This window comes from Mirounga leonina, unplaced genomic scaffold (assembly GCF_011800145.1).
Source record: "Mirounga leonina isolate KUSES-001 unplaced genomic scaffold, KU_Mleo_1.0 Mir_91, whole genome shotgun sequence".
In the NCBI taxonomy this organism is placed as follows: Eukaryota; Metazoa; Chordata; class Mammalia; order Carnivora; family Phocidae; genus Mirounga; species Mirounga leonina.
The window spans coordinates 7,471,838-7,528,805 of record NW_023270839.1 but is presented as its reverse complement, the minus strand read 5'-3'; the positions used below and the strand labels follow the sequence as shown (position 1 = coordinate 7,528,805).

Sequence of the window (56,968 nt, the reverse complement as noted above, 5' to 3'; positions counted from 1 at the left end):
TGTCACTTATGGGAGGAGGGGGACTGCTGGTGACGGATGGGAATGAGTGTCTCCGTAGAGTGAGAGGGGTTTTGGGAGGGCTGGACTTGCTGGAATGGGGCAACATGGAGAATATGCTGGCAGCCCATGGAAAGGAAAAGTGTGTATGTTGGGGAAGAAGGGGTGCAAAAGGGTGGATTTGAGACCTGGAGAACAGCCTCTTTTTTTTTTTTTAAGATTTTATTTATTTATTTGTCAGAGAGAGAGACAGAACACAAGCAGGGGGAGAGGCAGGCAGAGGGAGAAGCTCCCCGCTGAGCAAGGAGCCCGACGTGGGACTCAATCCCAGGACCCTGGGATCATGACCTGAGCCGAAGGCAGCCGCTTAACCAACTGAGCCACCCAGGCGTCCCGGAGAACAGCCTCTTGCATAAGACTGGCCTCTGCCCAGTTTTGCCTTCACTCTCTGGGGACAATCTTGGGCTGAGAGATTGAGGAACCCTTTGAGATTAGGTTCAACCCTCTTTTTTTTTTTCTTTTCTCAAAAAGTGCTAAATAGGTTAAGTGACTTGCCCAAGGACACACAGCTCTTTAGTGGCTGCCGACCTAGAACTTAGAGCCAAGTATCTGTGCCCCCATGACTGGTGCGCCTCCAGCCTCAGTCTAGAAAAATGCCAGCCACAGATGAGGAGAGTTGGGGCCAGGCCGGGACTGGGAGTGGAGGCATCTTGCCCGCCTGTGTCCTCACGTGTCCCAGATGGTGGAGGATGATGTCTCAACGCCCCCACCCTGGCCGCTCCCCGCCCATGTCTGTCAGAAGTGCTGGCTCTGGAGTAATGCCGCCCCAGGACAGGCAGCTGGGAGGGCTGCCCACAGAGGAGGCACTCCAAGCAAGGACTGGGTCTAATCCCATCAACTTCCTCCCGCAATTAACCCAAATCACCAGCGGACGTGTCCCTACCGTACCTGCTTCCTCCTTTGTCCTCACTCAACAGCCTTCCTAGTCCTCCGACTAGACAAGGTCCTCTCATTCAGCTCCGTGCAGCTGAGGGGACCCTGCCTCATGTCCTAGTCCCTCCTGTCAAACCCCTTGGATCTGGCTGGCTGCTTTCCTAAGTCCCCCTGGCATCTCTCCACAGGCTCAGCCAATCGCTTCCTTTCCCATTTGGTACCAGCTGTCCCAGTGCCAGAAGCCTTGGCTGACCAGACCTTGGAGAACCACTCTGCCTTTGCCTCCCTCCTCTCAGCTAAGCCCTGTCTGTCATCTGCCTTCCCACCTGGCAGTGATGAGGTTCTTCCTAGCTAGTCTGCAGGCTCTCGGTGCAGGGCACAGAGCAGGAACTCAATGAACACTTGGCGACTTCACTGAAGAAATGAGAAAGTTTTTGGTTCAAAATGAGAGGTAGTTAAAAACCAGCCCTCCCCCTCCCCCACCCACCCACAACTCGAGAGAGTTGTTTGAGTGTGCTGGCACTGGGTCCCTGGGACAGAGCAAGGGCCTTTGGGAATGCCATCCTGGAAGGAACCTGGCAACCGAAGACCTCCTGACGAAGACAGGAAATGCCTGGGGACTCTGTCTCAGAAGATCATTGAATTATTACCACCACCAACTTCATTTCCATTTAAAATTTTATTACATCAAAAGAAAAAAAAAAAAACCCTCCACAAAATAAACTCTAACCCTAAACCAACTCAAAGACAGAAGATTATCATCCAGGTATAACTAATGCCCTCCCCACCCCAAACAACCTTACATTAAAAAATCCAAAAGAAATAGAAACGCCAGCTTCAAAAATATTTATCCAAAAAGTAAGGCATTCACTTTACGAAACAAATGAACAAACAAATAAACCCCAACAACTGAAGGAGGGATGGAGGTTGGAGGAATGAGAAGAGGGAAGAGGAGGATGGTCCCCTGACCCTCCAGGGGCCAGCCCCAGCCCACCCGGGGTCTACTCTGAAGGGACTGGAACTCAAACCAAACCTGGCATCTCACCAATGGGGGTGGGGGGTGGGGGGTGGGGTTGGGGTCAGGCAGGCCAGCCGGGAAGCTGGGAGAGCCAAGCAAGCCAGGAGGACTCCCCACAGATTCTAGTCTAAACAGCCTGTAGGGGGAGGTAGGAACGGGGGCACTCCTGCTTTGGGATGAAAGGATCCTAGTCTTTAGCACAGCAAGTGTGGCAGGGAGGCTGCAAGGCCCAGGGTAAACACGGTGGCCTTCCCTTGGAGCGAAGGGAAAGGAAGCCTCTCCCACAGGATGGCCAGAAGTCCACATGCCACGGAGAATGGCTCCCCAAAATGGGTACCTTCTGCCACTGCTTTTTCATCCTGTCCCAGAGGCTGTCCAAAGACAGGGCGGTGGTGGGACCAGAAAGGGGGGTGTCTGAGTTGGGGGAGGAGGAAGGAAATGGCCTTCAGAAGACACTCCCGCCCCAGTCTCCAAGGTTACGCGATGGACACTTCTGGGGGGTGGGTGGGAAAACACCCTCCATTCCAGGAAGGCTTTTCATACCAGGTCTGTCCTGAGGGTTGGAAATCAGGGAGTATTTTTAGGTCCAGTTCTTGGATGGGAGGTGACTTAAGGCTGATTTGGCTTGGGTTTCAGGCCTGAAGGGCTTGGGGAGCCTTCATACCGGTTGGTCCCGGAGCCAAGCCAGAGAAGAGGAAAAGGGCATGATGGGGGCGCCAGCAGTGCTGGCTCCATGGGGGTATGTTGGGGGCATAGCTGCAGGGACCATGGAGTGACTGCTCCTTCCAGTTGGAGTGGGGAAGGAGGAGGAGCTAAGCAGCTTTGCCCGAGGGGAGAAGTGTCCACTACATCGAAAATAAGAAGACTTTCTGGCTTCAGGAAGCTTTGGCACTGAGTGGGGGTCAGGATGCAGGAGACCAGGGCAGGGCTGGGCTTCTGCAATTTGAGCCTTTCCCAATCTGTTCCACAGGCCTGGCTTGGGTTAGGGGGAGGGGGCAGTTCTCCTGCTCATTGGTCCTTAGCTCAGTAGGGAGGTGGTGTCCTGCCAGGAACCTTGCTCTGGACAGGGAGCCCAAGCTGAGGTGGGGGGAGGTGCCATGGGGAGGGGGGAGGAGAGGGCAGAGGGAAGCATCTCTCTGGTTTCTTGGGTCCCTAGTGAACGGAGAGTGATGCGGGTCTCTCCAGCTGACTTTAAAGATGACAGATTTGCTTGAGTCTGTCCCTCCCCAACTGACTCACTGTTGCTTCCGCTTCTCTGAGCAGAGGCCTCCCTTGGGCTCAGGAATGGGGAGGGAAGGCAGTACTGAACTGGGCTCCTGAGGAGGGAAGGGGGGGGGAGGGCCCTGTAGAGTACCCCCAGCAGCTCCACTCTCCTCCCACTGCTTGGAGCAGCCCCGGTGAGGACACCGGCCCTAGTGGTGAGAGGCTGGTTCTTTGGGTACAAATGTCAGTGTCTTTGTTTATAGTTTCTTACCACCCATACCCAGGTCCTGTCCCTGCTTGACCGAAGCAGAGGGGTGTGTGTGTGTGTGTGTGTGTGTGTGTGTGTGTGTGTGTTGGGGAGACCCAGGCAGGGAAAGAGGGCAAAAAGAGGGTATAGGAGGAAGGAGCCAGCTGAGAGGGGATGGTGGTCCTCAGGGCTGGGGCTGCTCCGAGTCCTTGTCCTTGGAGGCAGTGGGTTGGTAGATGGGCTGCCGCTGCTCCTCTGTGTCCCCATTTATCTCCTCTTTCCCCAAGCCTGCTTCCATCTCGGGGTACACAACCACACACATCTTCTGGCTCACCAAGGTTAGTGACTCTATGGGAGGTCACACAGAACAGGTCAGTGATGAGCATCCCACCCATCGGGCCAAGCCACCCGTGACCCTGCTCCGCTCCCCTGCCCCACGTGTTACCTCAGCAGAGCCCCAGTGCCTTCAGGAGACTCCTGTTCCAGGAGACAGTCATCTTGCCTCTTCCTGGGGCTCTGGGGAGCCTATCTGTTGGCTGCCCATTCCCATCAAAGCCCTAGTCCCCCACCTTCTGGTGACCTAAGCCTGGTGACCACCAGTTCCAGGCTCTCCCTTGGCCTCTACCCAAGGCAGCTCCTGCAGAATGGCTGTCAGGTTGCCTCTTTTTCCAGGTCTAGGGCCTGTGTGCAAACCTCAGCTGTTCTCCTCTCCTCAGAGGTCTCTGGGAAGGCACCCACCCTTTCTTGCCCCGTCTTCTTCTCCAGAGCTCTGTGGACCAGCCTAGGCCTCCTGACCCGGAGACTACCTAACCCAGATGAGTAGATCCTCTAGCCATCCAGCATTTTTAACAACTCACCAATGAAGTTATTGAAACACTTGGGCTTGTGTTGCCAGTAAACACCCAGGAAATAGACGGGCACTCCTGTCAGCATGATGGCCAGGCCAATGCCACACACCACGGGCTCTGACCACAGGCTAAAGATCAGCAGGAAGGCCCAGAACAGCAAGTAGATGATGGGGAACAGCAGGTTGATCTGTGGAGCAGAGGTGCTGTTAGCTGTGTGGCCCCCGTGGCCCCCAGATCAGGGCATCCTCCCTATTCTCAACCCACAGAGAGGCACCTTCGAGGGCAAAGGCTAGGCTTCACTCGGCTCTGTGGCTCCCACACCCCAAGCCCTCATAGATCAAGTGCTATGTCAACAAACGTTGGTGAACTTGGGTAGTGGGATGGGAAGAGGAGGGGCGAACTCTGAGTTCTGAGGAATGATCCTCATTGCCCATCTCTTTTCTCCTGGGCAGAGGCAAACAAGGCCTTGTCATCCATGCCTCAGCCAGGGAAGCCCGTGGGACTGATAAGCTTGCTGGTATATTGGTATATATTTGCTGAGGTCCTAGAGTGGAAGAGAGGTGGAGAAATGAATGAGGGGCAAGAAGGAAATGGAAGGGGTCTGTCAGACTCTTTGACTCTTTCCTGGTTCTAGGTAGGGCCCTCATCTGGGCACCATGTTGCAAATGTCCATCCTTCTTGCCAGGATCACTCCCAATGTGTTTTTCTCAAGCAATATGAGAAGATAAGTCTGCCAAGATCCGAGAAGTCAGGAAACCTACTATACTATAAGGCAGTCTGGGACGTTGATTTTATTCAGAAAGAAACATCAGCTCTATGGGCTTGTTGGCGATCTTATTGGCCACAGGTGGGAGTTCCCAGACTCAGCTGCCTTTCTCTTCCTTGTCATCTCTTCTCAGAGGGTATGCAAGGGTTGGGGGAGGAATGGGTTATTCTACCTTGTCATCCCTCTAGCAAGCTTTCTAAGAGTGGTAGGAAAGTGGTGGTGGAAAACAGATTTGGAGAGCTGAAATTCCTCAGCTGGAAGAATCTTCTGGAAGGATCTAGTCTCCTCTGTTTCCAGAATAGGACTGTTCATATAGCTCAGGGCTATACTCTATTCTAATTTGCAGGAGAACCCATAGCTCTCTTGCATACTTTGTTCTGAGCAATCCCTTTCATTCCCACCACACAGTTATCTCTTGCAGCAATCAGTAGGTTCACTAGGCACCCTACTACATATAGGGCTCTAGTAGTTTAAAAAGGGAGGCTCATGGAGGATTGTAGTAGACTGGGAAGCTTCAAGGAAGAGGAGGAACTTGAGGCCTATGTGGGGAATGGTTATAATTTGGATAGGCAGATGGGAGAAGGAAACTCATTTTGGGATGGAGACATAGCTCAAGTGAACTCAGCTACCTGGAGGGATGAGAAGGAGACTGGCCATACCAGTGGGTTCAGGGAAATGTTGGAGAGGTAAGGGAGCCTTGAAAAATCAACCAGAGTTCATAAGAGTTGTAGGAAACAAAGGAATGATCTGATGAAAGTATCACTTAATATAACTTACTCTTACAGCTGCCATTTGTTCTGGTCCTGTCTCCAGTGGAAAATGGAAATAGCTGCCCCATTCATACATGGCCCTTGCTTTCCAAAGGGTCTGCTACCATCACAGAGATGGTAGATCATGTATGTGGTCAGCAGCTGAGAACAAGGTGATTTAAAAACCCGAGCTGCTGCTAGATTAGAAGAGGAGGGGGAAGGGATCTCAAGGGGAGGTTCTCGCACCTTGATAGGGCGGGGGATATCAGGCTTCTTCCAGCGAAGAACTATCTGTCCAGCAATTGTGACTCCATAGAAGAGGTAGTTGATGAAGCCCACGTAGTTGATGAGTGTGTACATGTCGCTGGTGACCAGCATCAGCAGGGTTGAGATGCACTGTGGGAAATGGGAGAAGCTCATCAGTGATCAGTAAGGTATTTGGACACCAGAGGAGCTGTTTACAGGTCAGGGCACTCTTCCCCTGCCTCTAGGCGGATGGCGCCATTTTACGATGAATGTCTTAAAATGGAGACTTTACAGCCTCCCCTAGTCACCCTGGCCATTGCTAACAGCTTCATTGCCAGGAAGTTCTTTCTTATTGCAGGAGTGATCATCAAAATATTTAACCACTGCTAGGGCATGGGCACTAACCAATCAGAACAGATACTGGCTGTAAACAACTGGATTGGCCACACCGGCAGCGCCAGCTCTACACCTGCCCTGGTCCCATTTATATTTCTTCCCTGGTTGTAGCTCAAGCTAATTTAGGTTTTTCCTTTTTATTTTTTTAATCCCTTAGGGAAGATTGTTAACTGCAGATTAAAGCTTTATTCTTGCCCTCATCCTCTTCTCCTGGCTGAGTCATCTAATTTATTTTTCTTCTTCCCCCACCTCCCCCTTTTTTTAATATCATAAACAGTTACAAAGTATTTACTAGGTGGAAAGTCCTGTTCTTAGTGTTCTACAAATATTAACTCATTTAACCCTCATAACATCCCCATGAGGTTTTCTTGACAGAATCCACTTTACGACTTCAAAATCAGCTCAGTGGCTCTCCCGGAACCATGTTCTGCCCCTCTGCTAATTTGTTAAGGCCAACAGAAGGTTCAGTTCTTAGAACGCCTGGGTGGCTCAGTTGGTTGAGCATCTGCCTTCGGCTTGGGTCCTGATCCCAGGGTCCTGGGATCAAGTCCCACATCGGGCTCCACATCAGGCTCTCTGCACAGCAGGGAGGCTACTTCTCCCTCTCCCCCTGCTACTCCCCCTGCTTACGCTCCCCCTCTGTCAAATAAATAAATAAAATCTTAAATAAAAAAAAAGAAGGGCGCCTGGGTGGCTCAGTTGGTTAAGCGACTGCCTTCGGCTCAGGTCATGATCCTGGAGTCCCGGGATCGAGTCCCACATTGGGCTCCCTGCTCGGCGGGGAGTCTGCTTCTCCCCCTGACCTTTCCCCCCTCATGCTCTCTCTCTCTTTCTAATAAATAAATAAATAAATCTTAAAAAAAAAAAAAAAAGAAGAAGGTTCAGTTCTCATGTAAGATCTGACAGTGAAAATAATATAGAAGATTTTAATGGATGAAAAAGCCAGATTCTGACCGTACTTGTCTGGCAGTCACAGTACTGCACCAATGGCTCAAACCGGAAATAAGTCTGTCTCACTGGGAGTATTAGGTGGTCTCCAGGCACCTTTCACAGCTAACCAATCATGATGGGCTTCATCCTATATCTGAACATTCTGAAACTCCCCCTCATATTGTACAGTGAAGGCACTTGACTCCTGAGAGCTCTATTATCCTGATCTAACTGCTTCTCTGACGGACCAAAGTCATTTTCAATATGTTATTCAGGATCCAGAAAGAAAAAAAAAATAACTCAAAAGACTCAGTGGGGACAAGTCTTTGCTCTTTCTTTTTACCCCTCTAAATGATTCTACTCTGGGCCATTCTACCCTCAGTTCTTCCCTATCCCAATTTTCCTTTTCTCCATTTTCAGTTGCCAGTCTTCCTTTCTTTATGGTTTGTCTTATTTGGTGTACCTGTAACACTGAATTTGTTTCAGTGGTATTTCCTGAGACACAGGCAGAGTCTCCTGGGGCAAGAAGATTGATGGAGAGTGCTGAGGGTGTGTGAGATTGGCCAGGAGTGGGGGCCCAAAGCCGCAACCCTTAGGGCAACAGGTGCAGGGGAGAGCCAAGAAAGGAGGTTTCTTTCCGTATGAGACTGTAGAGTCATGAGAAAGTCACTTCAATCTGACCCAAAAGTATGGGAGAATAGAAATGAGGCAGGGTGAGAGCCTGAAAGTGTTTCAGGACTCAGGGTCTTTCCTTGTTATTTCTCTTGATATTTACAAAGCCCATATATACCATTTGCCAGATTATCTAAGATCCAGTGAAACCTAGGAGCAGACCAGGAGGGTGACAGGGGTGTGTGTGGGAAGTGCGAACTCCCAGCTCAGAGCAATTGCAAAGAGGGAGGGTGTGTGTAGGGCTGGCAGAAGGAGGGGCCCTTACTGTGAAGAGCAAGGCTGGGATTGGGGTGCAGCGCTTCACGTGGATCATGGCCAACACGCTGGGAAGGTGGCCTTCCCTGGCTCCAGCAAAGAACAGCCTGGTAGAGAGAAAAGCAGGTAAGCCTGGGATGGCCCACAGACCACCCAAGGAAGTTCCCTCCCAGCCCAGTCTTCCTCATCCATGCCCACCTTCTGCTCACACCGGAGTATCCCCCCAACCCAACCAGGTACCCACCTTCCCATGCACACTCCAGCCCACTTGTCACAGGACCCACGTTCAAGTGCAGGTGCAGGCAGACCAGAGGCAGCTAGTGGATAATGGATAGATTCTGGGTGCATAGAGACCCTAAGTATGGTCTGGGTAGCTTGGGGTTACTGATGATTGTGCCTTAACTTTGTGGGTCTCACAAAGCCTTAATCCCTTTAAAAATGGGCCTCTCCCTTCCTCAAGGGATACAGGTTCTCTGATACATGAGGACTGAACTGTCTGTCCATGGAAAGCCTTAAAAACATTGATATCCGGGGCGCCTGGCTCAGACGGTTAAGCGTCTGCCTTCAGCTCGGGTCATGATCCCGGGGTCCTGGGTTGGAGCCCCACGTCTGGCTCCTGGCTCAGCGGGGAGCCTGCTTCTCCCTCTGCCTCTCCCCCTGCTCATGCTCTCTCTCTCTCTGTATCTCTGTGTCTCGAATGAATAAATAAAATCTTAAAAAAAATAAAAAATAAAAAACAAAAACATTGATATCCTAGTCAGGAGGTAGTTGCCACTGTGAGGATGGAGAATAAGTGGTGGACCAGAAAGGGACACGGGATAAATTGGGGGATATGTGGGAATGTTCTATATCTTGTTTTGGGTGGTGCTTCCATCGCTGTCTACAACTCTCAAAACTCATTAATCTGAACAATCTGTGTATTTTATTGTATTGTATGCATTATATTGTATCATACCTAAAACTTTATATCCTTAAGCTACTTTTTCTATTCCCAAAGAAGCCATCCTAAGGAAATGAATACTGAGTTAGTGAAAGGTATATATAAAAGATATTCTGATGATAAAAAAGATTGGAAATATCCTAAATGCCCAAAAGTTAAGAGATTGATAACATAAATTATAGTGTATCTATAAGATGGATATTTTAGGGGCGCCTGGGTGGCTCAGTCGGTTAAGCGACTGCCTTCGGCTCAGGTCATGATCCTGGAGTCCCGGGATCGAGTCCCGCATCGGGCTCCCTGCTCAGTGGGGAGTCTGCTTCTTCCTCTGATGCTGCCCCCTCTTGTACACTCTCTCTCTCTCTCTCTCAAATAAATAAAATCTTAAAAAAAAAAAAAGATGGGTATTTTACAGTCCTAATGTTTTGAAAAAAATTTGTTACATGAGAACATGCTCACAATACAATGTCAAATGGTAAGAGCAAGACAGAAAACTGTGATTCCATACAGTATGATTCTAATTAATTTAGAAATTATGGTCATGTAAAAACATACCAACTGATTATCTCTGGGTGATGGGATTATGAGTAATTTTAATTTTCTTCCTTAGACTTCATTAAAAAATTTAATTTCTAAAATAGATGAGAAATTTTTAATTGGAATAAAAATTATTATTTTTTTTACCCTTTTTAAAAAGTAAACCTTTTCTTGGAGATAATTGTAGACTCACATGCAGCTGGAAGAAATAATACAGAGAGATCCTAGGTATCCACTCTATTTCTACTGGTAACATACTGCCGAACTATAATAATATCATGACCAGGATTTTGATGTTTAAAAGTTATTTTTAAAAAGAGAAATTTTAATATAAAAGGGACTCCTTCTTCCCCTTCTCTTTTCCCAGAGAAAAGAATATTATAAGCCATTGGAAGTCATTTACATATTAGTATGAATTAGACAGCTTTTTCTTTTTGGGATTTTATAAGGAGAAAGAAGCACCTAAGGGGTAGGAGGAAGGGGGTGGTGTAATGAGGACAGGAAGGCACAGAATCAGCACACTGGGTGTTCTGAAAAAAAAAAAAACCTTCACTTACTTTGTAATTTGTGTGTGAGGGAGAGTGGAACTAATAGCAGCAGTTTGGCAGAAGTGTGGGAGTCCATTATGGCCCCAAGTACCCATGTGCATCACCATCACTTGCCATCATCAACTACCTAGGCCACTGTCACTAGTTTCATGCACCCACACAGCATGGCCCCTCTACGGTGCAGCCTCATGCACCCAACTGAGCCCTGCGTGCTCTGCGGGCCTCCTCATGCACATAGCCAGGGCTCCGCATTCACGTCCCTCCTCCACATGCAGCCAGGACCAAGTGTAACTGTCCAGGTCCAACAGCATTTGCAAGTGTCAAGTTCACAAGAAACAATCCTTGCCCGGCTAGCTGACAACGGAGGAGACAATGACATTAAGCATGACACACGCCCACACACACTCCTATTTCTCAGGAAGGGTCAACCTCTCCATACACCAAACACAAAAGAGTGAGAGAGAGAGGGCGAGAAGGAGGGAAGGAGGAGGAAGGAACGAAGGAACTGGGAGGATGAGCAGAGGAGACCTGGTGGGTGAGCTGAGCCTCGGGATCAGAGGCCTCGCCCGCCAGGGCTGCCGTGGCCTGCATGCACACACAGCTATACCACATGCATGCAGACCGCTGCTGGGCCTGCCCGAGGGACAAACCCCACTCTAAAGCGACTGTAGCCAGTCACTCTGTTCCAATAGATCCCAGAGAGCCTCATGGGTCACTGCTCTTCCACTGCTCGCCCTCGGCTGGGGACTCCAGGTGGTCACTGCTCCTGTGTAACACGCACACGAGGTTGCTGTGGGTAAGTCTCAGTCTCATAGGGTCCTGGGGCACAGAGGACAGCCACACTCCCTCTTTCCTGCCCTGGGTCCTGAAAACATGGCACTCCCCTGACATCTCATGAGAACTCCTCCCTGATGTGATGGGTGGCTTTGGAAGCAGCTAAACTCAGGGACTCCCTGCTTTTGCTGTATCTTTCAAGTAGGGCTATGCCCTGGGGGCAGGGGAACCATCTAAGAAATATGGGAAGACCCCTTGACAAACACTGATGGCAATAGTCCAGTGTCTGCTGGCCTCAACAGCCTATTCTGGAGAGAGCGAGAAGAGACCCTGAGGAGGGGCCAGATTCCTGGGGGTGTAGAGGCAAGAGCTAGGGATTCCTGGACCCACTTGAGCTTCTGGCTTCTCTGAGAGTTTGGAAGTTGGGGGCCTGGATTTGGACAAATGCTTTCCTTCAGTTCTTCCCCACTTCTCTCACTTCACACCCTCAGCCCGAGTCTCCTGAGTGGCCGTGAAAGCGCCTCCCACAGCCACCTGTCTGTTGAGCAGGGAGAAGGATCCATCCCACCTGCAGGCTGGTCCCAGAACTTCCATGAGAGGCCAGCCCAGAGGCCCCAGGCCTGTGTCCCTCCTGGTCCCTTGTAGAGTGGGGTTCCTTTCAAGCCAGCATAGCCTGTTTCCAGGCAAGTAGCAAAGGAGCTCTGGGGCTGCCGATGAGACACTCTCCTGCTGCCGATCACGGTGCCCAGACCTAGGACTGTGTCAGGCAGCCTGGGACCTCCTCAGCCCTCTGCTCCTACTGAAATGAGGTGGGACAGGGCTTCTCTCGCTACTACATGTGAAGCCGCACACATCGCAGGTAACCACGTGAGCAGCATACACCCCTCTGCACCCAAGCTGACACACAAACGCCTTTCATGAGCAATCACCCCCTACGAGGTCACCACCCAGGTGCCCACACAGACCTCTGCTGACGGAGACAAGCCCCCCATATATACACAGAGCAATATGCGCAGCAGAATGGCCCCTGGCCCAGGAAGGACTGGGACGACACTCACCGGGAAGAGGTGAAGAGAGACCCATTAACTCCTCCAAATGTGGACAGGGCAACGGAAATGGGCATGATCCAGGCCATGACCCCTAGGAGCTTCTCTCCGAATGTCTGGGAGAGAAAACAAGGGGATGAGCAGAAGAGGCAAGGTTACAACCCTCCACTTGTACATCACTGCTGAGAATGCTCCCTCCCATCTCTACCCTTGCTGAGTCTCTCTTATTAGGGTCCTCGAGGGTAGGGTTGCGTTCCCCAGGCCCTCCTGCACCGCACCGCCACTTCCCTTCCCACCACACAGTGGGGATTTAGTAAATGTTTTGGGCTATTAACTGAAGGAGACAGTGCATGGTGGTAATAATAATAAGAAGAACAACAACAACAATGACGATGATGTGCTAACATTTGTTCTCCTGTTTTATGGATGAGGAAACTAAGGCACAAAGCAATTAGGTAGCTTGCCTAAGATCACAAACCCAGAAAGTGGAGGGCCAGGACCAGAAGCCAGCTGAGGGAGTCCAGGCTTCACTTTACATTATACACTAATGAGTCAGGCAGGTTGGGGTTCAAATCTAAGCCCAACAGTTTGGACCTGTGAGACCTTGAGCAAGGTCCTTAATTTTTGAGCCTCAGTTTTCCTATCTGTAAAATAGAAATGGTTCCTAATTCATAGGGTGGAATTTCTAAATTCATAGAAATAGTATAAGAAGGGAAAAATGATAAGAACAAGGCACTATGTAGGCTGAGAAAAAAAAGGTGGTGAAGCTATAGACTAGTCTTCCTATACTGAAGGAATGTAGAATGTCAAGGGACTAGCCTTTTCTATATTCTCTGAGCCAAGTACACACTCGATTTCTAGCACATTATCGGGGAGGGGTCGTTTAGAATGGATGTCCTGCTGGGTTAGGTCAGTGGTCATGGAAAAAGGCTGCCCTGGGACACTGGAGGGCCTCTTTCTTTACAGTCTTCTGACAGGAGACATGTGATGACAGTTTGGCAGGGTGGCGTCAGGGCCCAGGTGAAGCCAGGTAAGGGGGCTGCATGGCTCCCAGGGCTTTCCTGGGTATCAAAGACCCCAGTGCCTTGGATCTGCATCTCTTTCCCCAAAGAGCACAGACCATTCCTACTCCTGTTTACTGGCACACACTTTTCCCTGATGAGGGAAGGAGTCAGGCTGCATGATTTCCAGAGGAAGAAACGAAGGCAGAGAGGAATGGCGTTGTCTCGTGCAAGATTTTATCTTTCTGAGGAGGAGCCTGCCTCCTTTATACGATCATCACATTTAGAGTTTAAAGTGCCCCAGATCAGGAGCTGGCAAAACTTTTTCTGTAAAGGGTCATACAGTAAGTAATGTAGCTTTGTGGGCAACACGTTGGTTCTGCCGTTGTCACCGTTCTAGGTACAACATGGCCGTCAGTTTGCTCCTGGGCACTTGGAGATACGGTTTCTGCCCTGAGAACTTGGGATGACTTCTAATTCCACAAATTCATGGATCAGGGAAAAGTGAGTGGGGCCAATCTGGCAAGTCTATGTCAACATTCCTGGTTTGAGGGGCTGTGAGTTTGATTTCTTACCACAGCGACTGCGTTTGAAGCCAGCAGCTCCTGGGGGGACATTGCAGTGACATAAGCGACATTGGCAAAGACATACACAAATGTGACCAGTGGGATGGAGATGAAGATGGCTCTGGGAAGGTTCCTGTAGAAGGAGAGGAGGTCAGAGAGGAAAGGCCTGGCACCTGCCTCATCACGGGGTTTGGGAAGTGCCTTGTTTTTCTGCTCCAAACTGACCTGGCAGCCTTTTGTGACACTCCCTCTCCCTGGGGGGTGGATTCTGTCTCAAAATGGGCAGGGCAATTTAAAGGAAATGAAACAGGGTAGGCTGGGAATATGCTCCATACCTGCTGACCTCTTCCTGACTGGACTCTCCATGATGCACCGCTCTCCCCTGCTTCAAGACACAAAGACCCTCCTGTCCTAAGACAGGTAAGTCAGATGCCTAGAGGCCTGTCGGTACATTTCATCCTCTAAGGCAGTGTGCTATCTCAGCAGTTTCAGCTTTTAATCTGCTCTGGGACAGTCACGGGATTTTTCTCCTCCTGGCAGGGTAGATGGCAAATGGTTTAAGTTCCTGAGAAATAACTGTTTCTTCAGGATAGACCAGGTCATGGTCAGAACAGGGGCTGGAGATGGAGAAGTGCCCAGTGGACACCTGGCTCTCTCTTCTTAGTAGCAGGTGCCATGGCCTTTCAAGGGATTTGGGAAGAGCTGGGTCATTTCAACTCACTTGTAGGGATCAACAAGTTCCTCAGTCACGTAATTAAGAAAGTTCCAGCCTCCGTAGGCAAAGGAGCCCTGAAGGAAAGCCAGTGCGATAAGGCCGATGTCAGGTTCTTGGAAATTCTCAAATGCGTTCTTTGGTTCCAGCCAGAAATACTCTCCTGTGGACGCAAGGGGCAGGAGGCTGCTCAGAGAAAGAAGCCAGAGGCCTGGCGGCCTCTAGCCTGCCTAGTCCTGTCTCAGCTCCTCCTGCAGTGATGATCCAGCTCTTGTCTTGTTTCCAGTGAACCCCACACATTGGAGAAGTGGGACCAAAAGGAGCAGGAAATAGAGATTAGGACTTCCCCAGAACCTAGGAACCAGGAGTCCAAATGCAGGCTCAGGTTCAAAGCACAGCTCTCAATCTTCTTTTAAAGGCAAATTTACTTGGAAGGAAAGACCAGGGGAGGCCACTGGTCAGGGCAGGGTACAGTAAATCAGGGGTGTGTGGGGGGGTGGGGGGTGGGGGGTGGGGGGAGCTGGGATTTGGAGATGCAGGATTAGAGCCATTGGCAGTCTCTTGACCACCTTCCTGTATATCTAAGTTTATATATTTTCACAAAGAAAGCATGAACAACAACAAACACTCAAACATAAGCTCCTATGATGCCATAGTAGTTCATGCTTACTCTGCTTTCTTTGTCAATAACCTCCTCTCTCTTTCTAACGTATCTGGGCTCTTCATGCTATAGATTCCCTGAGGACAGGGTCCTTCAGCAAAGAACTTTTCCACTGCCTCCCCAACCTTTAGCACAGTGTCCTGCACACAAGTGGGCCCTCAAGAAAGGTTGCTGATGACGTTGTAATGAAACACAGAGTAACTGCCCATATTTTACTTAGTCATCTGTGATCCAGCATTTGGACAGGAAATAAGTAGATTAGAGTGATCAGGAGAAAGCATTAGGGCCAGAATAGTAGGGACTTATTATCTCTGAAAAGATAGCACAGTGGTTTCTTTCTTTCCTTTTTTTAGGGGAAAGCATGAACACAGTCCCCACTACCACAAATTATATAGTCCCATTTCTCACATTTGGGGAAATTGCAGGGGTCAACACATCCATAGTGCAATGGATAAGCCTCATCCTTGGAAAACCACTTTCATGATCATGGTATCTCCCCTACCAGGTAGGTATACACAGTGATTTCTTTAAGTCTACACAATATTACCTGCTAAAGAACTTAACACAACTGGTTAAAATTAACAGCAGAACCTTAATTATGTTTCCTGGAGTAAATATCCAGGCACCCCACATGGCCTTCAGGGCTTCTAGGCAGGTAGGAGGTCTCTCTGTTTGTCATCTGACTTTCTCCAGGAGGCAGTGACACTGGGCAGAGCCTAGTGGTGCCATGGTTCCCATGGAAACCAAATACAGACTCAGACTTGGAAGGGACCAAATCCAGTGAGGAATGTTGGCAGGGGCCCCAGGAATGTCGAGCTCTCTCGTAGAGATTATGAGTAATTTTGAAATGCGTAAAAATCTCCTCTGTTCCCCATTTTAAGATATGAACAACATACAATATAAGATGCAGGGAGCTTCCCTGGGGATGGGGTAAGAGGGCAACAGGAGTCCAGAGATCTGGGGGCTTCACCTAGCTGTGCCAGAGCCAGGAGGTCAGCATGGGAGACCTGAACTCTGCAAACCAGGTGGGGCATGCTCAACTTCCAACCATCCCAGGAAAATGGTTTCTCTTCCCCTTTGTCAAGCAAGTGAAGAAGAAAAGTCATTCAAGGTCAGAATTGGGAAATCTCAGGGTGCACATGTCCAAAGACAGTGTGAGGGGGTGTGTACACGAAAGAGGCAGAAAGTTGGGTGAAGCCCTGTTGTTTGGGTGATACTCACCTTTGCAGATCTGGACAACTCCCATGATGATGATCAGGGCCAGGGCCAGGAGCTTCCCAGCTGTGAAAATGTCTTGAACCCGGGTGGCCCACCGCACACTGGCACAGTTGACCCATGTGAGGAGCACTGAAATGACAGAGCCCCAAACATATCCTCAGGGCTATAATGAGGCTGTAGGAGGCCCTCTGAACAGAAGCAGAAATGCTTCTTGCTCCTGACAATGGGACTGTAACAGGCGAGCCAAATTTCCCTCAAGCCCAGCCCAAGTTTCCAGAAACTTTAGCTAGATTAATGGGTTACAAATGGGGATTACCTGCCACAAATTAGAGCTTGGTCAGAGCATGCCCTGCCCAGGGCTGGAAGCCAGAAGTAGGCATGGAAGTGAAGGCACTGGCTTTGAGGAAAATCAGCATATTACCAGGGTGCAAGTATGGGCTTTGTTTCCAGGCCATTGTATGTTCAGGGGGAGCCCTGAGCAGCTGGTGGATCCTGAATGTCATCTTCCTCAGCCTGATTTTGGGGCAACAGAGGGTTAGGGGGAATCTTTTTTTTTCCCCTGTGGTATAATTTACATAGAGTAAAATTCATTTTTCTAAGTGTACAGTTTGATGAGATCTGACAAACATATTCAGTTAATCACTTCCACAGTCTTTATATGGAACATTTCCAACACTCCCAAAAGTTCTCTTTCTTGCACTTTGATCTCCTTTGAAGTCAGTCCCTCTCCCCTACCTCTGGCAACCACTAATTTGGTTTCTGTCCCTATATTTTGCCTTTTCCAAAATGTCACATGAACAGAATCATACAGTATGTAGCCTTTTGTGTCTGGTTTCTTTCACTTTACATGAAGCTTTGGAGATCCATTCATGTTGCTGTGTATATCAAGTCTGGTCCTTTTATTGTCACGTAGTACTCCATTTTATGTATTGGTTTTCTACTCACTGGCTGATGGACATCTGGGTTGCTCCCATTTTGGGGCTATTATGAATAAAGCTGCTATAAACACTTGCATAGAACTCTTTAAGTGGATTGTAGATGTCTTTGAGAAGGATTTTCCTTTCTCTTGAGTAAATACCCAGGAGTGAGATTCTGAGTCATAAGGTAAATTATAACTTTATTATTTTTTAAGATTTTGTTATTTTTAAAAGTAATCTCTAGGGACGCCTGGGTGGCTTAGTTAGTTAAGTGTCTGTGTTCAGCTCAGGTCATGACCCCAGGGTCCTGGGATCAAGTCCCACATTGGGCTCCCTGCTCAGTGGGGAGCCTGCTTCTCCCTCTCCCCCTCCCCCCAGCTCTCTCACTCTCTCTCTCAAATAAATAAATAAATAATCTTAAAAATAACAACAACAAAAAACCCCCACAAAGTGGCTATATCGTTAGCATTTCCACCAGCAATGTAGGTGAGTTCTGTTGCTATGAATCCTTTCAGCATTTGGTATTGTCAGCTCCAAAAGCTTGTCTATTCTAATAGCTGTGTAGTGTATCTCATCGTGGTTTCAATTTGCATTTCCCTCGTGACTGATGATGTTGAGCAGGTTTTCATGTGCTTATTGGCCACTATCCCTCTGTCTTCTTTGGTGGCACAGGGGCTCCCACAGAGATCCCAACAACATGGAACCTCCAAGGACTGGGGAGAGCTCAAAGGCTGAATCCTAGGAGGGAGGGACTCCGTTTTACAGCCACACTCCCCAAGCAACCCAGGGAGCCTGTCCTGCAGGAATGGGACTCTCACCTTCCTGGTGCTTAGGAAGTCCTTGAGAACAAAGGGAAGAAGTTAAAATCCTCTTGTTTCTCCTTCCTCTGAAACAGTGACCAGGACGGCCCCCCCGGTCCTCCAAAGGTACAAGTCACACATGTAGAAGCACCAGACTTTCTTCTCAAGCTCTGGCCAGGCCTCTGACTTGAACAGTTGATCAAATTATATCAATACCTGATCTTTAAACTGTGTTTTTACTTTTCAAGTATTTTCTGACCTTACTTGATTCTGAGACCATTTCTTTCTTTCTTTTTTTTTTTTTTAAAGATTTTTATTTATTTATTTGAGAGAGAATGAGAGAAAGCACATGAGAGGGGGGAGGGTCAGAGGGAGAAGCAGACTCCCTGCTGAGCAGGGAGCCCGATGCGGGACTTGATCCCGGGACTCCAGGATCATGACCTGAGCCGAAGGCAGTTGCTTAACCAACTGAGCCACCCAGGCGCCCTCTGAGACCATTTCAACAGGGTAAAGACCTGATCCTATTATCTATCTGTAACCTTTCTCCTCACACCATCTCTACTTGGCAAACTCCTTCTCATCTTTCGAGATCCAGCTCAAATGTCACCTGTTCTGTGAGTCTTTATTATTTTATTATTTTACTTATTCCTGACAATGTGGCTGCAAGGTAAGATACACCAGCCGCACTTTATAGACAAGGAACAAAGTCTGTCCCTTCTCTTTTCTCAGACCGCTTTGTTTATATTTAATTTGGGGCATTTACTTCTTTGTATTATAATGATTTGTTTCTTTTTCTCTGTCTCCATGTAGACTAGGAGGGCAGGGACTATGACTTTTCATGCTTTTAATCCCAGGGCGTCATTAATGCCTACAAATAGTAGGTACTCAACAAATATTTAATACTTGGATACAGAAAATGCCCAATTCATTAGCCCTGCAATCTCATCTCAGTCTACACATTCTACAATGCACACAATCTCCCCTGCTCCCCAGGAATCTCATCAAAAGGAGACACAATCCCCAGTTGGTTGCACAGAGCCAAAAGAGCGACAGGAAACTTGACTTCAAACTCTTGACTCCTCATGGAGAAGCTGTTATCCAAGATGGTGTCATATAAGGAGAACCAAAACATGTTGTCAGAGGAAGGATTTTAAGTGCCTGAACAGGGAGAACATCTTGTAAATACTCGAATGTTCCAGATGGACTGAGACATTCTGATAAACACACATTTGGTTTATCTTACTCAATTCAAAAAGGATTTCAGGATCACATGCCTGGTGACAATCCAACCCAAATCACTCTAAGCAACAGGGCCTGTGATCTGTTTCTCCTCAGGGCCCTGAGGATTGCTAGGTACAAGGGTGGGCCCTCAGGTCCCAGGAGTTCAGGCAGACACAAGCAATGACTTAAGGATAAAGGAGATTGATTTATGAAAAGAAGATTAGGACACAAAACCCATGAGGCTCAGGGATAGGTAAGGATTACTGAACAAGGAACCAGATTGTGATCCCAGAGAAGAAAATTATCCTCTATCAAGGGGAGGAGAGGGCACGGTGGGGAGGTGACAGGAAAGTACTTGGAGGGAAATAAGGGATGAGCAGGACAACTCACAGACATTCTTCCCCAGCAGGTGGGGGGAATGTGGCCACCTCCTGGTGGGCTGGAATAGAAAACACAAAATCATCTATCTGCTTAGGAGAGGGACCTTGTCAAGGCAGTCAGATTCCTTCAGTCAGCTCCAGAATATTCCTGGGGGATGGGAGATATTTGAAGGAAGGGATAATTTGTCAAATAAACTTGCTGTGGGTGTCTTCTGTCCCACCTGACCTTATCTTCACAATTTCACAGGAACCCAGACCTTGACTAATATTTAACCTTTTACCTTTATAGAGCTCTTTCAGAAATAAAAAGAGAAATCCCGAGAATGGGGTGGGGAGACATTTTGCCTGTGACACTAATCTCCTTAAAACAATGGCTGCAGGCCCTCACATCTGACCCTTATCCCTGCTGTTGGGTGATCACAGCATGTGACCGAGGGGAAAGAGGGCATTTTCAGTCTCCTGCTACCACAGGACAGCTTCCCTCACAGCAGGCTGAAACCTGAGCCTCCAAACAGAGAGGAAAGGTCAGTGAGTGAAGGCAACACTGTCAGGTGCTTGGCAAGCCCCTGCCCTGTTCAGGCATCCTGTCTCTGCCAGTCTGCTACCCAGAGCCCCTTTCTGTTGTTAATGGCTATGGCCCCTCTCTCTTCTCAGCCAGACCCTGCATTCTGCATGCTTGAGAAACAATGACCTCAGGGAAGCCACATGAAGATGGGGACCAGTGGCCACTGCAGCTTGAAATGTGAGGGTTTTCGTTCATCCATCCATTCATCTGTCCATCTGTCCAACCATCATCTACAAAGGGCCTACTGTGCTAGGCACTCTGGTAGGTGGGGGAGTTACAAGACACAAGTCCCTGTCCTCAGGAAGTTGAGAGCACAAGGTAAGGGAGATGGGTGAGAGCATAAGGTAAGGGAGATGGGTGAGCTAAAAAAAAGATGATCATGCAACAAGTGGTGACAGCAGAGCTCTTCACGGAAGCCAATGGGTATCCATGAGGAGCCCCGAACTTAGCCCAGGGGATTCAGAGGTGTGTCCTATAGGAGGGGGAGACCCTAACCAAAAGGAGAATTTTATAATTTTGGCCCAGCTGGATAAAAGAAATAAGAAGGAAAAAGACTCTGGTTCTTGTCCACTGTAATCTGGCTGTGGAGTGGTTGCTGCTTCTCTAGAGGCCCCCATGGAATCTCGGGCTTATCTGTATTTCTTGGGCATTTTCTCCTCTTTCTCTTTTGTATCCTTTCTGTTTGCTGGGTTTAAAAAAAAAAAAGGTGAAAAGACTATCAAGACGATACTTCAAAAAGATGCTGAAGTCAGGGGTTGGTTACTTAATCTGCCAAGTTGGAAAAGGTGACAAGGTGACACCTTAATGTCAAGGTGACAGGAGGGATACAAAAAACAGGCAGGCAGGAGTAGGGGACTCAGAAGCCAGCAATCTTGTGACCTGCTCAGAGCCCAGGGCCCAGGGCCTCTCAGCTGCTGAATAGGAGAGGTGGGCTCAGTGCTCCCTGCCTGTGGGAAAGCTGAAAGACTGGCAGAGAGGTGCAGAGTCCTCAGATCGACGACAGTGCAGATCCTGTCACTGACCTGGACAGAGGGTCAGAGTTAGAAAAAGAGACATGATGTCGGAAACAAAGGTCAGAGAGGGAGAAAGAAAAATTTGAAGAAGCCACGCTGTGGGCTTTGAAGATGGAAGAAGGGCCCATGAGCCAAAGAATGTAGGGGGGCTCTAGAAGCTGGAAAAGGCAAGGAAATAACTGTCCCCAGAACCTCCAGAAAGAACACAGCTTTGCTGTCACCTTGAATTTAGGACTTCTGACCTCCAGAACTATAAGACACTAAATCTATGGTAATTTGTTATAGTAGCAATAGGGAATTAATACAGGGCCAGGCACCATACAGAAAGACCAGAAAGCAGGTGGCACACGCTGAAATAGCAAAATTTTTAAAGAGCAACCAGGCGGCACACCCCAGGACCCCAAAGGAGTGCCTGTCCACAGGCCTTGCAGGACACCAGTGGAGGGAAGTGGTGGGGCTCTCTAGAAGTAGGCAGTGAAAGTGAGGTCACCCATGTGCTCTAGTTGGCAAATTTCTACACCATATGACAGCATCCCAACTCGAGGATCCTATAGCTAAAGTGTTACTGCCTCCTGTTTCTTCCCTTCCTAATTCTATACAGTAGTAAACAGGCTCATCCTCCAATAACTCCAGCTGTGCCTTTCCTTCCAAAAAAATTTGGGGGCAAAAGACACTCCCAATATTCCTCCTTCATCTAATGCCAGGCTCTTTTCCGTCTCCTCCATATTCCATTCAACTTCAGGCCCAGACATGCAACCCAGATGCACATACAAATGGAGACCCAAGTTCCAAACTTCTCACAAGGCGAGTCTAGTGCTGGGAGGCTCAGATGTGATTCTTTTCTTCTCTGCCGCCATGGTTTTGTTGGTCTCCTAATTTTACTGACCAGAGGCTATAATCACAGGCCATAAAAGAAGTCAAGATGGAAAGTCAAGAGATGAACTCAAAAGTCCTGAGACTGAGTTCCTTCCTCAAGTCAAAGGGTAGAGTGGCCACACTGTGTGCTATCTTGCAGTGGACAACACCAAAAGCACCCTGAAAGAGTTCGCTCTGGGACTTTCCCAGGTGGAGTCAACCCAACCCAACCCCCCAGGAGGTAAGGTGAGGTTAAAGGTCTATAGATTTTAGAAGGGAAGAACAGGAACATGTTTTGGGAACCTTTACTTTAGATGAATACCTTATAGACTATAGGTAAAAGAAACAATTTAATCTCTCTAGTCCATTTTTAAACAGAACATCAGTGACTCGCTAGCATAAAATAAGTCTTCATTTAGAAAATTTTAAGCATGGATTAGAGGGAATTGTGGGACTGGTTTTAAGTGTCCACAATCAGCACAGGCCAGGGCTGTGTCTTCAGGTGCTCCCTTGCTTCTAGGAACAGGACTCTGGCCTCTTGCTGAGCTGGGCTGGCAAAGGGTCATCCTGTGCCTTCATCAGAGGGCCAATGAGCACGTTCCCACATGGATCCCTAAACTAATCTCATTCATTTTGCCAAGCCAGCTTCTGCTTCATGGACCACACCATTCTGGTGTGATGGGGTGAAAGACAGGATGGGGCCATTTAGATAGGAGGCTGGACTGATTGTTGTAAGAACAGTGCTCAGAAGAACGAACCAGTTGGGGCTCTCCTTGTAGACAGCTCTCGGCACTGGAGGGAGATGTTTGAGGCCAGTGCCCTACTACCCGGGAGCACATTTCCAGCCTCATGAGCAATCAGAGCCAGGAATGACCTGAGAGACTCAGAACCTCATTTTGTATGTGAATGGAGTAAGACCCCAGCTAATGTACTCCTACCCCCCAGTTGCTTATTCTGCCACTATGTCAGCCTTTCTTTTATCATATACACATTATCCCACTTTCCCTCTGTCCATTCCCACATTCTCTCTCACCCTGCTCCTGTCAATGGTACTCAAGGTCATTGCTCAAGGGCCACCCTGAGTCAGTCACCTGAAGATATTAGCCAGTTTGCTTTCAGGACAGCAGGAAGTAAGATGCCAATGTGGCGAAAAGGGGAAGACTAGGATGGCTACCCCCGAGAGACCAAGAGAGTCATGTCCATTCCTCTCAGAGCTTTAGAAAATTATTTCCCACTGGCAGACTCGACTCTCTGCCTTGTATTCCCTTCTCTGGCCCCTTGTCGATGTCACCATCACACGTTCTCTTGAACTCTGGGAACTTCTTTAGGATTTTTCAGTCTTACTGGCTTGTATCTTTCTCAGGAGTGGGCTGGAGGCAGCTTGGAAAGGTTTGTTTTCCTTTAGCATTTCCAGAACTAGGCCTCTCTGTCCTTTCAGATAAGAGAAAACAGGCAGTAGAAAGGGGGAAAAAAATGCCCAGACTTACCAAAATCCATAAAGACAGGTAGTGAAGAAGGGAGGGAAAGAGTGAGCCTGAGAAACGACAGTGGGAAGGAAGGAAGAGGAGGAATAATACACATCCTTACGAGTGAGGGGAAAGACCTCAAGAGAAGCAGCACAGAGAGAGAAGGCCAGGACAGAAAAAAGAAAGATGTAATGCGCTAAAAAGACATACTACTGAAAAGGGAAGCTGTGACGCCACTTTGTAGAAATCAGAACACCCTGTTCCTCTCCAGAACTTCAAAATAAGCACCTTTCTGGGATGGAGCTCCCAGCCCTCTGAAACAGCCGTAAATTTTACCTGGGTTAGGGCTTGCCTGCCAGAAGCATTAATATCTTAGTCTCACCTTTTGCTGGGGCACGCACTTCTCCTCCTTCCACCTTCCGCCATGCTCTGCCAGCTCCCCCTGACTCCCTCCCTCCAGACCTGGAACAAAAGGGGCAAAGTGATGCCCCTCAGACCAGCCCTCTGGTGTCCATGGTGCCCATGCTGGAGCGCCCAGTGAGCACCCAGCCTGAAGGAGGGGGTGTGGCGACACTGGGCTCCGTGATAGGCTGGCTGGGGCTCCTTGGCCGCCTCTCCCCCTCCTGCTTGTGGAAGGATCAGGGCACGTGTCTCTAATTGTGGAAAGACTGCTTCGGCTTGGCCTGCCTAACCTCAGCTGTTTCCAGATCTAGGAGGTTACCAGTGCTGGCTGCCAAAAGGCACTGATAGGCAAAGAAAACACAGAACCCTGTTTAAGTTCTAACGCACACAACCCAAGGCTTTGATACGGTTCCAGGTTTGCCCACGTGGGCCAGCCTGAGCTATCTTTCCTTCTGAGTCCTCAGAGAGACCTGGAGGGAAACTGGGGTATGAGTGTGGAGACACAGCCAGCGTCCTAGAATCTTTCACTGTGCCCAGGGCGAGACATTTTTCACGTGGATTGAAGAGCTGCATTATAAAGTCTCAAGTTATTGACTACCTAAAACAAAGGTTGTATTATGATACATGTAAATAACTTGACTGATAAAAGACAAAGACATCAAAACAAAGCAAGAGCAATAACACCAGAATAAATCAAATGAGCCCTTCCCTATAAACTAAGCTTTGATCCCAGCTTCTGTAAGGCCACACAATCTGTGAAACAGATCTTGCTACCATGCTACAGTAACGTTTTGTCCTCCAGCCCCTTTCATCTGGAAGCATTCTTCCAGCTAAGCTCCCACCCACACTGCCCCACCCCCTTCCTGGCTCTCTCTTCCCCTTCCTTCTTCCCCTGACCCCTCCGTGCCAGTTGCTAGACCTGGAGTTTCTGCTGAATCACCATCTGGTACTTAGTTTAGCCAAGAAAACCCAAACTCCCAGCTCAGCATTTTCCGAGAGCTGAGTAGTTCTCTCTTCAGCATAAGCTAAACATGGCCTCTGAGCTGGGGGTGGTGGGGGGAATGGAAGGCAGCTGGAAAACAGGGGAGACAGACCTAGTGCACCATGCCACCTTGAGGAGCCCCCTTTTAATCCTACTCATTACTGTTCCAGCCCCAGACTGAAAAATTCCTGTTATCTCACACCCCAATTCTCAAGGTGGATGCCTCTCAGACACATAGCAAGGGGAATGGGGTGGATTCTGCAGGGTCTGCACAGAGCTCAGGAGGGCTAGCCTGACTTTCCATCATCCTCAGCCTTGGAGGAGAGGGTGTGGGTCCTGGGAGGTCTGGTTGGTTCTTGGACTGGAAGACCTGTGGGCTCTGTTAGTGTCACTTAAGCTTATAAACATGGACGCAGGCTGCAAAATTCCCAAGACTGGTTCAGTTATAACCCTACTCCAATGGCAGGTAGTGCCCAAACTCGCTAAACTCTCAAAACAAATCTTCCCTCTCATCTTTCCCCCAAAGTTCCCTGTAACACTAGACCCCACTCCCATCAGTCTTGACTTTTATGTTCTTGGGTATGTGATATAAATTTGGAGAGCCACATTAACCCTTCCAAGTTCACCAGGCACAATTAATGGCTGAACTTCATAAACCGCAGGCTCTAGCTTCTCTGGGAAAAACAAAGTGATCCTTGACAGTCAACAACAAAAGGCCAGAGAATTTAATCTTCTACTGGTTCAAGAAAGTTAACAAGTTGTTTCCATCCTGAACTACTGGAAAATTCTGTTTCAGGAAGCCTCAATCCCATTCATTATTCTCCCAAGTAGGGCTGGACACATTCCCAGGAACAAGCTCCTCATTCTCCAATTTCCAGGACTTGGGCTATGTGCACCCTTTTGAACAGCAAACTCCAATCTGAGAGTAAAAGTTGGAGACCAGAAGAGACAGTATGGAAAGCCAGGAAAGAGGAGGTGATCTGGACCAGCAATTGAAGCATACTGGAACTAAAAAGAAGACCCTGACTTCTCAGGTAGCTGGTGGGGACAAAGAGCCTGGTCTGATAACAGAACTCGATTTTGACCAATTGACAGAGGTCTACATCATCAATGGATCTCTAGGGAAGAAGACCTCCACAAAACTCTAGAATTCACTGTGATATTTATAATTGCTTATTATGATATATAAACTATAAAGCACTTACCAATAGTTTGTTCTTCTTAGAGCTCAAGACTGGGCTGCTCTTATGGAAATGTAAGATGAAGATAACAAAGATACCTTCACTCCCAGGGCTATGGACATGAGGAATACTCCAGAGGCCATATAGGGCAGGGAGGAGGTGAAATGGCACTGAAGAGCCGGTGTCCACTCTGCCATTATGGGCATAGAAGCCAAAAACACATTGACTGCCTTCCTCAAGTCCCAGCATCAGCATTTGAGTACTGAAGAGTGAATGGGAAGGGTTGCGAAGGCAGGGGGCCAACTCAACTGAGTAAGAACCACACCAATGACAAGGCATTAAAATATGATCCAGTGTTGTCCTCGATTTATTTCACCTGAATTCCAATAAGAATGTGCCATCCTTGACCTCCTAATAGCCCTAATCACAAGGTCTTGCCATTTCTGCCTTGCAAATGCCAAATACATCTATTTCTGTATATTCCCACAGCTTCATCCCCGATTCACGTTACAGAAATTCTGGATTTCTGTAATCACATTGTACCTGGTCTCCTTGCCTCTGATCTTATTCCCCTCTCCAATTCATCCTTTACACTTGCAGGCATGAGTCTTCTAAAATGTAAATATGATCGGGTGCCTGGGTGGCTCAGTTGGTTAAGCGACTGCCTTCGGCTCAGGTTATGATCCTGGAGTCCTGGGATCGAGTCCTGCATCAGGCTCCCTGCTCGGCAGGGAGTCTGCTTCTCCCTCTGACCCTCCCCCCTCTCATGCTCGCTCTATCTCATTCTCTCTCTCAAATAAATAAATAAAATCTTTTAAAAAATAAAATAAAATAAAATGTAAATATGATCATGTCAATCCTCTGTTTGAAACCCTTTAATGCCTTCCCATTGCCCTTAGGGTAAAGTCCAATCTCCCCAGGATTGCCCATAAAGCCCTTTCATGGATGGATCTTCACTTCTATCTATATCGCCTACCTCTTAAGTCTATGCTGTGGCTATACTGAACTACCTGGAATTCCCCCAGGGAGCCATGTTCTTTCTTGTCCTCAGACCTTGGCACATGTTAATCCTTCCAGCTATAGCATTCTCCCTGCCCCATCCCATTCCACTTCCTCTCCATGCTGGATACTGCCTGGCTATCTCCAACTGATCTTTCCTCAACTTATGTGTAATTTTCTCCAAGATTTTCCTTAACCACAGTCCCTACCCCCATTTCTGTTATATCTAGCTCTGCCTGGATGTTGTCCTCTTAGGGAATTTACCACTTAGAACTGAAATTCCCTGTGTACTTGTCAGAATCATCCAGTGGATGGTGGGTTCCTTAGTACAGGAACTAAGTATTCTCATGGCTAACACAGTTTCTGGAGCAGACACTCAGATATTTGATAGTGATTGAATGGTTCTGCATCCTGTGTGACACATAGAAGACACACAAGTAGACTCAGTAAATGCAGATTAAGGCTTAACTTCCTGCTGCTGCTGCGAATGAGAATGCGGGTTTTTTGGTTCATTGGTGCCCAAAACAGTATCTAGCACATCACAGGCACTTAATAAATGTTTGCTGGATGAACAGTGTTGAGATTCTCGTTTATATAATGCTTCCCAAGAGTCTCAACCCCTTTCTGAGTTGTATTACTCTAGAGCAGGCTTTGGGGCAGTAACCTGAGGTGGCCACCCTGAGGAAGACTTCCAACCAAAGACTTGTTGAGGGCTCCCCAGGGCTTTGCGGGGGCAGTGGAAGGCAGAAATGCAGAACACATTGTGACTGCTCGTCGTAAATGCTAGACAGCTGAGATATTTCATTTTGATTTGTACTAGATAAACTAGGTTGCTCTCTCTTAGTAGTCAATCACCATGTCCAGCTGATTCTACTCTGAAATCTTCCTTGTTTTTGTCACCTTGTAACTTCATTTTTATTTCAGGCCAGGACTTCTCCGGCCCGCACAAATGCTTAGCCTGCTAACTCATCTCACTGCTTCAAGTGTCACAGTCTTTTTTTCACTCAAATGTGAACCTATTCATGTTACTCTTCTGCTCAAAATCCTTCCCGTCTTGGATGAAGCTTGCTCTCTCCTGCATGATATACGGGATCCTTCCAGATCTGGCTCCTGCTCACCTGTTCACCCTCATCTCCTGTCACTCTCCTGGGCTTTCCACACAAAAGAACTTGCTTTTCTCCAACAGGCCATTTCTCCCTTGATGCCAGGTCTTGCTTGTGCCCTTGCCTCTACCCAGCTGTTCTATTTCTATCGGGAGCTACCTATTTACCTTGCAAGATTTAGCTCAACCTGGGAGCCTTCCCTAGCATTCCTCTCCCAACTTTGAAGCACCTTGCTCTGTGTTGCAAACACTTCTGTCATCACATTGTATTATAATTATTTGTTTGCACACCAATCTCTTCATTAGCCCTTAATCTCTTCCCAGACTCTGTATAAATAATGCCTTATCGCCTCTCAGTGTAGGAGCTCAATCTGGTGATTAACTGATAGATTTGCAGTTTCTTTCTTTTTTCCCTGGGAAGCCACTTACAAAATAACTTTAGCCTTTATGAATAATAAAAATGAAAAATGGGGTTTTAGTCAAATTGACCATTCAGTAAAAAATTAAGAGATTTTTCAATATGCAGTTGACCCTTGAACAACATATGGGTTTGAACTGACCAGGTCTACTTATATGTGGATTTTCTACAGTACAGTATTGTAAATGTATTTTCTCTTCCTTATGATTTTCTTAATAATATTTTTAGCTTACTTCATTGTAAGAATACGGTATATATAATACATACAACATATAAAATATGTATCAATTGGCTGTTTATGTTATTGGTAAGGCTTCCAGTCAATGGTAGGCTAAGAGTAGTTAAGTTCTGGGGAAGTCAAAAGTTACACGTGAATTTTCAATTGTGCAGGGAGTCAGTGTCCCTAACCACTGCATTGTTCAAGGGTCAACTGTATTTAGATTTTAAATGCTGGCTAGCTAGAAGATGTACAGAGAAGGAATATGACTTGGATGTATGGGAATCAAATATAGGTCATCTGTGTTTGTCTGGATTCATATATATGAGGACTATGAGACACCCCAAGAACTCTGGGGGCTAAGGAGGGCAAGAAGGCACTGCTGCTTAGGCTTCTGAGGCAACAGGTTTAGTGCATGGTGATAAATTTGGGGCTACAGAATGTGAAACCTCAAAGGAAAATGAACCGAGATTAAGGGACTTAGAAGTTAGGAAAGACTAGAAGCCTCTGATGTCAAGGGATTAATTTGTAAGAGACTTGCAAAACAACACACAGTTTATCGATCATAGCATCCTGCATCAAGGACCTGGGAACTTTCCATAGAGGAATTGCAGAGCAACTCAGGGTTAAAAGTTATACATATACAGGAAAGTCCTTTCCCTTCTAAACTGCTCAAAGGAGAAGAAGAAAAAGAAGGAAGAGGAGAAAAAGAAGAAGGAGAAAAAGAAGAAAAAGGAGGAGGAGAAATCTGAAGCCCTAAAAAAACAGCCTCTTAGGAATCTCAGTAGAAAGACAGAAAACAAGATAAGAAGCATTTTTTTTACTTGTGAAATGCATGTAGGGCACTCTTGTCCCCTCAGGGAGAGAAAGGAGAAGGAGCTTCTTTAGTACAGGCATTCAGGGAAAAGAGGATACTTGAACGAGAAGAAAAATATTCTACTTCAGATCCTGGACATGACCCCAGACCCCAAAGAGAGGAAGGAGGCCAGGAGCTGCCTGAGTGAAAGGTGACCCAGTCCCAAGGACAGGGAGACAAAAAGATCCTGAAGGAAAACCTAGAGTAAGGGAGCAAGAAGCACAAATGGGGGACCCCAGAACACCTGACGCTCCTTCAGTGTCACTGGGACCACTTTGTTTATAACTAGAAACTCAGGAAGTAGCCAAAAGATACAGCTAAATGATAAAACAGTAAGCTGCAGAAATAACCTATCCATATGATGTCTATCTGCCCAGACACACACATGGAGGGATGCACTTTATTTAGAACTGGAAGGATACCTATCCACTGTTAGCACGGCTACTGGGCAGGGGAGAGGGGTGAAGATAAGGGGAAGCTTTCACAGTCGGCTCACTTTATATATTACTTGACTCTCTTACCTAGAGAATATAGTCATTTATTTACAAAGTAGTAAAAAGGGAAAGAAAGAAAAGAGAAACACTCCAAGCACATCACAGAAGAAGGCACCAAAACCAAGTTTCAACACCTCCTATTCCCCTCTTTCCTAAGTCCCTCCTCCCACTAATATGCTTGTTCTGGAGAAGGGAGAAAGCTTTTCATTTAATTAAAATGTAAAATATTTTCTTTTTTTACTGCCTGGTGGCTAGGGATATTCTGCTGACTCAGCAGTGAATAATCAGCTTTGACCTACATAATAGAATAACTCAAAGTGGCAGCTGCAGTTGCATAAGCAGATCCAAATCTGCAGTTCCTTCTCCCTCCCCCAAGGCTCCTTGCAGGCAAGCTAGTTCCAGCAGGTTCTCTCCACCTCTCCACCCCCATTTGGCTGTCCCACCACCATTTTTCATCCAATGTATTCGATGTATTCTGGCCCCACCACAGGACCAGACTTGACCTCATCTCCTCCCTCCCACAGCCAACGCCAGGCAGGGGCTTTGCCACCTGGCTCTCCCTGCTGGGCTCCCGGTCCCGTCCTCCAGCTCCCTCCATGACATACCAGTGACCTCTCCACAGAGGGTGGCCTTTCCCTCAAAAACTATCATCCTACAGTGGGTCGAGCCTGTCCTCGGCATGCCAAAATGACACAGCAGAAAGCAGAGCTTCTGGTTTAAATACATTCAGAAGAGCCCAAGCTCAACACCGATTCTCTCAAAAATATAGCTGGACTGGGCCACTCTTGGCTCTCCTGCCTCAGAACACCAGGCTTATTTTCACACAGCCAGCTGGCCTGGCACCTGCTAAGAGGACAGGGTGGCTGGAAAAAAAGATAACAGCATTTAAGGAAAGTAGAACCCATCAAGCCTTCCTGACTGTTTGGTTCCTATTTCACGGGATACCTTTTTTTTTTTTTCTTTTTAAGATTTTATTTGTTTATCTGAGAGTGAGAGAGATAGAGCATGAGTTGGGGGGTGAGGTGGCGAGGAGGGGCAGAGGGAGAGGGAAAAGCAGGCTCCCCATTGAGCAGGGAGTCCAATGAGGGGCTCCATCCCAGGACCCTGGGATCATGACCTGAGCCGAAGGCAGACGCTTAACAGACTGAGCCACCCAGGCGCCTCTTCACTGTGATGATTTGAGGGGCCTTAAGAGATGATTTGAAGGGCCTGTGAAAGTAGGTTCCAAAAAGTATTCAACAAACCAGAAAACAGAACCTTTCTTTCTTTCTTCTTTTTTTTTAAGATTTTATTTATTTATTTGACAGAGAGAGACACAGCAAGAGAGGGAACACAAGCAGGAGGAGTGGGAGAGGGAGAAACAGGCTTCCCGCCGAGCAGGGAGCCCAATGCGGGGCTCGATCCCAGGACCCTGGGACCATAGCCTGAGCCGAAGGCAGACGCTTAACGACTGAGCCACCCAGGCGCCCCAAAACAGAACCTTTCTTTGCACAGACTCGAAGGAGTTGGGAATATTTGGTGAGAAAAGGTGAATGTGTGGCTATATCCGCACATACACACTGGGCTCCACATGGCCTTCACATCTGGGAGGAAGGTGGTGGCACATGGGCTGAGGTGAGGAGCTGTTTTCCATTCCCCCCAAAAGGAATAAGGAGAAATAAGTTTGGGTTTAAGATTTTTTTCCTTGCGAAGGTGAAAAAGTACTTGAATACCTATCTCAAGGACACTGAAAAATTCCTGTTTCTGGAGGACAAGATTAACCAATGTTAAGTTCGAGATAATCTTGCAGTTCTACTTAGGAGGCAGAGGACAAACCAGATAAGCTCTATTGAACCTTGGATGGCAGGAATTGGGAGAGAAGAGGACTTTGTCATGTTGTCATCAGAGTTTCTAAATTCCTCCTTTGCTTGGTGCTAGGAGTGTCAAGGTGAGAGGTGGGCTGTGAAGGGGACAGCGAACAACCTGCCTTTCTAGGAGACAGTCCTAATCTCCTGTCCTGAGGGGACATCTATGGGGCTATATTACTGTAGAGCATCTTTGCATAGGGGTCACCTACCCTTGGCAGGCTGGGGGAAGGCAAAGAAAGTTGTAGGGTCAGCTGTCCAGGGAACTCCACCCTATGGCCTGGTTTCTCTCCTTGGTGACCAGTCTTAGGGTACTCAATTTCTCATTGGAGAGTTAAGGGTGGCCTCTTGTCTGAGACACTTCAGCAGTATCAGCAGGAAAAAGGAAGCCGAGTCTGCGTGCACGAGACCCTGAAATAGCAGTGGCCAGCACTTATGGTGTCCCCCTTCCCATCCCTATTAACCTGGCTTATGGCAGAAACAGCAACTCTTCCACATTCCCATGCCCATCCCCACACCCCTCCCTCCCAGCTCTGGATCCAGCTAGCAAGCAAGGACTGAGTGACTACTCTCAGTGACCACCCTCAGTGACTACATGACCCTGTGCTAAGAACACGTGTTGTCTCATGCAATCCTTGCAACCATGACCTCCTGTGCAGGCAGGATCACAACCCCCATCTCACAGTGGGGTGGGGTGTGGAACTTTGCCAAGCACGTGCCACAATTAGAAAGTTGTGCAGAGATACACCCTCAGGCAACCTGGTTCTGGAGCCCACATTCCTTTGCCTCCAGGGCCATAAGCAGGCCTGACCAAGCAAAAGGAATACAGCCCAAACAAGTATCGTGACCCCATAGTACCACCTGTCTGGATGGTAGGGGTCTATCCCAGAGCTGAATATCACTGCCAAAGAGGGCACACTTGCCAAGGAGACTACTCCTTGGATCCCAGCTGGCTGCCCTGTGAGAGACTTTGGGGTGGGCAAGTGAACCGTCCCTCCCTTTCCCACCAGCATGACAGAAGGAAAGTGTCAAGACCTAGGAAAGGGTGTGGCCTGGATGGTCACTGCTCTCAGCTAAGTGTATGTGTGTTGAAAGGTATGGTAGGGCAGAGATCATGTTAACTCCAAAAGTGGAGCTTCTGAAAAAAATCCAAATATTTACTTTAGAAATTAGTTTTGTGGGGAGCGCCTGGAGGGCTCAGTCGGTTAAGTGTCCAACTCTTGATTTCGGCTCAGGTCATGATCTCAGGGTCCTGGGATCCAGCCCCTTGTCGGGCTCCCCACTCAGCAGGGAGTCCGCTTGTCTCCCATTCCCTCTACCCCACCCCCAACAAAATAAAGAAATAAATCTAAAAAAAAAAAAAAAGAAATTAGTTTTTGGTTAAAAGATATAAAATACCCTAATCCATTGCGATCCCTGAGAATTCCTAAAAATACGAGTTGCAGAACTTCTCTACAACAAATCTCTAACCTATTCCAGATCACAGACATCTTTCCCCCTTCTCTGAATTTTTACTGCAATTGAATCCTTACTACAGAGCCTGTCTGTATAGCTTTTCTCCCCAGTTAGGCAGGAAACGTATCAAGGGGGTGGGGACCACAGACAATGCATTATATTCTCCCAACTCACAGCTTTACACTCTCCTCCCAAAGAGTTTTAAGATGTGAGCTGGCAGACTGAGGTAGAAGTGGATGAAGCCAGAAAAATCTTCCTGCGAGCAGCAGGGAGCCTCCAGCACAGTGTATGGTGTATGCATGGGCTGGAAAGAGAAGGAATCAGGAGACCTAGGCTCCACTCAGGGCCTGCCACCTTGGGTATGTCACTTGCCTGGCTCCTTTCCTTATCTGCTCTAGGAAAGTGATAATACTGACCCTGCTTACCTCATGGATTTGTCACAAGGCTCAGATCAGATAGTATAGATGAAAGTGCTGTGTGTGATGTAACGAGCCTTGCTGGTGAAAATCACTGTGCCTCTGAGCTACCTACATTTCTTCTTCTTTTTTTTTTTAACACCAGCTAATTATTTAGAATCAATTCCTCCAAAGCACCCATGTAGGGAAGTAATGGGGGAAAAATAAAGGAGGGAAGGAAAGAAAGAGGGACAGGCAGGAGAATCGGAGATGTGGGCCGCCAGGAAGGCTGAAAGAGGTCATCCTGAGAGCAAGGCCCAGATGGCACTTACATAAGCAGATGGCAGCCAGGAGTCGAAGGCCAGACTCTGGGGGGAAGCAGGTGGGGAAGAGCGGCTGCAGCACATAGTTGGAGAAGGTGAGGGCGATAACAGCCTGGTTGGTGGGGTAGATCACCAGCACCGCAATCCACAGCCTCAGGAACCTGAAGAGGGAACAGGACAGAACTTGACCCAAGACAGCTGTGGAGACCCCCACCCCCGCCAACATGCATGGCAGGGATTCACAAGTCATGGAGGGAAGCCTGGGCATGTCACTGGGCAGCATTAGGAGAGGTGGGTGGGCTAAAGGGGTGAGTTTCCTTTTTGTTTTCTGGGATGCTGAGGAGCTCAGCTCCTGCTCAACCAGACAGCCGGCCCTCCGCAATGACAATAGAGTGGTCTGATGATGAGGGGCAAAGTGTCTACTAGTTAATGAGCACACATCTTTGCATTCCTTCTCTCTCCCCTCTCCTTTTACCATCTCTTCTCTATGCTCTGAAACCCAGCATCCAGCGGTGGAAAATAAAATTGGCAACCCTGGAATTCTGACAGCCAGGACATGCTTAGGGTATGGCCGCTTAAGCAACTGCCAGGCGCAGCACTGAGTGGGGCTGTGAGGGGGAAGTGCCCTCCACACCCTTGGCCCCTCCGTGAGGCTCAGCTCCTCAGTAGCAGGGCCACAGACGCTGAGGAAACTCAAGATCAGGGCCTGGCCCTGCAGGAAGGTATCATCCTTGGTCATGTGAGAAGAGGGTACCCTGTTTCTTAGGTGGTCACTCTAATTTGTCAGGATTTTTTTGTGATATGCTTTCCCTGAGAGTCTATGATCAGAGTTGTCATACAGTTCTGTTTGCTGTCACCCACAGAATCTTGCCCACTGAGATCAACAGAGAGGTCAAAACTATAACCTGGTTCTTCTGCCACCCTCAGGAGAATCAAGGGGACACAGAGCTACACTAACAACCAAGACAGGGAGGCAAAAGAGGAATCCTATTCTCTAGCTCTCCTTGACACACTGGAAACCACTGGCCTTGGCTTCTAGATCACCCAGGCCTCCACAGATCCTCTTACCCAGCCAGTCCTCCAAAGATGTCCTTGACGTAGGAGTAATCACCTCCAGATTTGGGGATGGTGACCCCAAGCTCAGCGTAGCACAGGGCTCCCACAGCTGTGATGAGACCAGTCACAATCCAGACAATGAGAGCGAGGCCCACAGAGCCAGCGTTCTCCAGCACACCTTTCGGCGAGACGAAGATTCCAGAGCCAATGATGTTCCCTGCATGAGGCACCAAGGTTGCCGGGGGAGACAGTGGAGTCAGCACAATTGACAGGACCGGCATTCGCAGAAGTGATCTCATCTCTGGTTTGATTCTAAAATGCCTTTGGAATGCATAAATCACCTTCAGGCAGGTATGTCTAGTAATAATTTACATGTTTCCTTTAGTCCTCAGGATACCCCTACAGAGTCAGATATCATTTCTCCCATTTTACAGAAGAGGAAACTGAGTCTTAGTGATACCAAGTGCATTGCCCAAGTCCACATGGTGGTAAGTGGTAGCTTGGGTACTGAACCTCAAGACCCTCTTACTGGGCTATACCATGGTCCACCTGAGATAACAAAGGTCTTAAGACTAACTGGAAATGGCAGGACTGGAAAAGCAGGCTGTTCTCAGAGACAGTCTGCAGGGTAGAAAGCTTCAAAAGTGAGCCTAAGGGCAATACATTTTGGACAGATTGTGGTCATACCCCATGACTGGGGATTTTCAAGACCTATGAGCATCAATAGTACTCCTGGAGGCTGGCTTTCACCCCAGACAGGACAGCCCCTCCCTTAGTGAGGAACATGAAATAACCCTATAAAAACAGCCCTACAAAGTGGTTTGTAGAAGTGCAATATGTGCAAAGATTTAGCACTATATTCTTGCAAGGTCGTCCCCCTCCATTGGTTCATGTGACCCTCACAATAACCTTATGAAGTACAGGAAGAGGAGGAAGAACAGGTATTTATCTCTCTATTTTGCAAAGAGGCTAAGACGCAGAGGGGTTAAGTGCCTTTTCCAAATTCCACGGCTACTGATGGGTAAAATTGGATCTAGAAGTTGATCTCCTGATGCTTAATCCGGCGCGCTTTCCACTAATCTATTTCTGCTTCCGTGTGCAAGAGGCTGGCTTTCTCCTGAGAGATGAGGCTGGCAGCAAGGACTGAATGGTTGGCTATTGGGGTGTGTCTGTTGGGCAGGGGAGGAGTAAGAGGGTGGGGGCAGCTCCTGACATGCTCCTTCCCAAGCTTTCCTCTACTTCTTGTGATTCAAGGTGGTGATCAGGGTGCACCACACAGGTGCTTTGAAAGCTCTCTCCTTAAGCCCCACCCAGCTGTTCTACTAAAAGTCTGAGGGAAGAAGCAGAGACTAAGTGGATCCAGGTAGAAGTGCAGAACGGGAGTATGAAGCCAGCTTGGTCTGACAGTGTTCTGAGGACATCTCAAATTCCCACTGCCTCTCTTAAAGAGTCTGGAACCAGATCTGGGCTGAACAAGATGCAGAGTATAGGATTTTACACTCAACTTTCAAAAATGACTTTCAGATCTCAACCATAACTCAACCTCAATCCAGTCCTGAAACTTTCACTTCTAAATCAAAATTCATTTTTTAATCCCAGGCCATGCATCAGTTATTTTGGTCAAAGGGGACAAGAAGAGAATATTCACATTCTAAAAGCAATACATTTTATTCTTCTGGGATACAGAATAAGCTTTTCACACTAAAAAACTGCAGCGTGAGATGACGAATGGGAAAGGGAAGGGGTCTAGGCAGGTGGAAGAGCAGCAACCGTGAGACTGACATATAGAATCGGCAGCTGGATGCAGCTGGAAGGGAAGCATATCTGTCTTAAACTTGCCTTCCTTCTATGCAGATAGTCTATCCCAACAGAACTGGGCTGCCTACAGAGATGAAGCTAAAAGAAGAAACAATCCCTTATGTTCAACTTTGTGATCTAAACATTAGGCAAAGAGAGATAGAAAAATGAGATTCTGGGCCCCACCAGTTCTTAAAGGCTTTTCCTTTTCTTGTACATTTGTTTAAAGTCCTGTGATAGGAACAAGAGGATATCTTTCAGCCCCCTTCTCTCCTCCACCAGCCTCCATGTCTGCTTTGCATGAAGGCTGGGCTAGTGGAGACTAGGAGGCCTTCAGGTAGTGTGCCCGGTCTCAGGACACAGTTACCCTGGCAGGTGACCCTTAACCTGCCAAGCGAAATATGCTGCTGTCCCCTGGAAGATACCAAGTGCCAGAAGCTGAGAACTGGAGACAGGGTTGCTAACAGTGCGAAAGGTGATAGTAAACTCCTTGTCTAGCTGGAATTTATCAGAAAAGTAATTTGCAGGGCATTTCAAAGGCAGCCACGAAAAGAGTAACACACCTAGATTATAAAACTAGTTCAAGGGGTTAGAAAAACAATCAGTACAGGAGAAAAACAAGGTTTGACTTTGGTCTGCAAGGTACTGAAAAGGGAGTGGTGGGGGACCAGGTAGGTGTGTCTCAGAGCCAGGAATGGCTGTCACAGGGAGGAAGTAAGGGTGAATATTATTAAAGAGATCCTGTCTTCTCAGGAATGAAGTGTCAATGTTCCACTAAGGATTCTTGGAAAACAAATACCACAGTGGGGATCACGAAGCACTTATGTTCTCCAGCTTTTGTTCTGGCATTTCCAGAGTGTGTGTCCCTTTCCTCATTCCAGGTGGAGGCAGCCGCTGGAAGATGGGATGTGCAACACCAACAGCCATTTGCAGGTCTGATCACTTACTGCCTCCCCTTATTCTCGATATGTCCTTCCATAGAGCTGCTGGAGTGATGGTAAGGTTTGTAATAGGTTGACATTGGGACAAGAATCTTCATTTTATAAAAACTGGATTCTACCCTTCGCCCTACAATCTTAATTTTGACCAAACTAAAATTACAAAGATAAAAGCTAAAAAAAAAAAAAAAAAGAATTATGCTAGCCAAAACAGAGTGCTAGAGACCAGGAAGGAGAGGAATGTGTCTCTCTGATTCTAGGAAGCCACTACCTAGAAAACCAGAATCAGATAACATTTCTTCCACTTTAGCGGCCTCTGGAGCTTCTGCAGGGGGAGGAATGTCACACATAGCTGAAAGAACTTTCACATTACATTTACTCAAAAGTAATGCCTACTATCTACAATCTTAGTGTGATTATTTGGTTAATATTTCTCTCTCCCACTGGACTATAAGATTCATGACAGCAGGGGCTCTATTGCTTCCCTTCACCTATAAAGTGTCACACAGTAGACACTCCATAAATGTTTACTGAATGATGTCAGACATCCATCTAGAACTTATCTCCACAGAGCAATATATGTGTTTTTTTGGAACCTTAAATCCTGTGAAGTATATCAAGTATGTTTTGCAGGCAAATGAATAAAACAACCCACTTATTTCACTGCTGAAGAGTGATCTGGCTATTATTACCATCTCCAATTTTTTTTTAAACAGATTTTTTTTTTTAAGATTTTATTTATTTATTTGACAGGGAGAGGGAGAGACACAGCGAGAGAGGAAACACAAGCAGGGGGAGCGGGAGAGAGAGAAGCAGGCTTCCTGCGGAGCAGGGAGCCTGATGCGGGGCTCGATCCCAGGACGCTGGGATCATGACGTGAGCCGAAGGCAGACGCTTAATGACTGAGCCACCCAGGTGCCCCCCATCTCCAATTTTTTTTTAATTTTTTTTATTTGAGAGAGAGAGAAAGTATGAGCGGGGGGCGGGGGATGTGGGCTGAGGAGCGGAGGGATAAGCAGACTCCCCAGGGAGTGGGGAGCCCAACATGGGGCTCGATCCCAGGACCCTGAGATCGTGACTTGAGCCAAAGTCAATCGCTTAACCAACTAAGCCACCCAGGTGCCCCTACCATCTCCAATTTATAGGGGAAGAAAACAGGGGAACTATTATTTCAATTTTCCAAATGGGAAAAAATGAGGGAGGTATTATTATCCCTATCTTATGGATGAAGAAACTGAGACACAGAGAGGTAGTTATTTGCCTAAACCACAAAGTAAGTTAGTAGTAACTGGATTAGAACCTAAATCTTCGGTCGTAGCCTCAAACTTTTCCCAGGGAATAGTCAGCTTTACTAAGATGATGCTTATTATGAGAAGATGCTTATTAAGGAACTGGAACACAGATCTGATTCCTTCCTTCCACCGTACCACCTTCAATGGTGATTTACAAAGTGTTCACATTTGTTACTTTATTTGATTCTCAGAAATACTTTCTTAGGTGCACAGGGCAGGTATTAACATTCCTATTTACCTTCACTAAGACTGAGTTTTAGAGAGGTGAGGAGACTTGACCAAAGTCACATATTGCATGGGCAGCAAGGCCTGGACTAGAGGCCAAGTCCTTGGACTCCCGGTTTGGGTTTTCTCCACTACTCCACATGGCCTCTCCTCTAGAAATTGCACAACAGGACTTTTACACTTGGGACTCTGTCCAAATGAGGTTTTTCTGGAGTGGCTTTGAAAAAGGAGAAGTGGAAAAGATCTTTTCTATCTTGACTATGAACCTTTCTTGAGAGGTTGGAAGAAAGTTGATTACTGTGGGGATGTTTTTCTCCATTGTTTTACTCTTAGACTCTGTCTATAAAACCATTCAAGAATGAGATGCCCATCCATCTGGTATAGCCAGGGTTTCAATCCTGTCATCAACTCCAATTAGTAAAATAATCATCTTATCACATAGATCTTTGGTAAAAAAGGAGTCCTAGGATGCCTGGACAATGAGGCCCAGCTTGGCTTCTTCTGTCAAAGAAAAGCCAAGCAAAGCACTCCATTAAAAAGGGGGCCAAGTTGTATCCATGGGCAAGTCTTCACTAGAAAAATGTTGGAATTAAGAAAATCCATGTTTGCCATGAGTAACTACTGACTTCCCCACTTGTGGGACAATATCCATGTGACTCATATTAAGGCCTTACTCACATCCAGGCCTGTCCACACTAGAATGTTGTAGGCATCACAGAATTCCCTAGGGCATGGATTTACAGACTTCTAATGCCCAAAAGACCTGCAGATACAAAGTTTTGGCCTTCCTTAATAACTCATGTTAGTCTTAGAGTCTAGTCAGATCTCCTAGGGCTTGGAGGTTCTGTCCATTTCCATGATGTTTAGAGAAAGCCAAGGTGAACTTTCTTTCTTTTCTTTTTTTTTTTAGATTTTATTTATTTATTTGAGAGAGAGAGAGAGAGAGCAAGCACATGAGCCGGGGGGGGGGGGGCGGGGGGGGCAGAGGGAGAGGGATAAACAGACTTCCCACTGACCAGGGAGCCTGACTCAGGACTCAATCCCAGGACCCCGGGATCATGACCTGAGCCGAAGGCAGATGCTTAACCAGCTGAGCCACCCATGTGCCCCTAAGATGAACATTCTTTATGCTTCTTCCTTAAAGTGTCTGAGAAGATCTCAGGATTTTCAGGACTGGGGGAAGCATGGAAGCAGGGTCTGGTATGTTGGGGGCTTTGATCCTCATGGCAAGAAGCTCACCACGCATCTTACCCTGTATACACTTTCCCATCAGGACCGTACAAATAGCTACATCAGAGTGACAGCAGGTTAAGACTCTGACACGTGCCCTTTGGAGTTGCCATCCTGAGCAGAATAGAGATGTGGAAGGTGCTGCAGGACTTCATTGTTTTGGATTCCTTACTGAAAAGTGAAGAGGGCACTAGGCTCAGAGTTGAGCCATTGATTCCTTGCTTTGCCACCCACAAGCCATGTGACCTGAATTTTTCTGACAGTCCCTTCCTTTACCTGCTGAATGGAATAACTGTTCCAGCCCTGACGACCTCACAGAGTTGTTGTGGGGCTCAAGGGAGGTCACACACATGTGGGAGCACTTTCTAATCTGTGAAATGCTAGCAAATACAAGGAATTGCTAGAATTTATAGCAGTAAGAATAGAGTCCAACTCTAGAAGAATCGAACGGGCTTGCTTTGGAGGCTTGGCTCCAAAATAGCACTGCAGAGCCAGGACCATGAAGCATTCTCTGAGTCATTTGTCTGCTTGTCTAGGTATAATTTTTAGATGCCGCAGGTGGGCGGCCAGCAGGTAATTGCATCTCAAAAAGTATTTACTGAGCACCCACTCTGTACATGCTTGCTTTAAAAGGTAATTGGGAAGCACTTGTTCACACATGGACTTTTAATGAAATAGATGGAGCCAACCACCACCCACCAGCCCCTGAAAGGCAGGCATCCTGGCCTGAGGGGCTACAAGTGCTGAGTCCTCACATATGCCCATTAAAGATTCACATCTGGCTTCCAGCATCTCCCTGTCTTATTGGGGAACCAGGCACGAGCAGAGACAGGTTTTGTCTATCGCAGTGGTTCTCATCCAGGGGCAATTTTGTACTATTTCCCCCAGCCCCAGGGGACAGTTGGCAATGACTGGAGACAGTCTTTTTTTTTTTTTTTTTTTTAAGATTTTATTTATTTATTTGAGAGAGAGAATGAGAGAGAGAGAGAGAGAGAGAGAGCATGAGAGGAGGAGGGGCAGAGGGAGAAGCAGACTCCCTGCTGAGCAGGGAGCCCGATATGGGACTCGATCCCCCGACTCCAGGATCATGACCTGAGCCGAAGGTAGTCGCTTAACCAACTGAGCCACCCAGGCGCCCTGGAGACAGTCTTGATTGACTGGGGGAGGGGGTACTCCTGGCATCTAGTGGAGGCCAGGGCTGCTGCCAAACATCCTTCCATACATGTGAGAGCCCCCCACAACAACGACGTATCTGGCCCATACAGTAACAGCACTGACATTGAGAAACACTGTTCTAACCTCAAGCCTCACTGTCATCATCTGGTTAATCCCTAAAGTCCCTTTTAGATTGGAATTTGGATGATTTTTTTTTTAAAGATTTTATTTATTTGTGTGTGAGAGAGAGAGAGCGCACAAGCAGGGGGAACAGCAGGCAGGGGGAGATGCAGGCTCCCCACCAGGCAAGGAGCCCGATGTGGGACTCGATCCCAGGACCCTGGGATCATGACCTGAGCTGAAGGCAGACACTTAACCGACTGAACCACCCAGGCGCCCTGAGAATAACTCAGTTTTTAAAAGATTTGTTTAGGGACACCTGGGTGGCTCAGTTGGTTAACCATCTGCCTTTGGCTCAGGTCATGATCCCAGGGTCCTGGGATCAAGTCCCGCATTGGGCTCCCTGCTCAGTGGGGAGCCTGCTTCTCCCTCTGCTTGTAGCTCCCCCTGCTTGTGCTCTCTCTCTCTCTCTGACAAATAAAATATTTAAACTATTTGTTTATTTTAGAGAGAGAGAGAGCACAAGCAAAAGGAGGGGCAGAGAGAGAAGAAGAGGGAGAGAATCTCAAGCAGATTGCGATGCGGGGCTCGATCCCACAACCCTGAGATCATGACCTGAGCTGAAATCAAGAGTTGGACGCTTAAGCAACTGAGCCACCCAGACACCCGGAGAATAACTCATTTTTAGGCTAAAAAAAATTTTATTGTGGCAAAAAACATATAACATTAAACTTACCATCTTAACCATTTTTAAGTATACAGTTCAGTAGCATTAAGTATATTCACATTGTCAAACATCTCCAATGGATGATTTGTTTTTAACTGCTATTATTCAACAAATACTTTCTAAGCACTTGCCACGTGCCAGGCTGAATACTCAAGGATGTGAAAATGACTAAGACTCAGTCTCTGCCCTCAAGGAATTGTGTGAAGTGAGGACACGTAAGTGGACATAGAGCCGACAACAACAACTGTGCTATATGACAAGATATCAAGAATGGAAAGGTCACTGGTGTGGGCCGCTCACAGTTTCCTGGAAGAGAGGAAGTACAAGACGGATGCTGATGAGTAAGAAGACTCAAATCAGCAACTAGGGAGGGGAAAGCGCTGGCTGGTTGATAAATACGTCAGGCTTGGACTGGACTGGCCAGTTCTTCTCATCGGCCTGATCAGTCCAATCTAAATTTCTGAACCAGTATTACTGAGCGTGTGTCAGGGAATTGGAGGTGGGAGGGAAGTGAGGGTGATGGAGGAGGAGGAGCTTAAGGAGAGAAAGAAACTAATATTTATTAAATATATACCAGGGGATACCAGCCTTATTTTAATACTCCATAAGAAACTTCCACTTACAGGTAAGTAAACTGTTAATTAACTTGCTGCAAGTTACAAAGCTTATAAATAGGCAAGCAGTTTCCAAACCTAAGACTATCTCCAGAGCCCCTCCTCTTCTGCTACATTATCAATGACACGCTGATACAAATCATGGAAAAATTCATTATATGCCCTCTACTCCAGCATCAGAGCCTGCTTAACAAAAGCCATCTTATCCCTAAGGTAACCTGACCTGCCTATATCAGCTGCTTACTAAGTATGCAGAATTGTACTCTAAAGAAACAGCTAAAGCATTTATGCATTTCATAGATCTACAAACAGGCACCTTTAAAATCTATTTACAGATGAGAAAAGTACATTGATAATTTTGCAGCAAGGGTTCTCTCTCTGGGTAATCCATGTCACAACGTGAAGCAGTATGAGGTTGCCTGGAACATCTTCTGGCATATTGTGAAACCCTCTCCCCAGAAGTGACGTCACTGCTCACGCTGAGGTTATTTAAAGTAGGGAGCAAACCAATGGGAATACTTGTGACTCTGATAAAGGGTGAGGGATGAGATGTAATCGATAAAGCTTTTCAGCTCAAACTTCATTCATTCTATAAATAAAAGAGCTTAATATAGGCCTGAGGGATACTTTTTGCTTCTTAGAAATAAAATTCACCAGTGCTCAGCACAGGACCTAGCATATAGTGTGTTGCATAAGTGTTTGTTGAATGTTAAAATATGGACTAGTCTCAAATCCTGTGATCAGCAGCTCCTACCTCTGTCCCAAGGAGCAGCCTGCAGTTTGCCATTTCCAAATTTCCTGGGAGAAGGGACTCGGGGGGCCTCCTCTGTAGGCATGTTCTGGGAGGGGTGCAAGGCATAGTCTTTCTTGCTCTGTGCGCTCAGTCAGGAGTTAAAAATTGGAAGGGAACAGTTCCTAGTCCCTGGGCTCCTGAATGGTTGTTTTTGGTGGTTCGGAATATGTTATTGGATTAGTTGCTCATGCCTGCTTTTTTGACACCCCTGTACCACCCCAAATATTAACAACAACAAAACAAGAGCAACGGCAGAAATTCCTGAGGTATTTCTTTACAGGTAGCTGCGATGCTGGATTAACCCTCAGAGGAAAGCAGAAAACCTTGGTAGCCAGGCAACTTGAGAAACCCCAATCTGTGTGCCCCCTACCTCCACGCCGCTTTAATAAGCTGGTTTAATTCAGAAAAGCTATATATATGATGCCAGCCTCTCCAAGAAGGTCATTTGATCTGGGTACAGGTTATTTTTGTTGTTGCTGTTTTTCTAAATAAGACGAGTTATTTGGTTCCGTTTCTTGGACACAATTTTTTACCTGCTGGGTTCCTACTGTCTTCCCCCAACCCCAAGAGTCTGCTAGTCACTCAATCTGCACAACTCTGCTCTTTGGGAGAATATATTATAGCCCTGCCAGTAGCAGGCTCAACCAGATTGCTCCTTGAGCTCCGCGGTTCCTGGAGGCAGGAAGCATGCAACAGGATCTCTGTCCCCAGCTGCCTGGAGTTACATGCTGTGGAGCATTTTGGTTAAGCCCCGTGGCTTCAGAGTTCAATGACCTGAGGGGAATCCTGGCTGTCATTGCCCACTTATTCATTCAGACCCTTCCTGTCAATAACTGTACTAATTACATGAAATTAGAAGAGAATATTTATAAAGCACTGATCAGGTACTATTATCAGTGCACAGTAGTGCTCAGTAAATGGTAGCTACTTATTTTTAAGATTACACTGCTGGGTATAGCCTTTCTCTATTCACCAAGTGTGTTTGTTTTGACAAGCCTCCTACTTGGCTTCTGTCTCAGGGTTTTCTCTGAGAACAATGAGTTTTAAGCATGTTTTTATCTTAAATGAACCAAATCCTAATCCTTCCATGTTTTTTAAAAAAGTTGAAGTACAAAATCAAGAAGCAATTGTTACACTCCATCCCTCTGGTTAACATCCAATAGACATTTTGGGGATTAGAAAGCTAATAAACATCATACTAGAGACTAAAATGTAAAATCTTCTGAAGTGGTGGAAAACACATGGGTCTGAAAATCTTTTGGACTTGAAAAATGTCCAAGTCAGCCCAGTGCCATTGTAGTATGGTCATACAGATAGCCACACTTCTTTGTTGAAAAATACCCTTAAAAAAAAAAATGTCGGGGTGCCTGGGTGGCTCAGTTGATTAAGTGTCTGCCTTCTGCTCAGGTCATGATCCCAGGGTCCTGGGATGGAGCCCCGCAGCATTGGGCTCCCTCTCCCTCTGCCGCTCCCCCTGCTTGTGCTCTCTCTCTCTGTCCAATAAATAAATAAAATCTTAAAAAAAAAAAAAAAGGTTTCCCCCCAACCTTTTTTTTTTAAATGCTGAGGGTTTTTTTTTTAATTTTATTTATTTGAGAGAGAGTGAGAGAGAGAGCACAAGAAGGGGGGAGGGTCAGAGGGAGAAGCAGACTCCCCGCTGAGCAGGGAGCCCAATGCGGGACTCGATCCCGGGACTCCAGGATCATGACCTGAGCCGAAGGCAGTCGCCCAACCAACTGAGCCACCCAGGCCCCCCCCACCAACCTTTTCAGTATCAGACATCTATGGTCTTTCCTGACTCTGATGTTAGGGTTATGGTCCTCTATGGCCCACTCCCCCACCGCACAATATACCCTGGCTTTATTCCTTTCTCTCTTGGTTGCCGATTAGAAATTAGGAATGGCTAAGAGCTTTGGCTCTGGAATTAGGCCATCTCAGTAATCAGTTGTGTGACCATGGGCAAATTACCTACCAGATTTGTGACTCAATTCCCCATGTTTAAAAATAGAGATAAAAAAAAAAAAATATATATATATATATATAAATAAATAATAAAAATAGAGATAATTATGATATCTACTCTCAGGGGATTGTGGTCAGGATTAAATAAGGTAATATACATAAAAAGTTCATAGCACAGGAACTGGCATTTAGTAAGAGCTCAATAAATACTATTTTTTATTTTTTAAGGTTTTATTTTTAAGGAATCTCTATACCCATCAGGGCTTGAACCCACAACCCTGAGATCAAGAGTCACATGCTCCACCCACTGAGCCAGCCAGGCACCCCGGTAAATACAATTAAAAAAAAAAAAAAAATCTTGTTAGTGGGAAAGAGTGGTCTATTTTTTTTTTTAATTTTTTTTTTTAAGATTTTATTTATTTGCTAGAGAGAATGAGAGACAGAGAGCATGAGAGGGAGGAGGGTCAGAGGGAGAAGCAGACTCCCTGCTGAGCAGGGAGCCTGATGTGGGACTCGATCCCGGGACTCCAGGATCATGACCTGAGCCGAAGGTAGTCGCTTAACCAACTGAGCCACCCAGGCGCCCGGGAAAGAGTGGTCTAATAGGTAGACCTGCATTCAGTATTGTTCTGCAGCAAGTATACCAAGTCCATTCATAAATGTACATTATGCTAAAAACAAAATGGTCTGACATATTATGAATACTTTTTCTTTAGGCTCTGCAGCTGGCCTGGTGCCTCCAGACCTAGATTCTGGGTATGTACCTACATATGTAACTGGTATAAAGTGACCTAAACAGCCAGGAACTCTGTGGGCACCTCTACCATGGCTGGGGAAAACTCTGGTCCATAGAGGAAAGGTGTGCATGTGGGAGAGTTAATAGGAGCATGGTCTGTGCTGACCAGATCCTGTAGTAGCTGAGCCAACCTCAGGCTGCCCCCCCAGTGTGACTGCAATTGTACCGGGAATGTTACCTTCTACTCCCAGCTGATTGCTCAGCTCCCCTGTACACTTCTTTGCTGGGAACACATCACTAAGTGCTTCATCTGTAAAAACAAATAAGGACCTCTGCCCAGAGTCTAAAGGAAAGCATCCCTTTAGGACATAAAAAATAGAAATAGTAGAGAAGAATGCTTAAAAGCTCAATTCAGGATTCAGACAAGCTCTAGGTTTGAATCTTGCCTTCAAGACTTTTTAGCAGTGTGAACTTCAACAAGTTGCTTATTCCTCTGAGCCTCTATTTCCTTATCTGGAGGAAGGGATAATAAGTGAGAAGGGTACTGTGAGAGATAAACAGGATACTGATGTTAGGTAATTGCACAAGTTTCTGGCATATAAGTGCTTAATAATGACAGCTTTTGGGGCACCTGGCTGGCTTAATCTGTGGAGCGTGCAACTCTTGATCTCAAGATTGTAGGTTTGAGCTCCACGTTGGGTGGAGAGATTGCTTAAAAAATAAAATCTTAAAAAAATAATGATAGCTCTTAACAGTAGCTTAGGTATCGTTAATTGATAAATTTTGCTGCTCCATGGGGAACCTGGGTGGCTCAGTCCGTTAAGCATCTGTCTTTGGCTCAGGTCATGATCCCAGGGTCCTTGGGATCGAGCTCCGCATCAGGCTCCCTGCTTCTCCCTCTCCCTCTGCCCCTCCTCCCTATTGTGCTCTCTCTCTCTCTCTCAAATAAATAAATAAAATATTTTTTAAAAAAATTTTGCTGCTCCATCATACTCTCTTTAGATTTTGCGGGGACCGCACATTCATGGTGAAATCTAAGTTCATCTGTTGCCAACAGATTTCCTTAGCCAAGTACATGAAGAGCAATAGTCTGGTTAAATTAGGGCAAAGGTGATGTTAAAAAATTAAAATGGCCTGGAGTGTCTGTCTAGCTCAGTCAGTGCAGCGTGCAACTCTTGATCTCAGGATTGTGAGTTCGAGCCCCACGCTGGGTGTAGAGCTTACTTATAAAAAAAAAATTAAAATGGCCCAACCTAATTGTCTAGGCTGATGAAATTATTCCTTTCTTAAAGATTTTTCAAGCCAGGTTCACAATAGTCCTTCAGATAAACACTTCTTATTACTACCATATTCAGATTTTTGTCCAAGAGCCAATTAAGTACAACAATCATTTGAGTTACTGTTCCATGTCAGGCTAAGTACCAAAGATTCAAAGATGTAGAAGATACATTTTTTTTTCTCAAGGAAATAACCGTTTAGTTGTTATTCTTTTACCTATGAAATCTCCCAGAATCACCTGCTCTATTCTATCTTTTCCCATATCCTTCAAGATGTTTCTTAATCTAGTGCTGGGTGAGAACTTCTCTCTCCTTATGTTTCCCACCATTCACCTTAACTTTGCCCTCATTCAGCTCCTACACAACTCAACCATATCATTAATTTTTAATGTTCTTTGTTTAATGTATATGAATTTCATCTCCTCAATCAGATCATAAGTAACTCTAGGGCATGGGTTTCTTTTTTTTTTTTTTTTAAAGATTTTATTTATTTATTTGACAGAGACAGAGATAGCGAGAGCAGGAACACAAGCAGCGGGAGGGGGAGAGGGAGAAGCAGGCTTTCCCCCGAGGAGGGAGCCCGATGTGGGACTCGATCCCAGGACCCTGGGATCATGACCTGAGCCGAAGGCAGATGCTTAACGACTGAGCCACCCAGGCGCCCTGGGGCATGGGTTTCTATTAGTTCATTCTATATTCCTGTAACACCTGCCATTCTGTTATTCCTTATTTAGATCATCAGTGATGACTGTCAATGAAATTTTATGAGCTTGTGCAAAACGCATAGTTTAACTTATCCCTCTAAGTAAGTTGGGTATGAGATAGATGGATTTGGGGCAAATGCTACTTTCCCATACTGCATCACCTGACCCACTTAGGAAATTTCCTTTCTCTTTTTGCCTTCTAATTTTCTCTCTTCCACAGTGTTGGAAGATCACTGAATTCTGCATGGAAAATGCCATTTCTATTTTTGCATTTGGTCTTGAAAAGACTTGAATCACTATCATTCACTCAGAAACCCCTCTAGAAGAGGACAGGGCAGCTGCTCGGCACATCTGAAATTCAACATCCATGCAGGTGGGGAAGCAGAAAGGATTTTGCCCCCTATCATCCTAAAGGGGAAAATCTGTGTCTCACCCTAGCTTAAGTGGTGGTAGCACAATGCCTCTTAACTCTACAAAGATTCTCACACTTTGGAAAAACATTCTGATTTCTCTGAAATCACCTATTTGGGATCTCTCTTCACCACAGAGTTACTATTCTTGTCACTGTATTGTCAATGGGAATACTGGGACTATTCTCACACTGAAGCGCAATCCACAACGTTGTGGACAAATCAGTAGTAACATTCACCCATCTGAGATTGTATTTTTTCAACACTTATTAAACTGTTGAAGAAAGAGCCAAGAACAGCCTCAGCATATAGGAAAATATCGTCTACCCTTGAATACCTGCACATGAACAGGGGTGGGTGAGCAAGGCTGAGGCAGGAAGGAAGTTTGATTGTGCTTATGCGCATGTGGGTGTGCACATCTGTATATGAATCAGAACCTTCCCAAAGGGAGGAAAATGCTTAATCCTATCAGTCAAACTGGTAAAAGAGGTAACAGGCTTTGGGCTATTTATAGATCTTAAATTGGCATGTGCTGTACATATTGAATGCTCTGCTGATCTCATTTTTTAGAGCAACTGAGATAAAGGAGAAGCAAAGAAAAGGTAATAAGAGATTCAGATCATGACTGTAATTTTAAAAATAACATTATAACTGTAGATGCCTGGAAAATTTCCCAGAGCCAGAGAATTAAATAAAACGGGATTCCATTTTGAAAACAGAGTGGAGATAACATGATCACTGAAGTCTGGGCGTAGAGGTGAAGAGGATTATCTGAATACTGTACTGATTTTATTTGATTTCAAGGGTGTTCTCCAGTGTCACTATTGCTCGGGTGCCAAAATGCCTCTGTGCTGCTGCGTATAACATGGGCTCATCCAGAGACACTGATTCGTGGGCAACAGGACATAATAAGCCCTCAAAAGGAACTCTGGAGAGATGACACAAATATATCTGGCCTGACCATCCCACGCCCCTTTCCCTGGGAAGAGGGTAAAGCCTCTACCAAAAACAGCAGAAGAAACGCTCACCCTCTGAAGTAAGGACAGTAATGAGCCATTGCCCATCCATCTCCAGGGCCTCTCAGGAAAGAGGAAGATATGTTGTCTAGAGATGGAACCATATTTGGGACCCTCTGCCCAGCAGACTGGGATTAGGAGGGTGGCATGGCCTGCACTGCACTCTCAGGTACACTCGGGCCCCCCAGCTTCGAAGTCTTCCAGCTGGGACACATTTTACCCATCAGTTTCTCCTTGACTCCACATTCTAGTCATTCTAGTTACTCCTATTTCCCTTTGAGAACCTCATAAGGTCTTCCATGAATGTTAAGAGATGGGCGGACTTGCTAGGCAACCAGAGAAACTGCAAACTCTATGTTTAGGGAGAGGCACAATCCATCTCATCTCTCCTTTTCTTCCATGATTTATTTCCTCATCTGTGAAATGGGAATAACAGCACTGTCGCCAACTACTTTACAAAGAGAGAGTGCTGCATAAGATGAAAAAGCTACAGAAGGGCAAGGCATTACCACTGCTGTCATAGCTATTTTTGTTATTACACATCCCCGAGGCCCACAGTTTCTCAGGACATAAACCAACAGACTATCTACGAAGTAGGTCTCAAAAGCCTGTCCACAGCCCGCTAAAGAGATGGCTGCATGAAACCTTGCTAGAAATTCAGGTTCCCTAGCCCCACTGTAAGCCAACGCAATCAGAGCCTTCAAGTGTGGAGCCAGGAGACCTATATTTTCAACAAGCTTCCAGGCAATGCTGACCATCAGCCACGTGTGTGAGCCCTATCTGCTCCATTCCATGAACACTGGACAGAACTGCTCAGCCTGGTTTGAAGGAAGAGATGAATGACATACACAGCTTCCTAGACCCCTCAAACTTGACCAGTGGGGGATGGGTTACAGCACAGGGGAATGACAATTCTTTTCTTGGGGAGGAGGAGGCAAAAATAGCACTTTCAAGGGGCTAAGTTTCCACAAGAGGACCACCAGAGAAGGGAAGGAGTGGTGGGTGGGAAAAGTAATTGGACTCACCTACAATGATACCACAAGCACTGACCAATCCAATCTCTTTCTTCAGGGCTACTCCGCCCCCTCCGGAACCAGACTCGGGGCTGGCCTCCGACTCGCTCCCACCTGGGTGGTTCTTTTCAGTGTTGTTTCGGTGCCTGGCTCCTTTTTCCATCTTTCTCATAGGATTTCCACCTCCGAAAGGTACTCTCTTTCTAAATACGTGTGGGTGTAAATATATTTTAAGAGACTGTCTTTCAAATTGAAACGCCCTTTTCTGAAATAAGGACCACTCCTACCCTCTTAAAAAAAGACTCAGCCAGATAAAAAGAGAAAACTGAAAATATTCCTATTCCGTATAGATACTTTCTTGTCACTCAGGCTTACGAACAAGGAAAGGATTGTTAAAAGGGGGGAAAAAAGAGACATAGATATTTAAATATAAAAATAGAACTGTACCAGCTACTCCGGCTGGAATTTTCCTGAAGGGGATGTAGATCTTCAGAGACCTGGATGGTTCTGCAATGTGTACCAGGCAGTGGCTTATTTTAGACGCTTCAAAGATAGTCTGGGTTTCACTCAGCTCTGCCCCTAAGAAAACAAAAATTGTCTTTACCTTCCCTTAGCCTTTTCTTTTTGATGAAGATAAGAGTTTTCATTAACTGAAGGGAAAACAGGCAATCCTCCGGTACTTTCTTCTCTTCCAGAAAAACAACTGTGGACCAGACCGGTTTGCTCTAGATCTTGTCTCCACCTGCTGTGGGTTTGTTTTCCCCTCCCTGTCTTCTGCCTTCTGCTTTTTCCAGATGTCCTCTTATGTCTCGTTTGTTTTCCTGTCCTTGTTTTCTTTCTTCCAAGCTCCGTCCTCACGGCACAGACTGCCCCATCTCTCTAGGTTATGGGAGAGTGACTCTGGCACACACGATTGTGCTTCCCTTTTAGCATGGGGTTTTATGTGCTGAGCTAGCTCCGCCCCCCACCTCCTCGGTCTCTCCATCCTCAGTCCGTCTCCTCCCTCCTCTTCAATTTAAATATTAGCACACAGCCCCCAAAGATCACCGAGAAGATGGATTAAAATATTCTGCTTTGTAATTGTCTCTCATTTTTCATCTTTCTCCTTGTGAGAAGTGGAAGTAAAATCCTTCCATGTCAACTGTTCTGGGAGAGTTCATTGGCTGGTATAGCGTTACAGGTCATACAGCGTTTGTGAGCTTTATAAATACGGGACCGGTTGTGCAGACACTTTAATGCCATCAGAAATACACTGGTGACTGTGCTAAAATATTTGTGTCCGGATCATTTGAGGATACAGGAGAGAAGTTTGTAAGGACCTTGTCTTCAAGTTTCTGAAAGTAGGAAATGCACGGCTGGGGGGAGGGGAATGGAAAGAATTAAGAATAATGGAAAAGAGGTTCATTTAGTATAAATGTGAGCTGTGAAGGGCATAGGTGAAACAGAATCACCACAAAGAGGTGGTAGACTTACTGTTCACAGCTCTTATTTAGTGTTAGCTAAGACAGGACAAAAATGACTCCCACCTTAGACCCAGGATAGAATGACACAAAATCTGTAGAATGGAACTTTTCACAGCTTCTAAATTATTTTTTGCATAGATAAATTATTTGAGAGACAGCCTGGGCAAGGAATGGGGAGCTTTCAGCACCTTTCTGACCATAAAGCAGATTGTTGATGTTCAGAGATGGCCAACTTATTACCATATTGGTATTGTGTCTTGGCTTCCCTGAAGAATTTTACCCAGGAACTGCTGCCTTATGGTGACAGCAATGATATCTATTATATTTGTAAAGTACTTTGAGAAACAGCAAAAACCAATATAGCAGACTACACTATAAATCTAAAATAAAATTATTTTGAATCTGTATTAAATTATGCAAAAGCACTTGATTTTATTTATTTATTTTAAGATTTTATTTATTTATTTGACAGAGAGAGACACAGTGAGAGAGGGGGAGGGAGAAGCAGGCTTCCCGCTGAGCAGGAAGCCCGATGTGGGGCTCGATCCCAAGACCCTGGGACCATGACCCAAGCCAAAGGCAGATGCTTAAATGACTGAGCCACCCAGGTGCCCCGCAAAAGTACTTGATTTTAAAGTGGGTCTAAAAGATAAAGGTCCCCAAGCTGACCAGTAAGTACAGAAATTTGTCCTCACTTTTTGGAAAATGTTCCAAAAGACTTCAGATTTTAAGGAAAATAAATACTTAATTGCTTAAAATAGGGATGGTTGAGCTATTGTAGCAAAGACTTTCCACATAGGATAAAGTCCAATCCACAGTATTTCCACTTTGCCCCTTAACCACTCAGCAAGTATTAAGAAGTTTCAAAGGTTGGGAGTTCAACCTCTTCTACGAGATACAGCAAACTGAAAGCCTCAGCAAAATAAATAAATAAATAAATAAATAAATAAATAAATAGGATTTTTAATAAAAAGAGCAGACAAGTAAGGAAATATATGGCACAAAACTCCACGGAAGGGAATGAGTCATGGCAATTTTGAGTTGCCTCTGGCCTTTCCAGAAGGACAAAGCATTGAGGAAAAATTTGATGGATTCATTTTTAAACAATACGATTTGAAGACTTCTGCCCAAATTTCAACATTAAGGTATAAAACAAATAATCTTTCTCCTTCTCAAATATGAGTTCTTTCAGTAATATTTATATTTCTAATTTAACTGATGTAGATTTAATATGAGATAAAACATGAATGTGCAAACTGACCACAAAATGGCAGGCTTTAGCCAGCTGAATTTATGATTAAGAAGTTAAGGAGGGGGTGCCTGGGTGGCTCAGTCATTAAGCATCTGCCTTCGGCTCAGGTCATGATCCCGGGGTCCTGGGATCGAGCCCCACATCGGGCTCCCTGCTTGGCGGGAAGCCTGCTTCTCCCTCTCCCACTCCCCCTGCTTCTGTTCCCTCTCTCGCTGTGTCTCTCTCTGTCAAATGAATAAATAAAATCTTAAAAAAAAAAAAAGTTAAGGAGGATTATAGAAATCAAACACATTCGTGGGACGTGGTGGTACTAAGCACACCACTAAAATACTTAGTACTAAGGACTCTTCCCTCTTTCAACAGGACCATTTATTCATATTTTATGGTTCTCTTCAGGTTGGAATCTTTTTGTGAAATAAACCCTAGGGGTGTCAAAATTCCATATGACTCACACTGAACACAAGAGAGTACAAAAGTCTTGATGTAATATGCTGAAAAAAATCTACAGAAATGATTAACTGAAGTTTCTTATTGAAATTTTGAACACTGAATTATTTTTTACTCATAACTCTATTCTACATTTGCCTTTATATCTTTTATTCTACTTTCGACATTTAAATAGTGCTGCTTTACAATCTACACACTGTTTTATGCCCAATAGCTCAGGGTTTTTTTTTCCCCCTTTATTAAATACTTTGGGTAGACAAGGCAGTTACTTTGCTTATTATGAAGATTAAGAGGCTGAGCCTCAGAGAAGCGTCTTACCTGAGGTCAAAGACAAGACAATCTATTTCTGGGCAAGTGGGATGCCAATAGTTTACACTTGGAGAGCTTTTCCCAGGACAGTATAGCTACTTGCTGATGTCTCAACTTCTTTCACCTGAGGGAAACAGAAAGCCTTTGGTCAGGGCCATGTCCACATCTTCTGGAGTTGGTGTCATAACTGTGCCTTTTAGAGAGCCACCTTGATGCCAACACTTAACATCTGCTCAGTGAGACCCACAGGACTTAATCTGCCCTCCCCTCCAACATTTGTCACCCCCTTCACATAGTCCTCGGTTTGGCCGTTTTCCAACTGCGTCGTACAACTCTATTTCCAGTATCTGCGTGACTGTTTATTGTTGATTTGCATGTTTAAGATGGGGAAAAAATGATTATTTTAACTACAGAAAGGGTGGGTAAGAGGGTCGTTTTTGTATGAATATGGACTTAGCAAGAGAAAGGCTGTATGAGGCTGACACCTACTGCACAAAGAAAGATACGGCACAGGAACACGCCACTTGTATATATTGAACAAAAACAGTCATGCTCCCATATATATTTCCTTTTTGAAACAACAGCTGAGAAGTATCTGTTAATGCAGAGGAATAGAGCACAAAGCTCATTTACTCCATTCTTTTTTTTTTTTTCCTTTGGGGACCCAATAGACACTTTATTCTTGTTCTTTCTAACAGAGCTGTGAAGTCTGAGATCACAAAGAGAGGACCCAAATCTCTTCCTGGAAGAAACTCACAGTCCATGCCATGCTCCCGTTCTGTTCTTCTACTTGCACCTACATGCCCAGAGTCAGAGAAAACCCTGGTTTTAATTAAAGCCAGCTTTCTTCCTAAAGTCACAGTGACCACTGCCAATGGTCAGTCAAACAGTGGTTTCCTGAGCTAATGGTTCTGGGACCTTTTATTTCATTCAAAATGGAAAGCAGATGAAAAGTAGTGAGCAAAGAGGAAAGAAATAAAAAAGAAAAAGCCAGAACAGGTCAGAAAGAAAAGAAGATGAAATGAGGAGATATAGTTAGATAATAAGCCCTTTTTAGTGTATGCTCTGTTTGCACTTTGGACATATTCATAAGTTCAAAGGAAGTTGTATCTTCTAGGGTTTATGCAGTCCTGAGAATTTGGATGGAGCAGATCCTGTTTTGTTATGATGGTCAATTAATTCATGCTCTTCTGGAGATAATGATGAATCCTTGCCCTGACACTAGAGACAAAAATTCCAGCAGATTACTCTTCTGTCTGCTGCACTTGGCTGGATTCCAGGGAGCTAGCCCAGCGCTAGTGGGAAAGAAATAAAGGTGCATTTCCTGAGGTAGCTGCATGTCCTTAATTCCTTTGCTGGGCCAAATCTGTCTCAGGACCTTGGTATTCTTTCTAAGCATTTAGGTGACTCAAATTCTGAGTAAAACTTCCAGTTCCTACTTGGTTTTCACTGCAGATTTATGTTTACCAAAGATAAAGGCTCATATCTTTTAGGATATGGAAAATAAGTTCCCTGAAATTAGAGATTTATTTTGTTCACTGCTGTAACCCCAGTACTAAAAATGGTGCCTGGAACTCAATAACTATGATTGATTGAATGAATGGTAATGTACATTAATGCATAATAAATAAATTAAATAATAGCTGATGGACTGATGTGTGCATTAATTGTAGTAAGATGTAGTCCTCAGTGCTTGGAGAGAAGCTGGACTATAGATGGAGGAGAAAAACACAATCAAAGGTTTGACTTCGACGATCATTTCATATGGAACACAGATCTCAACCAGGCCCCCAACAATGCCTGGCATTCCTGCCACTGTCCTGCAGTCAACGGACTCTCTTCCACTCGCTTTCATTCTCTTCTCTGCAAATACCATCCCCCAAATCCTCTCTTGCAGTTGATGTCCTTGCCTATTGTTTCATGGAGAAAACAGAAAGGCAAAGAGAACTTCCACATCCTCGAACCACTAACTCTGTCAGTCTGCCTGAAGCTGCCCCCACATACTCTGTCTTCTCTTCCATAGAAATGGATGTGCTGTGCCTGCTCCTATGTACCTTCCTGACTTGTGCACCAGCTTCCCAGACCAACTCACCTACTCAGGGACTTTGCTCCTAAAATTATTCCCCTCTCTCCTGCATCATCAGTTTTTCACTCTTTAGGGGATTATTCCTATCAGCAAACAAACATGCTGTAATACTTCTCATAAAAAAAAGAAAGAAAGAAAGAAAGAAGAAAGAAAGAAAGAAAGAAAGAAAGAAAGAAAGAAAGAAAGAAAGAAAGAAAGAAA

At 46.1% G+C, this 56,968-nt stretch overlaps 1 protein-coding gene and 1 non-coding gene across 6 annotated transcripts; both read right to left on the bottom strand.

Moving 5' to 3' along the window:
• Positions 1-1,622: 1,622 nt before the first annotated feature.
• SLC7A8 (solute carrier family 7 member 8) lies at positions 1,623-52,137 on the bottom strand. Of its 5 annotated transcripts, none has more exons than XM_034994856.1 (12): positions 51,658-52,128; positions 51,223-51,413; positions 35,214-35,418; positions 34,155-34,306; positions 16,264-16,389; positions 14,391-14,544; positions 13,679-13,802; positions 12,115-12,218; positions 8,271-8,367; positions 6,008-6,157; positions 4,256-4,433; positions 1,623-3,746 (listed from the first exon to the last, which is right to left on the bottom strand). In XM_034994856.1, exons 2-12 carry the CDS (start codon positions 51,380-51,382, stop codon positions 3,583-3,585), a joined length of 1,614 nt encoding a protein of 537 aa, XP_034850747.1. In that variant the 5' UTR covers positions 51,383-51,413; positions 51,658-52,128; the 3' UTR covers positions 1,623-3,582. The 5 variants fall into 5 exon arrangements, with proteins under 5 accessions (XP_034850747.1, XP_034850749.1, XP_034850750.1 ...); XM_034994858.1 differs by having other exon boundaries at positions 51,815-52,128; XM_034994859.1 differs by having other exon boundaries at positions 51,223-52,137.
• On the bottom strand, positions 15,394-15,555 carry LOC118003793. The gene has a single exon (XR_004677426.1). It is a non-coding gene; the product is annotated as a U1 spliceosomal RNA (small nuclear RNA).
• Positions 52,138-56,968: the final 4,831 nt, after the last annotated feature.

Coding starts and splice junctions, on each gene's coding strand:
- SLC7A8 (XM_034994859.1), bottom strand. CDS start 51,382: ATGAGAAAGATGGAAAAAGGAGCCAGGCACCGAAACAACACTGAAAAG. Junction 12,219..13,678: donor CTTCAAACGCAGTCGCTGTG/GTAAGAAATCAA, acceptor TTTCTCTCCCAG/ACATTCGGAGAGAAGCTCCT. Junction 3,747..4,255: donor GTGTTTCAATAACTTCATTG/GTGAGTTGTTAA, acceptor GACCTCCCATAG/AGTCACTAACCTTGGTGAGC.